This window comes from Athene noctua, chromosome 1, assembly GCF_965140245.1.
Source record: "Athene noctua chromosome 1, bAthNoc1.hap1.1, whole genome shotgun sequence".
In the NCBI taxonomy this organism is placed as follows: Eukaryota; Metazoa; Chordata; class Aves; order Strigiformes; family Strigidae; genus Athene; species Athene noctua.
The window spans coordinates 38337171-38409259 of record NC_134037.1 but is presented as its reverse complement, the minus strand read 5'-3'; the positions used below and the strand labels follow the sequence as shown (position 1 = coordinate 38409259).

The following is a 72089-nucleotide window of genomic DNA, read 5'->3' as shown; positions in this document are numbered from 1 at the left end:
TCCTGCCCAGGGCTGGGAAGGTGGAAAATTAATCAAAAGGCTCAGGAATGAGATAAGGACAGGAAGGGGTCACTCAGTCATTAATGGTCACAGGCAAAAGGCTCATTAGGGGAAGAAAAAGGACTCACTTTAATTCAAAACACTGATGACAACACTTAACAGACAGAATGTGACAGAAGCATTACCATGTCTTAAAAACACTTCTGCCACACCTCGCTTCGTCCTGAGCTCAGTTTTGTTCCCAGTATTTCTACCTCTTCCCCCAGCAGTGCAGGGGATGGGGATGAGGGGTGCAGTCAGTCTGCAACTTCTTTCTCAGGTGTGGGGAGGCACTCTTGTGCATTCTTCCCTCTGCTCCACGTGGTGTCCCTCTCATGGGAGACAGCCCTCAACAAACTCTTTCCACCATGAGTCCTCCCCACGGGATGCATTCTTCTCCAGATGCCCCAGTGTGGGTCACCTCCTCATGTTGCAGTCCTCCCAGCACTGACCTACAACAGTGGGCACTTATTCTTGCCGCAGAGTTCCAGGGGCCCTCAACAGGCCACAGGCAGATCTCTGCTCCTCCGGTAACTTCCATGGGTCCACAGGATACAGGGAGGCTCCAGCACACCTTCCCCCTTTCCTCCTTCCTTCCACTGACCTTGGTGTTCACATGGGTGTCATCCTTATAACTTGTCCTCAAAGTCCCCACCCCCTCTCAGATTTCCCTTCTTAAATACAATATTGCTGAGGTGTGGCCACCATCCCTAATTGGCTCAGCCTTGGCCAGAGGTGGGTCCAGCTTGAAGCTGGGAGATCTTTCAAGAAGCTTCTTACAGGGGGCCACCACTGTAGCCCCCTTCCCTGTTTCCAAAACCCCACCACACAAACCCAGCACTTTAATAAAGATGTTAAACAGTATTGGCCACAGTATCAACCCCTGGGGTACCATTAGTGATTGGCCTCAGCTGGATTTCATGCTGCTGATCACAAACCCCTGAGCCCAATAGTTCAGATCACTTTCATTGGTTGGTCAATGAGGATATTATGCAAGATGGTGTTGAAAGCCTTGCTAAAGTCTAGATAAACAACATCCACTGCTCTCCCCACATCCACCAAGCCAATTGTCTTATTGTAGAAGGCTGTCAGGTTGGTCATGCATGATTTCCCCTTTGTAAATACATGCTAACTGCTCCCAACACCTTCATTTCCTTTCTATGCTCCAAAATAGTATCAAGCAGGATTTGCCCCACCACATTTCCAGGAATCAAAGCGAGGCTGACCAGCCCTTATTTCCCTGAATCTTCCTTGTCCTTGAAGATTGTATTTACATTGGTTTTCTTACAGTCCTCAGTTACCTTCCAAAGATAATTGAGTGTCCTTGCAATGACATTGGCCACTACCCTCAGCACCTGTGGGTGCATCCCATCAAGTCCATTGCATATGTCCAGTTTATTTAAAAGTTTGATGTATCTTGGAAAACTCTGAGATTTATATGTATATTAAGGACATCAAACTTAAAACTATTATGGTATTGCAAAAGCAAATTATTCGGTCCTCATATATAAAAAACAGGTGATTAGTGAGTAGGAGCTGAGAGGTGATTTTATTTTCATATATGGTGCTGGTGAGTCTCATATTAGTCAACAGCAAAGAGTCCTTATTTCAGAAAATGAGTCATTAAAATGCACAAAAAATCCACAGAAATACCTCAGACCTGAACAAAAGGATTCCTTAGTTAAGGAGAAAAAAAGATTTGCAAGATAACTTGATTACTCCGTTTATCTTTGCTGGGAGCAAAAAGTAGATATTACAGTGGTCTTCAGGGGAGAAAAAGTTCAAAGGAACTAATGTTTGGAAGATGAAACTGGACACATCTGCAGAGACAAAGCACAGCATTGAGCATAGCCACTGAAATAAAGCTTTGAAGGGATTTGTAAATAATCTTTGTATCAAATTTACTTTTTCTGAAATAATGTTTTTGTCAAAAATGTATTTGTCTCAATACAAAGGTAATACAATGAAATGCAGTGAGTTGTAATGTATCAGCACAGATGTTCATTTCACAGTCCTATCTGACTTAACACTCTACGAAATCATTCATTTCTGAGGTCCTGACATTGGGTTTCAAGGCCAAAACCAATGTGAGACTTCAAAAAGTACTGCCTGTGCTGATCGGTATGGTTGATGCTGTATACCTGAAGAATATCAATAGGGCTGAGGTATCTCTGTTTGTTGTTGAGGCATGAACACCAAAATTAGATGGGAATTAAAAGCATGTAGTGCATGAAATACAGATCAGAAAAAAACTTTATAGTAAAACATGAGTTCATTTTAGCAGAAGGAGAAGAGATCCCACTACACAGTGAACATTCTGAAACTCCTACTCAACAGTGTTTTAATGTAATTTTTGTACTAATGAAGTTATCATGGAATTATGTCAAATTTTTGTCATCATTGGCTAGTTATTTGTGTATGTGCGTTACTCTGCATTTTTAACAATACATCATTGACTATGGGGTCTATTTTGTTCTAAATAAATTTTCCAGAACTATAAAATGCATTGTCATGTTTATCTTATTACTTTTTGTTTCCTAAATGACTTGCCATATGCTGAGTGACTGGGTTTCGTAGCTGTATAGGAGGTGTCATTCATATGACATGAGTATTTTGGGAAACTTTTTTACATCACAGTCCTCTTTCCACCACTATGCACTTTAGTGCCATTTCGTCTCCAGTCCATCTAGTGAAATGGTTAATTTGCTAAAGATAACTTTAAAATGAGACTTCTGAGAGGTTGTTTTCTCCTGAGAAAACAGGTTGTTTTCTTCTGAGAGGTTGTTGCAAAACTCAGAGAGCTTTTTATGGTATAATGTATTTACCAAAATTTTGTATCATAAGGAGCAAAAAGAAAGAAGAAAGTAAGCTACATTACAGAATTGCTCAAAGAGCTTGAAGAGCTCCAAAACAGTTCCAAAGGAATAAACTGAGCATTCAGTTACTGTCCCTTTTTAACATACTTCTAAGAAAGGTGGTTGTATTGCACTCATAAGAGAAGCTACAGTCAGATTTACTTGTGCCCTACCTTTTGACGATGGAACAGCTCAAAAGGGCACAGATCTTGTGACAGGTGAATAATACTTAAGATACTCAATGTCAGTGAGACTCACATATGCACATGGTTTTGTTGTTTAACAAGATTCTGAAAGTCATTGAAATGGTAGCGCAATAGTATACCTTTTCCCTTCCTTCAGGAAAACATACACATGTCTATAATAACCTTTGTAATCACGGGGCCTGGTCCAATAACTTCACCACTGATTCACCTTTTTTTATTTTTCCACACTGAATTCTCATCAGGTTTTCATGTACACTCCTAGCTGATGCCCCATCAGCTGGCATTATTTTGACAATTTCACATCTTCTCAAACAATTATATCCTAGTGTGAGGATCACTTCCCAATTCCATATCGTAAAAATTATACTCTTATTATCCATCTTCACATCATTTTTCCCAAACAGAAAGGTCTATCCATTTCCTCATCTGCATCTGTCTTCTTATTTGCATCCAGATACAGCTCTACTGTCACATGCTTCATTCCTATTCCCTTTTCTAATTCATTTGTTAGAGTAAGACCATACAATGTCAGGCATTGAAATGACACCTCCGGGTTATAGGACAGTTCTTCAAATACCCCTGAAACAGCAGGGGAATTGGACTTCCCAAGTGTCAGTGAGATCGTCAGTGGTACTCACGTGCACATTACTTGTCCATCAAATGAACGTGTGGAAAGTGAATTGCTGAGGCTGCTGTTCCATCATTCTCAAGTGGTACTCAACATGTGTATGTGTATATATAAGAGGTATTGGCAAAAGTACATAATTGTCACATTGTTGAAGAGATCTGATGTTTGTCTTTTGGAAGAGCAAAAGTCTTACTGACAAGGTAGTCAGTAAAATGTGATTTCACTGTTACTGCAAAGAATACCATAGACCTTCCTATCATGATTCCTAGTAATTGCAGGATGATGGAATAATGTGCAGGCTGTGGTGAAAATGTCACTGTGTAGGGAAGCACCTAGATATGATCCTGGTCATGCTATGGCTTACATAGTGAATGCTTACATACATCTTATGTTCTCATTATCTAAGAAGATAAAGGGAAGCTCTGGTTGCACACCCCAATACACACTCAGCTTATAGATCTGGCACACACAGACAGAAATCCTGTCTCCTCCCTCTGGGGCTAAGGGGAGGGAACCAGGGAAAATGAGGGATGCCTCCTGCTCCCACATCTTTTATTGCAGGGTGATGTGGTGTAGGAATGAAAGAACGCCAGGTGACCGTGGGTCATGTTGTGTGTTGTACACTGGTGCGGTATGCATATCCACTCTCTGGTTACAAAATTATTTGATGTTGCACATCAGAGACTTTTGGTTTTACAGAATTTTAAGAGACTCTACCTACAGCAAAAGTACTGGATGCAGCAACATGTTTCTCCTTCATTTTACAAGCACATAACCCCATTTTTTAGAGTACTTGGCCAATACATCAACAAAATCAAATGTATGTGCAAAACCAAAAGTATTTGCGGAACAACTGAAAATATTTTTAACGGAAGAGGGGAAAAATGTCCTTCTCTTATCTAGGCAAAACCAAAGGCCCAGTTAGGGTTTGTTATCAACAAAATAAGCATTTATTCCCATTTGAAATGCGTGCATTTGGAAGTCTTCAAAGCTGAAGCACTCTGGGCCAAACCAAACAAACAGAAACTATGTTAGGAAATTTTTTTCTTTTTCGTTATTAAATAGAATTTTTAAATTTATTTTTCTTTTTATTTATTATTATTTTTCATTATTAACTAGAATTTCTTTTTCTTTATTAACTAGTAAAATAACTGGGGAAGTGAAAGGAGGATTTGCTAAGGAAGTAATAACATAACATAGGATGGCATCAAGAGCAAGAAGCTCGATATGACCCAGCAATGTACGCTCACAACCCAGAAAGCCAACTGTATCCTGGGCTGCATCAAGAGAAGTGTGGCCGGCAGGTCGAGGGAGGTGATTCCCCCCATCTACTCTGAGAGTACTGCATCCAGCTCTGGGGCCCCCAATGTAAGGAAAACATGCACCTGTTGGACTGAGTCCAGAGAAGGCCGCGAAGATGATCAGAGGGCTGGAGCACCCCCCCTGTGAGGACGGGCTGAGACAGTTGGGGTTGTTCAGCCTAGGGAAAATGAGGCTCTAGGGAGACCTTACGGCAGCCTTCCAGTACTTAAAGGGGGCCTACAGGAAAGATGAGGAGGGACTCTTTATCAGGGAATGTAGTGATAGATACAAGGGATAATGGTTTTAAATTGATAGAGGGTAGATTTAGATTAGATATAAGGAAGAAGTTCTTTACTGTCAGGGTGGTGAGGCACTGGCACAGGTTGCCCAGAGAAGCTGTGGCTGCCCCCTCCCTGGCAGTGTTCAAGGCCAGGTTGGACGGGGCCTTGAGCAACCTGGTCTAGTGGAAGGTGTCCCTGCCCATGGCAGGGGGGTTGGAACTAGATGGTCTTTAAGGTCCCTTCCAACCCAAGCCACTCTATTAGTCTGTGATTCTATGATCATGATCTTGTTGCCAGAAATGGTTTCACTATTGCTTCATGTTCAGTAGGTCCTGGAATGCATTAGCATTGGAGACTGAAAAAAGGCAAACTAGATAAGCATAATTCCGCCTGTTAATGCAAAGGAGATTTCTTCATTACCTGATGACTCAACAGTGTATTATGGATTGTAATATGTTAGTTATGGAGGTTGCCATTGAAAACATGCACCTCATTGACCACCTGCAATTCCACTCATACGAACTGCTCTGAGGTGTCACTCGCCAGCTAAAGGGAAAATTTAGGCAAGCATGAAAAGAATTATGAGGGGAATTCCAAAAAAGCAAATTGTTTCATGCACCTTTCCCCATTCCTCTCAATCAGAAGAAGCTTGCTAAGAAATGACACAAGCCAACGAATATAACTACAGGCCTCCACTGTCCTTCCATTTGAACAATTTTTCAGTATTAGTTAAGCTGTCTCAATCTGCTGCTGGGATAGATCTACAGAAATAATGGAAGAGATGGGTACTCTTCCTAACTATATCTATATCTCTTGTATTTCTGCAAATTGCAAAGATAGTTTAAATAGTCCCTAGCTGTATGTTTAAATTGCATCCATCCTCTGAAGATTACCAGATGTAGGAAAAAAAGTGGTGCAAGTTCTAGAAATACTTTTTCTCCTGTCTTTACACAAAGCCAAATACAATACATATTTGTAAAACAGTAATAAATTCAGTGTGTAAAGCTGGATACTGCAGTGAAATACAGGAATCTCTTCCTGTTCTGTTACAACTCACCCATGACTATAGTAAAGAGGATCAGTAGACCTTTATCTGGCCAGAGACCGTTCCTTAATATGTGTCCACAGCTTTTACTTAGTCTGGCACTTGTAACATTCAGCAGAATACCTTCCAGTACACTGACTTCCAGAGGCTGACCTTGAGGCTCATGGTCCTCATAGTATCTTCTCCTTCCTCTTTGCCATTAACATGCAACCTCTAAGTTACTTTCCCCTGTATCCTCCAGGAACAAGGATGAGAGAGCCTCTCTTCAAAGTTGTGTCATAGTAGATTATGGTGGCTGAAGGAATTGACTGTTGGTTGCTCACACCAGCAGTTAACCCAAACCACACCATGACCTAGAGAGCAGCAGGAAAGGTGACTTGTCATTCTGTTGGCTGGCATAACTGAGATGAATCGAGTAGCAAATGTAGATGGCCATGTGGAAATGGAGAGTGAAGCATTGTACAAATGTCAGCGCTTCAGGAACTTATCCAATATGTGGAAGAGTGACAAGCAAAAAGATAGGGAGGATAGAAACACTAAGGGACTTGTGTGAATAATACTTTGAGACTGAAGTACTAAGGCTTGAACAACAGGCCCAAGCCAGAGTTGACCTATAGATGAATCCTGTATATTTTATAACTGATAACCGTTGTGCTAATAGGTACTGTGCTAGGTTATAACAAACCACTTATGCTGATGTAAAAAGTGCTAAAGTGTTGAAATATTGAAGCCTGAACAACAGGCTCTGAGCTAAAACTGCTAACTCAGTATGTCATCGTTAACAAAGTGTGTAAGCTCACTAGTGATTTAGTTTAGACAGAACATAATCAGTAGTGAGGATGAAATGCTGAGAGAATGCATCCAACTTCCCTTGTTTAGCCTTGTTCAAGGCTGAGAACCCAAGTGTTTGGCCTTGTTAGAAACTCCCTTGGTTCTTCCCCCTGAGCCCTGGACAGGCTTTGGGTGGAATCCAAAAGCAGGATGAAACCAGACATTTCCACTCAAAACAAAGGTGCAAGTTATTCTGGCTTGCTGATTTTTGGTATATAAGGCTGGGCCCACTTGCAGCGACTTTGGATGCCTCATCTATGAGTGGAGACACTGTGTTGGACTTCCCACTTGCAGGGAAAGGCTCTCCAAATCCTCGCTGTAACCAGGGCTCCCCAGAGACTGCGGATCTGGATGTTGGTAATGTATGCCTTATCCTTTAAGTGCTTTATTCTGTCTTTTCTTACTGCATGTTTTCTGTATTACTCTGTTGCATTATTTAGTTATCACCAGTAAAATAAGCCTACTCTTTTCACTCTGGTGTCCAAGTTTAATTAGCATCCTTAATCAGCAAAACAGAGACTACTTTAACAATATTTGAAGTACTCATGTATTTGCTGCTTCCATATGGCAAAGCAGGGAGGTAACCTCACCACACAATTTGTCCTGCAGCTCTGGCGATGCACACATTGATAATGGTAGGTTTAGATATGTGCATAAGAGGTGTTGGGCAAGAATGGCAGTAAGGAGTTGAAGCCAGGAGGGGAGAGGGGTGGTGTGGAGAAAAATATGCAGCAAATTCATATTGATTATAACCTCAGAAGTCATGACATGAAGCCTATTGAAGTTGTGAACAACTAGTAGTGACTATGTCCCCACTAATAAATTGGTGTCAGAGAATGTTTTATGATCCTTAACTGAAATCATCTACACTAGCAAGCTTCTGAAATGCTCTCTGTCCTGCTTTCAGCCTGAAACACCTAGCCTTCTCTCCAGTTGTTCTTAAGCCTTGTCCAGGGGGTAGGACACCAAGACTCTCAAGCCTTTCTTCACAGGAGAGATGTTCCAGCCCTCTGACCATTTTTGTGGCCCTCCTCTGGACCTGCTCTAACAGGTCCATGTCTTTTCTGTACTGAGGACTCCAGAGCTGGATGCAGTACACCAGGTGGGGTCTCAAGAGAGCGGAGTAGAGGGGAGAATCACCTCCCTCAGTCTGCTGAGCACTCTTCTTCCGATGCAGCCCAGGATACAGTAAGCTTTCTGGGCTGCATGTGCACATTTATGGTTCATGTCCAGCTTTTTATTCACCAACACCCCCAAGTGCTTCTCCACAGGACTGCCCTCAAATTGTGTTTCTTTGCTCAAATGTTGGATTCTGCAGAATTGTATGGACACACAAATGTCTGAAGTATGTGGAACATGTATTCTGTCATTCTGTTCTCAGTCTGGCTACATCTGTACCAAGCTGAATGTATGACTGATGTGAACATATCAGGAATTACCCTGTGCATACCACACCTCAACCTATTTACTTTGAATAGGGCGGAAGCAAGCATCACATTACACTGTTTATATTGATTTGGGAGCCACACCTTATGATTACCCTATCTTTGGGCTATGATTGTGAGGCATCCGCTGGTATTTACATTTATGCCACTAGTTTTCTCTGCAACCAGGGATGACTTATTTAAGCATGCTATGGCTGCATTTCTTCATCTCTAAATTTGGGGCAATTCTTTCCTCATGAGATTGTTATGAAGCTACATTAATTAATGTTTATAAAGCACACAGAGGATATCCTGGGGTGAATGAGATAGATACATGAAAAGTATTCTTACTATTCATAATAGGACAGTACATTCTGTGTATATGTACACAGAGAATATACACACTGGCTCAGAAAAGGTGAAGTTCACCTAAACTATATATAAGGGTGGGATTCATTTTCTTTAGTCATCTAACATTTAGGTATCTCACCTAGTCACTGTTCTAGGCTCTTTATATTATTGATAGAGACAGAAAACCTCAGGCAATGGCTTGTTTTATCTACGGGTGGTAGAATGAATCTTCCTCTGCAAGTGTCTGTTTTTCCCCACTGGCTATAAACCTAGAGTAGTTCATAGAAGATGTGCAGGTGCACAAAGCAAAGTGAGTAAATCAGACTTAACATTTTGTTCAATAAACTGCTGCTATGTATTATTTATTCATAAGAATGATATGGCTAAAATATCACCTATACAAGATGATATTATGCATTGGACTCACCGTATCCTTTAAGTCAAGTTGGACAGCCACGTAACAAAAATTATACAAGCACGTACCCAGCTCTATTACTGCACATGTGGATTGTTATTACACTGTGCTGTTAGTGTACAGACATGAAACAGGAGAATCACCTGGAAACTCTTGAGTTCTGCAGGCATGAGCTCAGGTTTCTTTGTCGAATGCGTGGCAAGTCCTAAGCAAAGAAATCGAATATGTGGCAAGAATCTATTTAAAATTAACATCAAAGCTGAGCTCATGTTTGGAAAAAGGAAAGGAGGAACAGGAAGAGGTGAAGGAGGTGGAATCACCTCAGGTGCCTATTTAAACAGCAATAATATCAGTGAATCATTATTATAGGTCACTATGCCTTTATAGGAATATTTCCTTGGCAGTTCCTACCCACAACATGGACCAGATGCCACTCTCCCTAGCCCCCCACCACCACATGGCTAAAGCATTTTTCATGCAAGCATGTCAGAGTGTTTTGAAACTGCTAATATCCATCTTGCCTATAAGATATTTCTATCAAGCCTATGTTGTAAGGCCTTTATGGTAAGGGCTCTGTCCTTGCTATAGGTGTAAGTAATTTCTAGCATACAAGTTCCAGAGTTTCTTGTTGCTATGGCATTACAGATAATCTGTTATTTGGAATTCATATAATATTTTTTAAACCTCCTATAATCCATAGTTGTTATACCATTGTATTCTACTTATGGATGAAATTCCATTTGTACATGTACTAGATATACAGAATATTCACATTTTAGGATATACTGAAAGCTATTCTGACATGTTTAATACCGTCATGCAAGAAAAAACTCTCTACATTCATAGGGAATTTGAACCCAAGTGGCTATAAAAGTTGCTGTATATGCTATATATGGTTTAATGTTTGATTCCCTAGATAAAACAATCTTGCAAATACTCCTGAGATGACCATGAGGGATATTCTGGCTGTGTTGTTACTACTGCTATTATTATTAATCACAGTAATGCAATTCCTATACAGTAGCATATTTGTGATTATTATCATACCTGTACATTGACAAATATTCCTTTACAAATATGTCCTATCTGTACCATTCATGAATGTGGGCAAATTTGGGATTACTGACATGGAGAGACCATAGATCCTGTATGGTCTCTCACGTATGGTGAGACAGCATATACTGGAAATATAGCTGAGGACACATAACACTGTAAACTATGTTCTAGGATACAATTACACATATTAGAAAAAAAAAAAAAAAGACAAAATACAGCTAGGAACAGGTTTCGGTTTTAGTTGCTATACAAACACTTCTCTGTCATTTCTGACACATTAAATGCAGTACACATGGAACAGAATACAATCTGTTTACAATTATCCCACCTAGACACTTCACAGGTCACTAAGTAAAGCTATCACACCTGGAACACTGGAAGCAATAGTATAATTAAGTGAACACAGATCTTTATTATATTGGTATTATTTTAAAAACCATAGGAATGGACAACTCACTGTCCAAGAGTATTAAAATATTAAAATAGTTGGTCAAATAACTCTCTTAAATATTAAGATTAATTTTTCTCTAATCTTGAAAGAGTCATTATTTTTTTAAGTGCATTAGAAGAAACATGTCCAAATGTTAAATTGGTTGATTTCACAAACTTGTAACTTATTAACATGACATGGATTCAGGACTCAATTAAAAAGGCAGAAATAGGATGCCATGAGAAAGAAAATAAAATGTGAAGCAATTAATGTCCATCAGCCTGGTATTATGAAGTACAGGTTTTGTCAGAGTCTTACTATTTGCAGGTCATAAGTCTGACCAATAAAGGTAATGGTAGTAGTGTATAAGATAAAGCTTCTGCAAGCACATGAATTGCATGAGTTAATGAAAAAACTTAGAGGTGCAAAAATTACTTAATTTAAATTCTATGGATTAACATGTAGTTAAGTGACAGAAAAGAAAAGAATGAGTAACTGCAAATGGAACTATCAGCTCTAAGTAGTAAGACCATTTCTGAGATACCATGGACAGATCTGGAATTCACATTTCTAAAATAATGAAAACTTGCAAACATTTTGGTGAACAGTATAACATCTGGAATCTATGCCTAACAATAACAGTCAAAATAAGACTAATGCTGTTTGCAATCCAATAAAAAATCAGGAGGTTACTAAATGAAGATATATGAAAACCTACATAGGGAAGAGATTACTGACAGTAGACTGATCTATTCAGTAGGGCAGAGAAAGTATAACAGGTAGTGAAAAGCTGCAATAGGACATTCAGACAAGAAAAAATGATGATAAAAACCAACTTATAAGTACTTAGTTCAAAATAGAAGAGAAATGGCAACTCTTGTGGGCCACAGAGATAAAAGATATTACTTTCCTTCTGCTTTGCTGCAGAAAGTTTAATGGAGGTTATTCGATAGGCAGCCAGACTGGGCTTAAAAGAGCGGAGATTGTGACAGCAACCAAGATAGATGTTTCAACTGCTTCTTGACATGATAACCAGCGGGTCTGAAGACGATGTCCTCTGCACTGCAGCTGCTGTCTACTTCTGGACTGACACTGAATTATGCATGGACTTGCACTTCGGCAGAATTATCGGTGCCCTCCCTTACCCCTGCATTAGCAAACAAGAGGAGATAGATCCTGTTATGTACGATACTGCCATATGAGACTTTGTTTTTTAGTACTCTTATTGTTCTGTGTAAAATTGTAAAAAATTTAGAGGCATGATTTCCTTCCCGTAGCTAAATAGCCCCTGTGGAGTTTGAATACACCCCTGGAGCTAGCCCTGTACCTACAGATAGATACTCTTTCTAGAGCATGCTGGTATAATGAATGCTATTATACACCGCATGTACATCTATTAACTTTTGGCTGTATGATAGCCATTTTCATTTTCAGAGTTAACTGTTCATTGTTACTTTTTTTTTTTTCTTAGCCAGTGTCTGATGTATGTTGTTACATTGCATTACAGCAAATTTTTTTCTTTAATACAGTTTAACAATGGAGCTTTTTTAAGGATTATGGAAAATAGAGATAAACTGAGTCATCCATAGTTTCTCTGATATACTAAGAAATTTCTTAGAATAGCAAAGAAACTGTTTTCCTTCTTTAGAAGATTGTGCTACCAAGTAGCTACAGTCTTAACATATTCCATACTTATAAAAATTCCCTTTTTCAGACAGGACTCTTTGGCGCTGAAATAAAGCTGATTGTTCTTTCATTTAAGGATGCCCATAAAACTCATTTCAAGATCGATCAAATAGTCAGAGAATGCTAGCAACTAGGGAGGTCTATTGGAGAATTACCTTTCATTGGCTTTTCCTGTTACTTTCTTTTCTGCTGCTGGTTTCTACAAGAAACAGCCTACTTTTGCTTGGACATTTTCACATTCTTACAATAAGTACAATGTTTACTCTTATTCCAGGAGCTACAGATTCCAGTCCCCTTCATTAGTTGTCAACTTAAATGGAATGTACAGACAGCTTATTCTGAATGGAATGGAATGGAATGGAATGGAATGGAATGGAATAGAATAGAATAGAATAGAATAGAATAGAATAGAATAGAATAGAATAGAATAGAATAGAATAGAATATTTCAGTTGGAAGGGACCTACAACAAACATCTAGTCCAACTGCCAGCATGAACAGCCACATGGTTGTGATCATTTCAGCTGTTGCCATGTGGAGTGCGGAAACTCAGAAATTTAAGGCGAAATTAGTGAGGCACAAAAAGAATAAAATGTACTTATATTCACTTCACAGTAATATCATCATGTATTACCTAGCACTTCCTTAGGCTATGTTCTTAAGAACAATTTGAAAAGTATTAACAATATATACAGAAAGTTGTACAAGGGGTGATGTGAGAAATAGTACCAACCTCAGCTCACCACTACTCTGCTCAGATTGGAGTGCTGACATTTACTAAAAGTAATTAAAGTTAACATCTGGGGTTAAGGGAGGGAGAATTTAACTTTTGGAGTTGAAGGTGAATTATGGAAGAATTCAGGTTGGAGGGGATCTCAAGATCATTTAGTCCAGTATTCTGCTCAAACCTTGGACAACTTTGAAGTCAGAACAGATTGATCAGGACCTTTGGTTGGATTCTGAATATCTTTTTCTTGGCTGCAACTTTTGCCCAATGCCTCTAAGCCTTTCTCTGTGTGCCTCTGAGGAGCATCTGGCTCCATCTTCTCTGGACTTTCAAGGCCAGCAGGTAGCTGTAGACAGCAATAACTTCTTCCTGAAGCCATCCCTTCTCTGGGCTGAGCAAACCCAGCTCCCTCAGTCTTTCCTTCTACATCATGGGCTCCAGCCCCTGACCATCTTGGTAGCCCTCCAACAGGCTCAGTATGGCCAAGTCTTTCTTGTAATGAGGAGCCCAAAACTGTACACGTAGTTTCAGATGCTGTCTTACAAGTGCCAAACAGAGGGAAGAAACACCTCCCTTGTCCTGCTGGATACACTCTTGGTATTGCAGCCAGGCAGGTCAAACACAGCAGCATGTGTTTGACCAGTTCTGCTGCAAAGGCACACTGCTGACTCATGTTCAGTTTGTTGTCCAGAAGGACCCCCATGTCTTTTTTTTGCAAAGTTGCTTTCTGGCTCAGTCCCCACCCTGTACTGTTGCATGGTGTTATTCCATCCTAGATGCAGGACTGCATTTTCCCTTGTTGAATTTTATAAAATATTTGTCAGCCCATTTCTCCAGCTTGTCAAGGTACCTCCAACGGCAGCCATATCATCCAGCACAATGACTGCTCCCACCAGTTGGATATCATCTGTGAACTTGTGGAGGGCACATCTGTTCCACTGTCAAAGCCATGAATGGAAATGCTAAACAATATTGGCCCCAGTATGAATGCCCAAGGAATACCACTTATAAATAGCTGCCATGACACTTTCAGACTGTTACTCCAGCCTTTTATTTTTTACTCACTTTGTAAATCACCCAGCTAGTCCCTATATCTCTAATTTAGCACCAAAGATGCCAGAGACAGAGTCAAAATCTTGGAAAGTAAAGGTAAATGACATCCACTGCTCTGCCCTCATCTTCAAATCCAGTCATTACATTGTAGAAAGCAATTAGGTTGATCAAGCACAATTTGCAATTGGTAAATCCATGCTGGTTTTTCCCAATCACTTTCTCCTCCCTTTTGTGCCTGGACATGGCTTATAGAAGGATTTGTTCCATAACCTTCACAAGGACTGAAGTAAGTCCAACTGGCCTGTATTTCCCCAACTCTTCCTCTTTGGCCTTCTGGAAGATGGGTGTGACATTTGTTTCTGCTGTCTTTGGGAACTTCTGATCACTGCAGTCTGTTAAAAAGATAGAGAACAGCCATGCAGTGGTATCAGCCATGCATCCTGCTTGGCTCTGTATTCAGTTTGCTTAAGTAATCCCTAACGCAGTGTTCCTCTAACATTGGTTATATTCCACCAAAGACATGAGAAGCCTGAGAACAGACTGTATCAGTAAAGACTGAGGCATAGAAATGTCAACCTTTCCATCTCCTTTGTCACTAGGTCACCTGTCCACTTATCTTCCTCTTGCTGCTTTTGTTCCTATAGAAACCCTTCTTGTAACCCTTCATGTCCTTCACCAGTTTTTACTCTGGCTAAGATTTGGCTTTCCTAATTCAATCTCTGCATGCTTGGGCAATCCTTCTTTATGCCTCCTGAGCAGCCCATCCCTGCTTCCATCCCCTGTAGGCTCCCTTTTTCCATCTAAGCCCAGCCAGGAGTTCCCCATTTATCTAGTCTGGACTCCTCACTTCTGCATCGTGTCCTGCAGACAGAAGTGGATGCTTCTTGTGCTTTGAGGAGGTTGTCCCTGAATATCAACCCACTCTCCTGGGGGTTTCTTTGTCTTTCAAAGCAGAAGCTCCTGGGAGCTAGCACACCAGGAATCTCCCTGAAGTCCTCTCTATTGAAGCTTATAGTCATTATTGCTACTTGCCTCTTTTGCTTTTCATCTTCAAATCCTATGGTTTACTAGAACTAGACCAAAAAAGTCCAGTTCTTTTGTTATTAGAATCAGCTAGGAAGAAATAAACCCAAATTTTATTATTCAACAAATATTTTTTCATGTTGACACGTATCAATAAATTGATCCTCAGAGTATGTTAATATAATTATAAAAATTTTCTTGTGTTCTTTTAGTGCAGCATCTCTGGCCTTACTCACATTTTCAGTTGCCACTTGCTCAGTGACAAGGTAAGTATTTCTGTTGGTATTTCTGCCTGTGAATGGCATAAAATAGGTGTCCATAAAGACTCTATTGAAGTCCAGAGTCCTGTTCATTTATGCAAGATGAGGATCTGTTCTACCGGTTCCTTTGTGAATTCTTGATGTAATTCAGATACAGAGCTATTATTCTGTGTCCATGAGCACCTCTGTTCCTACGATTTTGGGGCAGATATTACAGTATCTGGTTGGTCTTTGTCATTTGGGCATACTTTAATATTGCCTCTAACAGATAGATCCTCTCTCAGTGTCAGGCCTCCCAAGTTTTGGTTTTAAGCATCTTGCTCCATTACATAGATTATAAGACCTACAATTTTGAGAGAAGACCTGAGGTAAAATAAAGATTTGTGGCTAGATTCAAGGTTGATAAAATGTGCACAGCAGGTAAAATGTGCATATTTTGTGCAACTACTCATATGCAATAGCTGCCTTTTTAAAAGCACAACACTTAGGGTGTCACCTTCCCTTCTGGAAGTCCATTTAGCTGCCATGTTGAGTTGTGACTCTTACCTTGGGGGCAGGTGACTTCACTCCCATCAGAGCTCTGTAATCCTGGTAAAATCTTCCTGAGTGTTAATTGCCTCTTGCGCTAAGAATGGATGGCTCACAGGCTAACGCCAATCCCAGTGCCACAACACCCTGCAACAGGCAGTTCAAACCCTACAAGGAAGCACGGCGTACCTGCACAGCAGCCCTCCCTGGGGATCTCCCTGCCTGTCCCCAGGCTGGAGAGACAGAAGTATGGCAATTTGGGCTGAGTGTGGACAGGAGCTTGTAGAAGACAGTTTCAAGGTCCTTTACAAGGTAACAGATGTTTTTTTCTGATTTCAACAACTAAATATTCTTATATTATCTGTTCTACTCTTCTTTTGTTCTCTTAAAAAACCCTTGTGTTATACACACACACACAACTACTACAAAATTTTCTGTTGAGGACCCTGACAACTAAAAAGCTTTAGAGCAGCCACGGCATGAAAATGTACAAGAAAACTCTTGTATGTTTTGTGAGAAATTTGGAATTTCACTATACAGCATAGGAAATATTATGTTATCTATGTTTGTCTTGCCTACTACTACCTAGTGGATCTTCATGTTCTTTCTGAGTAGGGTCCTGAGGCTCATGCCCTAACCAATCATGCCTGAATATGGCACTGGAAAGATCAGTGAACCATGGGTTTATACCAGTGAGTGGACAGGACTTAGCTAACTTAAGTAAGATCCCAACATTTTTGCTGTATTCTATTCCAAAGACCTGGAACTGGCGCTGCTTTTCTCTAGGCTTGATTTTACCATACATAAAATGAAATTAATAATACCTGCTTATCTCAGTAGGGCGTTATATGGTTAACCTGCTGTTTATAAAATGTATAACCCCCATGGCAAATACTTCCACATGACCTTCTGAGGATAGGACAATACAAGCCTCTAATGAGGACTGGCTTTCAGGCTGTCCATCAAGAGTATACAGTTCTACAGAATATCCCCCTGGCAGAGTGAAAGGTGGAGCACGCGCCAGGTCACGCCGGTTCAGAGGCCCAGAGGCTGACACAGCTTTTATGTAACTCCTTTACCACAGTTTTGTCCTCCACGCATCACACAAATAAAGGGTATCCCCAGCACTGTTGTTACCACCCATACTCACAGTTACAGCTGGAGACCGTGTAATAGCACACAGCTTGCATAATCAACACCCTTCCACCTAACTATATTGCTATAAGCATCTTCTGCAGGGGACCATGCCCTACATTTCAGGCCATTACCAGAAGCAAAGGTGCAAAATCATCCCTACAAACAGCTACACGCCTTCAGGAGGCTGACACACCCAGTGAAGTGGGTGCAGTAGCAGTGACACACACCTATGGAAAAGGCTGGATTTGGTAGCGACGTGCTGCAGATCTGACTATACATGTTGCTGTCATTTCAACATAGTGTCCTCAAAACATCAGCTGATACTTTGGCATTGCCCTTCTCCAGCATGTACACATATGAAGCCCTCATTGCAAAAGCGTGCTTGCCACACCTCACAAATGATAGATGCTGTGACAGATATCACTGCAGATAAAAATCTTAGCTGTGTAAAAGTATGAGAAACCATGTAAGAAGAGTATCAGTAAGGCAGAATGAGATAGTATGCATACATCCTTTGATCATCTGTGAAACACTCATTTTTAAAAGGAAGCTGAAACACAGGTAAATCTGTGAACGTGTACCTGCTGGGTATAAAACACATCTCGTATACTCTGTAGACACATTAGCTTCTTGGTTAGGGTGAAATCTCCCACAGAGGAATTAATTACAAATGAATCTTTCAGAATGGGACTGGGAAACATTGGATTAATGGCTCCACTTCTGGACCAGCACAGAACAGCAGCAGTTTAAGTTGGATGCAGCCCAGCAGTGCAGGCCATTTCCTGTCTCTGTCCAGATTTGTAGTAAATGAGTTAGTTCTACAGTTTAAAACCTGTAAATGTAATGATCTGGACTCAAACCATAGTTATATTTACTTGGGAATAAAACCTGATGTAGCTTGGGAGAAAGCTGTCCCCCACTTCCCTGGTCTTCTTCTTGGGAGCAAATTTTTGGGTAGAAAGATGGACAAGAAATGTTAATATGTATATAGAGTCCTGTGGAAGCAAAAGTTGTATTTAATTCACTAGTTATTTGCCCCTGAGCATTTAAGCCAGGATATTAAACATATTTTAATTCTGGTATTTCAGATGGAGCCACAGCAAATATGGCTGATGTTCAAAATATGAAGTTGTTACAGACCAGAAATCAAATTCAATGCTGGCAGATGTAAGGTGGCACCTAGTGGGAACTTACATCAAAGGTTAAGTTTTGGCCAAAGCCTGCACTAAGTATTAACTTCTCTGGATACTTTCTGATGCATCCATCATTCCAATATATTTAGTTTGGAAAAAAAAAGTTTTGATGCAGTTGAAAGTATGAAAGGACAGATGACATCTAGCACATGGTTTAGAAGACAAAAGAGCTGGATCTGTTTCAGATCCTATGGAAGACTCCCTGTACAAAAGCTGTGTAATCCCTGTGGGCCTGAGTTACCCAACCTCAAATTATGGAGTTAACAACATGTTATGTAATAAACAAAAAAATGCAATTAGTCCTGAAAGACACATTGTTGGTTTTAATGTTATTTTTTTTAAATTATGGTTGTTTGAAAACAGCTTCTTTTAAGCATGTATACTATAAAGCTGCCTTAAACCAGCCTCTGTATTGAAGCAGATAGCAGTTGTACTACTGCATATGCATACACTTAAGCCTGTACTTGTTGATTCAAAGATCAGACAAGCTTTTCTGGCACAGCTAGCATTATTTATAAGGCATATCAGCTAGAAAGCATCCATACAAGAAGCATATAAATTTGACAGGCTGTGCAAGAAAATCCCATGCACTGCAAACTGATGCGCTAATTTATTTCACCATTTTCCCTCTTAAAATGTTAGTGGATGAAATGAAGAATTATAATAGTTCAATAAAGTAATCAAAACACATTTCTAAAGTTAAGGTCTTTTGAACAATTTTAAATTGGTCATGCTTAACGTATAGAATATTTGTATGCCTTCTTTACAGGTAAGTCAATAGGTTGTCCCTTGCCACATGGTGTAACGTTTATATCTTCTGTCAAATGCATTGATTCAAGCACTTTTATGGTTTCCCACCAGGAAAGTTCCTGGTTGTGATGATTCTCTTGGTAGCAAAGTTCTTCTACCGCTGTTTTTGTCTTTTGGTGAGCTGCCTGGAGGGATTACTGGCAGCAACATACAAAGCTCTGACTGCTTTCTTCCTACTACACATTGCAAATATTATCCAACATACATACCTGGATTTCATTTTCCCCTTACAACAACTCATTGCTAACCTGAAGCAAAACCTGAGTGTGAATACTTTCAATTAGTGCAGAAGCATCTGCTCATTTGTCAAACATTACAGTAGAATACGGTCCACTGAAATTAATGAATGCTTTTTCACATGCATTACTAAATGCACTGATCACCTGGACTTTGTAACATTTCTATTGCTATTTATTTGTGTCATGAAGAAGCAGAAAATGGCTTGAATAGTTCTGAAATTAGATATCCCATTGGCTTTTTTACAAAAAGGTCTGGAAGGAATACAAAGTTTGTATCGTCTCAAATGGGAACTGGGAGGAGACCTTCCTTGGAGCAGGCTGTCCCACAACTTCCTGTTACCTTCTGCACCTTTCCTGAAGCACACAGACTTGCCCGCTGCCAGCACAAACACCCTGGAGCACTGGACAAATGGCCGGATTGCAGCTGGGAATTCATGTGTTCCTCTGGAGTCAGCTGCCACAGGCCTCCCTTTTCCGAGCAGAAATTTGTCCATCTGAGATGTTTTAAGGAACATGTATATTACCAAGTATAAGGTGACAACACTGGCTAATTAATGACACTAAAAAATCATCTTTTGCTGACTACCACACTGCAGATTTCCTTGGAGGCTGCTTTGATGCTATGCCTTTGGATGCCTTCCTCCTTCTGTGCTCTTTAAGTAGCAGACATGGGTCTCAGCTTTCTTAGAACCAGCACATCCTGCTGGGTGCACAAACGTAGGAAACTAAGTGGGATGTGTTTGGAAGCCCTCAGATACAGACCTAATTTTAAAAGCATGTCCGCATGCTTGCAGGCTGAAAGTTAAACTAATGAGAATAGTTTGTCATAAACTTAATCACATTTTTTAAAGCCAAAGTCAAAGCACAGAAGAAGTTACTCTGGTTAGATTGTTCATCTTCTCCCTGTTCTCCAAGCTCTGCAGCTCTGTTGTGGCTCTTCTCAAGGCTTAACTGCTTTGTAAAAATATCAATGTACAATCATATTGCCAATATAAAGGAATTAATTGCAATCAAGAAAAGTTATCTAATCTGAAATAGATGAAACAGTAAACCGGACTGTATATTTTATAAACAATAATTATTGGTGTCAATTGTTCAAAAAAGACTTCCATAGAATAAATAAACAATCATTTTAATAAAGAAGTGTATCTAGGCTATAATATAAACACATTATTATGAATATGTATTAATATTGCTAATATGTCTTGTTCCTTTTTGTTCTTTGGTAGACTGCGGATCTTTACTCCTTGTGTTGGTGGCACTCCACTTAGTCCACATCTTGCCCAACATCATGTATGGCAGGGGAATGCGATCCTTTGTCATGATTCATTCAGTAGCCCATGCTGTTTCAAACATGTGGCCAAGGCAAATGGCCATATACCAATCTGAGGATTATGACTCATTCTTCTGGTTTCCTTTTGATTTAAATTATAATGTTAAAAAAACATTCTGAAGCTATGCTTTAGACAATGCCAACCACACGTCAAATAAACAATACAATGCAGTGGTTTCACCTGAAGGAGGCACAGGAACCACAGGTAACATTATGCTGTCTGCCTGCAATTTGGGAAGCAGGTTGGTGTTCACCTTGCCCTACCCAGTGACAGATCCATTTGAGAGCTCTCCCCAGACCTCCTGCCATGATTAGTGCCATCAGAATAAAATGTAATTCAAGTCAGTGAAATTCATGCAGAGTTTTGATTTGACTCTTCTCACGTGAGAGAAGTAGCAGCTGTCCATACATCAGCATGAGGTAACCTTGCTTTGGCTCCAAATTTCAGGCAGTATTAGTATAAATTGGACTTCCCTGTCCGTCCAGGCCTCCAGGGGTTGAGATGGCTCCTCTTCCTTTCCCCAGGGCAGGTGATCCCTACTCCCAAATACCTACTGGTTTCCAAGCTGCAGGCACAGCAGCTCTGCTTGCGGTGGAGTAACTAGCGATGGCCAGTGTGCCTCTCCCATCCATAGGGCTGGGACTGCAGCAGCCAGGGTGGTCCAGGAGCAGAGCGGAGGGTGACTCAGCCAGGAGGAGGAGGGTGATCTGTGCTCACCACGACCAAGAAACACAGGTGCTAGTGCACTGGGGGAGGGAGAGGTAGATACCATCTGATCTGCTGCCTGCCAGGAGGAAAGCTCACAACTCGGGTGGAGCAGCTCCCCTCCTGTCCCTCAGTGATCCAGAGGGTGTCATGCAGCCATCCACACTACACCTACAGGGACCGTGGGAGAGGGAGATACAAGCTGGCAGGAGATGAGAGGCAAAGGGTGCGAGAAGCAGCTGGTGCACCCACACCAGGCAGAGAAGGGTTTGTTGGGGTTGAAACGTAGGGTGCAGGATGGATGAACTGGGACTGCACCTGTGGTCCTGCTGGCTTTTGCCATGGAAGCTCCTTCTCCTGCAGCCCCCAGCAACGGTCCAGGCACGCGAACCTTTCTGCACCACGAAGTGACCATAAAGGCTTTGGTCCGGGAGGTGGAGGCGAGTGTGCAAAAAGCACCTCGGTGGCAAGTTGCTGGTCAGGGAATGCCACCAACCACCACTGGTGGGGCAGAGAGATAGCGAGTTCCCGCTGCGACTGCTGGTGCTACCGGTGCGGGGAGGAGAAGGGATTTTAGCAGAGGCTTCCCCGGGCAGGCAGCTGCAATGCCAACTCCGCGGTAACACCAGCTTGAGGTAAAGTGAGCACCACTCACGCCGACGCCTCGGCCTGTCCGTCAAGGGGGAGTGAGAAAAGAAGAAAAGCCCCAACTGCTAAAATGAGAAAAGGAAGTAAAGAAGTGAAGTTGACTAAAATATTTATTCCCCGTCCGGTAAACGCATACCTGTTTGAAAATAAACGGCAAATTAAGACAACGAGCACCTCTTTTCCACCCCGGCTTCCCACCGAGGGAGGTGACGGGTCCCCACGGGAGCACCGGGACCCGCCGCGCACCTGCTCCGGCCGCGGTGCCCTCAGCCGGGGGGCGGGTGGGCGCCCGGGCTGCGCCTGCGCGGCCGGGCCGGGCCGGGCCGGGTCCCCGCGGGCCGCCGCCGCCGCCGGGCAGCCCGCCGGCCGGCCGGCACGTGACGCCAGCGCGCCGCGCCGCCCCGCGCGCTGCGGACCGTGCTGCGGAGCCGGGGCCGGGGCCGCCCCGCCGTCCTCCCCCTCCCGCCTTCACCCCCCCTCCCGCCGCCGCCGCTCCCCGCCCGCCTCCTCGCCCTCCTCCCTGCCCGCGGGACACGGGAGCCGGTGACGGGAGCGAGGCGGAGTCTGGAGGCAAGATACCGAGAGATAGAGATTTAAATCACATCCCCGGCTGTAGAAGGGCAGCAGCAGCAGCAGCCCCGGCGCAGAGGCACGGACGCACGCGCCGAGACAGGTCTGCCGGCTCCGCCGCTGCTGCTGCTGCTCACCATGGGTGCCGCCGCCGCCGAGCCCCCCCGCGCCATGGGCCTGGTGTCCAGCGTGGTGAACGACACCCTCGAGTTCTACCGCTGGACCTGGAGCATCCGAGGTAACCCGCCAGGGCGGCCCCGCCGGCAACCCCGGCCCCGCCATCGCCGTGCCCGGCGCCCCCCCTGCGCCCGCTGTCACGGAGGCGCAGCGGTTCAAAATGGCTCCGTCTCCCGGGAGACCCGGCGCGCCCCGAGGGGTCTGAAGCGGCGGCCGGGCCTGGGCCTGGGTCCCTGGGCCTGGGCCGGCGGCGGGGGCCAGGCCCCTCCGCACCCGCTTCTCCTTCTTGTCCTTCTGGGTGTGCTTACGTGCTTTGTTTGTTTATCTGTCTTAATCCCGTATAACGGCCCGGCGTGCGTGGGGCATCTCTTGGTGGCAAGGTGAGGGTGTCCCCGGGGCGCCCGCGGGCTGGGTGTAGCAAAACCTGCTTCCCAGAGCTGCCGTTCCTCTGGTTCCCTCTCACCACAGCCTGCCTCGGGGTGGTCATACGGGAACCCGGTGTCGGAGCTAATTCGTGTCCGGTAATTCGCACTGGAGCTCAGGCCGCCTTAGGCTTCTGCGGCAGGTGGGAGTCCTGTGACAGCATCGCGTGGAGTTCAGCAAGCTAAATGAGGAAATGATTGTTACCGTCCGTGCAGAAGCTTTTCGGTTTATGCTAAGTGTGTTTGGGTTGGCTCTGCTGTTTTCCCTTTTCAATATGCTCCATTTTTGTGTTGGCACCCGATGACTCCAGTGTGGAAGATGCTGAAGGAAGAGAAAATGTCTTGGAGTATGGAGAAATGTGAAAAAGCAGCTTTTAGTGCTGCGACAGCAAATGAGATGGTAACTTGCTACAATGACAGGTAGCTCTGGAAGTATTGGTCAGCGTGAATGGCTCGCTCTCCTTGGTCAAATGAAACAAGCAGGGTAGAGTCGCAGCTTTCATAGTTGCTATTGTGAGTCACCTTGGGCAGCTGAGAGAAGAATCAACTCTTTGGATATTTTCTTCATTTTTCAGTTGTCCACACAGCGATGAGGTCTAGGCGATTTTGATGTAAACCTAGAAATACATGGAGTAAAACTCTGGAGTGAATGCAACTATGGACGTATTTTGTGGTAGTATGTTAAGTGAGAATGTGGGGCCTTCATTACAGACGGGAAAGCTCTCTGCATCAGCAGTCTTTTCTTTTCCACCCCCCTCCCTTCTGCCATCTGTCAGATAATAAATTAATCTTATGTTATAGATGGAGAGAGCTCACTCTTTTTCACAATTTGCCTTCCCTCTGGGTTTTGCCACATTTTAAAAATTAAGCCTGTGTACATATTTTTTTCTTCTGTATTTAAAACCTGCCAGAATATGAGATCAAATAAAATGCTTGCAGCAGCACTGCATTGTAATCTACCACTGTTCGTTCTCTTTCTCTGCCTCTTGCAACATACAGTTGTTCATAGACTGCCAGGTAGTGTGTGAAAGAGATGCTGTTCTAGCCGATCGGCAGCATTTTCAGATGGATATAAAAATAGGTGTGGGTATAAAGTTGATTTCCTGAGCTTCAAACATGTTATTTAAGTCTGTATATAGACCATATTTGTTGTAACCAAAAATGATTGGGGGAAAAAAAATAATGTGAAAAGGCAAGTGTATGTAAGGAATGTAAAGATAAGTAACTTACGTTAAGACTATATATAGAGCAGACTTTTACTTCTTCCTTCTGCCTCTTTAGAGAATGTTAAGCAGTAGTAGGATGACATTGTGATGACATATAAAATGTGCTTTTTTACTAACATACTAATGCAAAATTTTTAATTATTGCTCTAAGTTCAGTAGTGTTGCTGTTTAACACAGGATAGCACTGTAATGAAGTAATCAGTTGCATTTTGGGTAGGAGGTGGAGAGTTTCTTGTTCAGGTTTTGGATTTCAGCAGGTCCCTGTAAGGATAGTTTGGATAGAGCCTAAGTCACATCAAAAGTATGTTAATGTTCTTGTTTATACCCCGTAGTACGTAAAACAAGGTCCTGTTGTAGTTTTCACAGTTGGGTATGGATGTAATAGTGCACAATGCAGTTACAAGGTAGCTCCGGATAAAAAAGTGTCATTTATGAGGCAATGCTGCATTGATATTTAATGAAATTGTATCTTAATGTCCTAAGTTCCGCTTAAATACCTGCTCAGTTTGCAGCTTTTCTGCATGTGTTTTTGTTCAGAAAAAAATAGTGTCCGTTTGCCATCTCTGAGTGAATATATGTTAAAAACATGAATTCAACACTGTTGTGTGAATTCATGCAATTCACCTCTGTGTCAAGAACTATGGCAGTGATATTACTCAACAGAAAACACAAATTATGGCATGCAAGACCATTGCCTAATGTTCAATATCATTAAATAAAAAAACTATACCACGCAGCAAAGTTGCTCAACAAATGATGCCATACAGTAGCATTACACAATAAATCATACTGAAACACTACCACACAGCAAAATTACACAATAAAATGTGAAGAAATTGTATTCCCACTACTACTCCTACACAAAAACTTCTCATTCATATAAAACCAAATTTACTTATTCTCTCCAGTTCTCACTTCCATTTTTTGTTGGACACACAAGTCTGTCTTTAGCCCTGTCTCAGTATTCATCAGGATTGTCCTGCCAGCAGGTGTTTTCTAATACTGCTCCAGACTTCTGTGATGTGGCTTGTGTAGAACTGTGCCAGAACATCCCACTGAGTCGTGTGCTGCTTTATTTTTGTGCTGTAAAGATTTGGTCTTTTTTTTTTCCTTCTCTGATTTGTGGTATTTAAAAAGCAACTGACCTTTTGTGAGACCAAAAAGAACCCCAAAAGACTGAGTTTATGATGAGCATAAGTGGATTTTTTTTTAAATTGATGTCACAATTATTTTAGCATTAAGTGTGCTATCTAAAGCTCTTTTGTTTGTGGTTTTGCTTTTTTTCAATCTCACATTTGGGAATAATAACTATTTTGTGACTTTTTTCCCCATATATGTTATCAATTACACTTTCAGCCTTAGCTTAATATTTTTGCTTGTTAATTTGTTGAAAAACTACTATTTTTCTCTCCTTCCTTGACTATCTTTTAAGACCCCTTTCATGAAAGCCTAAAATCCATTGTAACCGTATTTTCACCTGAAAAGACTGAAGGAGATCATTTAGGAAGCCATAAATTTAAAGGAGGGATAGAAGGGACAAAAACGTGGTCTTAGTGGTCATCAGGAGAGGAAAAAAAAAAGGTGGTCGGTGGAACAGTTACTATCAGGAAAGATGATCTAGGAATTCCATTATTTCTGTAAGGGCATGGGATTGGTTACATGTAATAGCTAGGGCAGGGCTGCCACCTTTTTCTCGGCTCGGGTAGCTGGTTGGGGTTAGATCTGCCAGGAGGGATTAAGGGTGTGATTAGATGACTGAGCAAGTGACTTAAAGGGAGGTTCCAGGCTGAGTCCAGGGGAACTATTAAGGTGAATAACTCAGGACACAATCCAGGAAAGAAAAATGTGGAAATCTCCAAACATGGGTGAAGAAACCATTGGCAGTTGGGGAGGGGGAGTGAGAGACTGTGGCTCAAAAATGAGATTTGTGAAACCCTGTATCAAAAAGTTTTATTTTAGAAAAACTAGTTAATTTGAATCTATTGAGCTAAAGGAAAGAAGGCTTTACCTACTTTGGGTGAGAATGGTTGTTCTTGGAGCTCAGAGTTAAAAGGAGGCAGGGTCATCGAAGCCCACGTGGGACTGCTTTGGAACAGCAACTATTTACAGCTGTTGCAGTTAATAAGATTACAGACTTTTTCCATCAGGAGGAAAGGAGAGAGGAGAAAGATGTGAACTTTCACTTTAGTGGTAGGATAGTCTTCTAGTAGCATCTTGTTCAGGAGCAATATCAAGGGGGCTTTTATCAGATGGGTCCCAAGTGTAGGGCAATGAGGATATGAAACACACAGCTGCTTGGCCTAAAAGTGAACCAGTGGAGCAGCTTCCCAGGGGAACTGCAATTGCCATAAAGAGTTTTGCCAGAAAGATCTTGAGACTAAGTTAAGAATGCTCAGGAAGTTCAGGTTCAGTTTTCTTTCTCAGTCCAGGGAACAGAACTGGAAGAAAACGTGTTTCTTCTTTTTCTTCTCCCTCCTTCATTTCCCTGTGCAGAAACCAAGGAGCCAAAAGATCCTGAGAGTTTATGCTTGAGTAAAGTTCATTGGGGTGGTTAGCAGAACAGTCTGAGTGCAGGTAGTACTTTGTTGTATATGAGAATTTGTGCCAAACCTGGAGGCAAGTAGAATCCCAATAAAAGTTCTTCAGAGAGTGATAATGGGGAGAGAGAACGAAGGATGAGATGAAGGTTCATGAAGCCTGTTTCACAGAAACAAAGCAGAGTGTGTTCCTAAGCCTTTGGAGGGTTGGCTAAGCATAAGACTTGGTGATTTGGCTATGATACTTGTCTGGCAGAAACAATTTTCTTCTCGAGGGAACTGTTTTTTCTATCTGTGACCGTAAAACACAAGGATTAAATAGACAGGAAGAAACACACCAGAAACTGGAGAAGCTAGTGTAATTGGGTTTGGCTGTCTTGTAGCAGTAGCACAAAGAAAAACCTGTGGCAGGAGCAGCACCGGGAGAAATCGGTTACAGAAGTAAAGAATGTTAAATGCTAGATTATGTGAGTTTATTGTCAACCAAACTCAGCAAAAGGAACATCCCAGTTTACTTGATTTGTTCCATAAAGCATCACATTTAACTGCCTGTCAGTGGAGGGAGGGACTTTATTAATGAAGGAAAAACAGCTCTTGGTACTGAAGACAATTTGCTGGGTGTTTGAAGGAAATTACACCCATGTTTCATCACCAAGAGATTTTTATCAGATTGCGGAATTTGAAAGACAGATAATCAGAACAAAACAGATACAAAGCACCTTTGGAAATGGAAACATATTACTGAAGTGGAAACGTCTGCTTAGAGATTTTGGATCACTAAACTTCAAGAACTCAAACCTGAGGGAGTAGCCTGAAGCAAAGCTAACACTATGGATGAAGAGCTGAGTTGTGAGTGGAAGACTACTTTTTCCTAATATGAAGGAGGAGGAGTTGCAGGTGACCATCTGCAACTCTCAGCTCCAGTGAAGAGATGAACCAGAAAAAAGCCTGAAGAGCACCACCAAGAATGTGATCTGAAGTTCTGTTTGAACACTGATCAGCATATTCTGGAAGAAAAAGCAAATGTTTGAACAAAATGGCAAGAACATAACTGAACTTCTGAAAATTCCTTTTAAGGCAGTGTAGATAGAATATTTTGAAATCTTTGGAGGAAGGAAGATGTTATGAATACTCTTAAAGCAGATTCCATGGGAAAAAAAATGGGAAATGGCTTTATACAGAATTTAACCAAGCTGATTTCATGATCTTCGTACCTACTGCAGAAGGCCAAATGACTAGATGTTTAAAATTGCAGCACACTGTAAATTACTATTGTGGAGTTCTTGGCAGATCATGTTTCTCAGCTAAGGCTGCATGCCATTAGTGAGGTGCAAATCAGCATGTGGTTCTGGAGCCACATACTACAACAAGAGGTGAAGAATTCTTGAGCAGTTGAAATATCTGTGGCATGCCACAGATGCATTCATCCTGGGACTGCACTGGTTATGTAAATTGATCGAGCATAGTGATTGAAGTAGGTAGCTGTCTGTAGTTAGAGAAACTTGACTAGTTGATCACGGTAGTCATTCTGTATTTATGCTGTGCTCGGGGTGAAAAGGCAGGTAGCAGGGCTATGGTTGTACCTGTGGAAGAGCAGAAGAGGTTGTATGCAAGGCAGCTATGCTATATTATCCTGTGCAACCAGGAAAGATTCTCAAAGGCTGCATAAGGATGGTTAGTAGAGAAAGGTGTAGGAAACATAGGATGTAGTTGATTTTAAGGTCTTGTAGATCTGGGGCCATGAGGAGTGGGTGAGATAAGACTCCACTTTTTCCTCTGCCAGTCCAGACAGGTTTTTGGAGTTACTTGATCCATATCGAGAGGATTAAGGGAGCGTTTAGTTGAAAGGTGAATGAATTAAAGGTTCCAAGTGACCATGAAGAGAACTTTTGGAGGAAGAATGCTAGGATGCAAGACTAGGGGGGGGGGGGGGGGGGGCAAGGATGTGGTGTGTGCTGAAGAATTTTTTGAGGTAAGGCAAATGGCACTAAAAATGAATGGCCTGAAAAATTGGAACTAAATGACAGTTCATTAGCTAGAAAGAATTGGCCTTAAAAAGAATGAGGGCTTTGGCTTTTAAAGACTGTTGGTATGAGTGGAGCGTTCCTGGAGCACAGAAGTTGGTGTGCTTGTAAGGGCGGATCTGATCCATGGTTATACCTGTGGAAGAGCAGAAGAGGTTGTATGCAAGGCAGCTATGCTGAATTATCCTGTTCAACCAGGAAAGATTGTCAAAGGCTGCATAAGGATGGTTAGTAGAAAAAGGTGTAGGAAACATAGGATGTGGTTTGTAGAGAAGGTAAAGACTTCTCTGACTAGTGAACTGTTACATGTTTTGCTTTGGGGTTTGCTTTCTGAGGCTGTATTTGGAAACAAAGCTGAAGCTACTATTGCATTTCATAAGGAACTTGTGTGAGACTATCTGACTGACATCTCCTTTAGGAAGATGTAGATGTGGGATGCATAGTTTTTGGATCTTGTTTAGGTGGCAGGTAAGTACAACTGTGCTCAGTTTTGTCAAGACTCAAGTGCTTCTGTGTATATGGACTTCTAGGTCTTGTGGCATTTTAAGGACATAAATGAAGGCATCTCTGAAATTCAGGCCTGCCAAGACTTAGGTGTCAGCTCTGTGGGGATTTCCAGGACTGAACCCTAGACTGGAGATAAAGCAATAAGCAGCTCCAAGGCAAGCATAGAGATGAATTGATTGTAGTGTGTTTTGCATTAACTTCCATTATGTGTGCTTGGATCTCAAGATAAACAATGAGCTAGCTTACCTTTTGCTCATGGAAGGTGAGGGGGTATAAGGTACCTCAGTTTGGCTTGCATTTGATGCAAGGTAATGGCACACTTGTGGGCATTAACTGCTCTTGGTTCTGTCAGATTAACTCGTTTATATGCCTGCAACTCAACTCCTTTCTTTATGTACTTGAATAATTTCAGTGGTTTGATCCTTAACTCCTGCCTCGGAGCATTCTCTCTCCCTGTGGCATTGTGTCTGCTTGTACCATGAGTTTCTTCCCTAGTTTCACTCTATCCATCCACCTCCCATATGTACTCCTCTGTTTCAGCATAGTCGTAGACACTTAACCATTTGATTTGTTTCCATCATATTTTCATATTCCTCTTATCTCTTTCTGTAGCATTTCAAAAGCATCTTCTTCCAGCTCTTGTATATATTATGCTTCAGTTTGCATTCTTGACCATGGTGGTTTTCTTTTTTTTTTTAATCTGCTTACAGATACCATCTCCTTGTTTCCCTCTCCCAGTTTCAGCAAATATGCAGGATTGTTTTATTGCTTTCTAAATGCTCACAGGATGTTGCTGGAAGAAGGGAATTTATAACCCATGTTTTTCACTTTTTCTGTTGAGCCAGTAAATCTTCTCTCTAGACGAGATTTTATGTCCTTCTATTCCTAGAGCATCTTTGTAATACCCTGTTTTTAAATGGTTTAAGATACTCTAAGGGAAAAAAAATTAAATAAAGGTGCTAAATTGAATAGGTGGGCTGTAAATAGGAGATGTCATAACCATACTTTTGGGGTATGCATTTAATATTTAGTAGTTTACCAGGAACAGATATGCCCAATAGAAATACCTACACATATAATACCCACAAATGCTTTCATATTTAGGTCAGATTTTTCTTCTATTCTGTCTAATCTCAGTTTCAGTGATCCATGAATTTTTGATCAAGAGTGAGAAACTGCATTGCAGAAGACACCGGAGAGGCTTAGATTTGGGGGCCATATGTTACCATGAAAGGTAACACGGCTGTCAAAGAGAAGAGACATAGTTGTATCAGTCATTTGCATATGGCATTATCTAGCTGCCAAACTGATGATTTTTCTACTGCATGCTTAGTGAGTGAAAGATTCAGACACTGAATGTTCTTCTGGTCATCTTTAGGTATAAGAACATTTTCTCATTCAGTTCATACTTTGAAAATCATCAGTTAAAAATTAGTCTCTCTTTATGGTGTTGGGTGTTATTTTCTATTCCCACTGAAGATTTGTCATTTTTGCTGATGTCAAAGGCATGTTAGGAAAAAAAAATTCTAAGTGTTTTGCAATATTATTTTTCTTTGGAGGTTTTGACTGATGTATTTGTGTTAGGCTAATGGAAGACCTAATGTACCTCGCAACTATAAATTTTACTTCTGCCCCTGAACTTTGAAAATAGGAGCAAATATATTTCAATAACTCCTTTTGTAGTTTTTACTCATGACATAATTCCTACCTCATTCATCCTTCTGTAAAATAAAATTGATGAGCAGCATCTTCATGCTGATGCAAACAGAAAAAGTGAGTAGTTTATCAGAGAGACTTCTGTGCAGCTTCTCATAAATGTTCTCCAGTAGCTTTCTGGTATTGTTTTTAGGTAGATTTCACTTGCTATTGCTGGTTTTCATACATGTTCAGTCACTGCATCTAGGAGTCTCTAAATGCGCACCTGCAACCCAAATCATTCTGTGTTAGGAGAGCAGCAATATAAATTGTTTACATTTGCTGTGTAGCTAAGCGTCAGTAACCTTGTGCTGTGTTAGCACATTAGCAAGACATACATCAGTGCTGAATTTACCGTCCCGTGTATGCTGACACGTCTCTACAGTGGATAAGGCCTTGCAGAGTTATTATTAAACTGTTATTAATAATCCTTCACATTTTTAAAGATTGTTATCGTCTAACTGAGAGAATCTAATTAAAAAAAATCTGTTTATGGAGAAGATTTATGCTGTTATCATCCACTGAATCACACTAGATGGGCCAATAGTCTAATCTGTTATTGCAGCATTGAATGTGCATAAATCTTGTGTTTGTATTACTGCTTAATGACACTCCTACAACGATTTTCATAGGACCAGAACCCACCACTTCTGTGTGGAGTAGTGACATCTCCAGTCTGAGCTCTCCAGAATAGTTTTGGCTAAGACCAGAGAAATTTGAATAAAAGTTTCAATTAAAAAAGAAAAAAAACAAAAACCAAACAACAAAATAACCCCCAACAAAACAGTGTGGAAGGAAAGTTTATTGAAGTGTGTTTTATGCAGCACTTTTATTTCTTTAGAAATACGGGGTCATGGCCTGGTTCATAGAGTTCTGCAACTAGTTCATAAAATTGCATCCCATGGGTTGGTTGGGGTTTTTTTCCATCTGTTTTCTTTATCGATTTACTCCATAACTTGTAACATTTAAGAAAAGGAATGCAGGTATCACTGCACTAGGAATGCATCTTGCTTTTCTGATCTTTGGAGAAGTAAGGTGACGAACAGAAGAATGCCACATGCCTCAAGGGCTTGCTATTTTGCAAATCTTGTGTAAGCTTCAATGAGGATTATATTTTTATTATTCCTTGAAGCAGAGTGTTTGCACTGTCCTCACAAATAATCATAATCAACAGAGGATGTAAATCAAAAATAATTTGAACAAGTCAATCTCTTAGACTTGAAAATACCGCAACTTAACGGTGAATTGATATGGCTCCTGAGCTTCATAATAATTCCATTATTAGCTTTGCCTTGAAACAAGTGTATCCTGTAATTGCTCTGTACAGGCACAAAGAGAATATGGTGTTAGTGATTGAATGATGGGAGTCCCAAGAAGACTAGCATGCTAGTTAGAATAACAGGAATACTAGCAAAAATACATCTGACCTTTTAACAACAAATTGCGGTTAGGTATTCCTGTTATTTTAATGGGAATTTATGAAATATATGCATATTACACAGGTGTTCATTAGCTTCAGAAGATTCTTAGCTGTGTAGTATTTTGATTTTATTTTGCTGTATATAGGTTTAAAAAAAACTAAACAGTCAATTACAAAGCCCTGAAATTTAAAAAAAAACAAACAAACAAACAAAACAAAACACCTCTGGTTATAGGCAGTACCTGTTAGTCTTGTCTGTAGTCCTTTTGGGTTTGGGGCAGGCACCTCTCATTTCTGAGTGCAACAGGATTCGTATAGCTTAATTGGCAAACTTTTAAAATCTGTGGATTTTGTTGTTTTGTTTTTCAGAGTATAAGTTTTCATTATTCATGGGGTTTGATACTGAATATTTTTATTTTTGCATGTTAGCTTGATGTTTCATAGCTTGTTAAAATGACAGTGATTTGCCATAAATGTTGATGTCTATTGTTCTCAGCCCAAAGTTGTTTCCTCTTGGCTAGTTAAAGCTTGAAGGTAGACAAATACTTAACTCTGATATTTCCATTCATTCTTGAAGATCAAAGTAAACATGTTTTTTTCTGTACTCTTCTGTATTTTAAAAAAAATTACTTAAATCAGGCCACCTGTTGTGCTTTTTTGTGCCAGGCTTTAGGAACTGTTACATGGTATTGTGTGTGTGTCATCCTTAGCTTTACCAGTAACATACCTATTTGTTTTCTTGCCAATCATAACCACCACTGGTGCTATGACGTTATTGTAATAATACAGAATTCTTCTGTGATGCAAAGTGGCGGGGACTTGATTGGTGTAGTTAATTTTCACTGTCAAACAGGCTGATTTAAATGTTTGTCGAGGATCCAGAAAATGGTTAAAGGATTGGAAAATATGCCTTCAGGTGAATGAAATAAGGTGTTTCTTTACACAAATTAAAATGCATTTTTTTAAAAAAGCAGCTAGTGAGTGATCTGATAGCTGCTTGTAACTGCCCAAATGAGGATGAAAAAAAAAAAAAAAAAATTGGTAAAAGATGGGTCTTCAGTCTAGCGGAGAAAAGTATCACTAATTGGCTAAAGTATAATCCTAAATCCTTGGTCTTTAGGGAGCAAATGTATGCAGTGGGTCTAGTTAATATCTTACAGCAAGCTGTTATATGTTCTACTGGGTTCTCTGTCTCTGAAAAGACATATTCTATAGTAAAATGGGAAATTCTTCTGAGGAAGATCTCTTAGCTAAAATGTATATTAAGGGAAGTTTCATGACCTTTGTTTTGTAGATTATACTAGATTGCAATGTTCCTGAGTTAGATACCGGTATCTCTGACCCTGTCAGACTCCTTAGAAGTACCCATAGTGCCAGAGCCTGCAGACATTGCCAGGTTTGATAGGTGAGATAAAGGTGAGAAAGAATCATAAACTGGACATTCCTTGTGTCCCAATCCTTTTGCTTTCCTGCAGCAATCTGTCTGCACAGTCCCTCCTAGGAGGACATCGACTTTTTTTCTGGTTGAAACAGGAGTGAGACTGTAGGCAAATTATTTTAGTTTGTGCACTAGATTCAATCCTCTATCATGGGATTTTTCATAAAGAAACTTGATAAACTGAGTTAATTGAAGATTAGAGTGCAATATGTGTAATGAATAATCGGTATCAAAGCAGACAATTCAAGCAAGGGACACTTTTAAAATAATCATTTTGGGCCATATAAACTGCTCCATTAAAATTGTAATAAATAAGTGAATAGAAAAATTTAACTTCTGTAGGTATTCAGTCCAAAGATATATGGCCTATCAGTTTTGATTCTGCAGTGGTACTTCTCTGACAGTCTTCAGTCTCAAGTTGTGCAGCCCATGTAGTTAGTCATGTACTGCTTTAAAGGCTAAGTTTATTGCTGTTATTGTTCTATCTGTACATTCTGAGGTTTTAGTCAGACTGAGCTTTTTTTCTTGGAATGTCTACAAACTGGCAGACACTTACTTGTATGTGATTTTGATGTGTTACTCCGTTTAGTTTAAAAGCTTAGGGTCTAATCATGTAGATATCTATCTGAATTTCATTTCAGCTGAGCCAGTCTGCAGTGGTTATATAGCCACAGTGAACCTTAGATTCACTTTTAAATATTTACAGGACTGAGCCAGTATTTCTAACACAAATGCAGAGAGAGAGGTACGTTGTATAGAATATTACTCCCTAACCAGAAACCAGAGAGGGAGAGGGGGTCACTGAAATACTGCTAAGGTATTTAATTTGAAAGCTTTTTAAACATTTTAAGGTGTATGAAGTTACGTTTCTCACATGTCTTCTTGATATGTGTTTTCATTTTGTAATATCCTTCAATTATAGTGCTAGTGGAGCTAATAAGATATAGGAAATTCTTAAATTAAAACAGTGTAGTTCGTAGAACAGTACTCCAATTAGATAATACTGATCTGTCTTCCTTATATAGTGGAATTAAAATTTCACTTGTTTAATTATATCTTTCTTAAATTTGAGATTGAGCTTTTTTTATTGTTAAAATAAACTGTGTGATCTGCAGAGAGCTCTCACTGTTAAGAACCACTTTTAAACAGTCACCATCATTTCTGCAGTGTCTTTAGAAATGTAATTGGACAGATGGATGTGCTGGATTGGCACTGTAAGTGTCTTTGCGCTGAGAATAGTATCAATAGCTATTAATAACTTTGAAAGGCTCTCCAGATAAATTAGTGAGTAGCGACCTTATAGCTAAGGAATGCATATAATGTTTGAGTGAAAATAAAGACTTACTAAGTATTGATTTTTTTTGAATCTAATATGAATGTAGGGAAATTAAAAAGTAATGTATTTTGGTTAAAATGCATACTAAAACTAATATTAAAGCAGCTGTAGTCACCATTGCACTGTTTCAGGATTTTTCCTGATGAATGTAGGAGCGACTATGCTGTGCATTTGTTTGCTTATTCTTGAAGTTTGTACTTCTTGATGAAAGAAAACAAAATGATCATAGGCTCAGTAATATGCAGGAAATTTAACCATCTTAAATCCTCTCTATTGGAAAGGAAGTGCTGAACCACATTTAACAGAAGCATTTGCATATTAAAACACGTTTCACAGAGGTTTCACCATCAGTGCAGCCTTACTTATCGAAGTTTATCTTCATTTGCGTTCCATATTTCAATATAAGTTAATTATGTCCTCTTTGGACATTACCAGGTAGGATATTCAGTCCCTTTCACTGGCTCTGCTCTTGTTCTTGCTTTGGAGGAAGAAATCGGAGGTTTTTATGTGTGTATTTCCTGTTAATTGCCCCATGTAAAGAATTAAATCCTGCAAGGGTAGGTGCCTCAGGGCAATTTCAATTATTTATATATATATATATATGTTCTATTTCTTGTCTTGTCTTTACAATGTGAAACTTTAAAATGTATATACACAAAATGACGGGAAAACCTTGTGTATATAAGCATTTCATATTCTTTCCTTAAATAACAGTAATTTTCTATCAAGAACATGTTAGCAGCTGCCTTATGCTACTCTGGATTCTCCTTTATGATTGAGTGCAACCCGAAATGTTTGTTCTAAAACTTCTCCCACCTTAAAAAAAAAAGCACTGTACTCTACAGCCTGTGCCATCACAACAGACATTTTATTTGTGATCGAATTAGAATCTGGGTCTTAGGATTTGAAAGATAAATGCATTAATCCCCTGAAAGATTCAGTCAGTCTCTGTCAATTCTAATCAGGTAAAGGCATTGGTCATTTTGCTGCAAAGCAGTTGGAAGGATTTTTTAATTCAGGGAGCTGGCCTTTTTATTTCAAGCTTATTTCATCTTTCAGGTAATAATGTACTTATAGTGTGTGAAGTACTACAGGATTTAATACACTCATATGTCCCCTTAAACTGTAGACATTCTCTGTAATTTGCAGAAATCATTTGTGGTCATCGGCACCAGCTAGTAAGTAGGGGACAAAATTATGCTGCTTTTGTTAAAACAGGGTGGGGATGTGAGGGAGGGAGGGTATTGGAGTAGCTTGGGAGGTTTGTCAGTTAAGGAGATGACTTAAGAGAGTGAATTTATCTTGGTTTGGAAGAGGGTATCTGAAAAGAAGTTCAGAACAAGGGTCAGTCTGCATGTAACTGTTTTCTGTGTAGAACACAGACAAGCAGGCTTGCCTGATAAACTGAAATGAAATTGGTTTTGTAATATCTTCTGTGCAACAGGAATGGTGCATGGAGCTGGTTTAAAGCTGAAGAGGTTACTTTGCATTATCCAGGCAATATCTTGTGATGAACAGGGTTCTAAATCTCACAAATTCTGGGATGAATAGTAGCATGCTTTCTGATGCCACAGTATTAGTAAAAAATAATCATGTGCAGAGTCTCCTAAATGCCCTTAAAATAAATGCAAGGTGGTGTTCTTAGTTAGCACAGCAGGAATTAGAATAAACTTTTTGACTATTGATATGCTTCTGTTTTGGCCAGGATATACTCCAGAACTGAATTGCCTACTGTGTTCTCTCTCATACAGGTATTTTGTGTTCAAAGCGTAACATCGTTCTAGGAGAGGTCATGCCCCCAAAATCCCAATCCAATAGATTCCCTGGGCTGTGTGTTATGCAGTCTGTATCAGTAAGCCATGTTTTTCTTGCAAATACTTTAAGACTTGTCTCCAAGATGTGGTGGCCCACTGTCCAAAACCCCTGTGCAAATGAAAAGTAACAGGCTGAAACCATGGTACAGGTATGGAAGTGTAATACCAGCTGCCCAGGTGCTCTTATGTTGCTGTCAGTTAATTAAATGGATCTCTTGGTTTTCTCCAGTTAAGTTCTTCAATTTGTAGTATTTGTGGAAAGTAGGTGAAAGAATTGTTTACAGCACTGATGAAGTGTGGGGCAAAGCCCACTTGCAGCTGGACTTTCATAGAAGTTGTCCCTCTGTCTTTCCTTTCACCTCTAGTGAATCCTTGTTTTCCCTCTAGAAATCTTTGTCTTCTGTCACCAAAAGAAATCTGGGATAGGTCATGATTTCTTATTTTCAGCAGTAGGTAACATTCAGCTTCTGGGTAAAATTCAAATCTTCCTTTTTCACACTTTTCATATTGTCACTTTAGCATTCAGCATCCCATGGAATGCTGGGTTAGAAAATAGAAGACAGATTCTCTAGTATGTTCTTGCTTCTTTATATTGCTTAGTGCAAGAAGGCTGGGAAAGCAACTAGTCCTCTTGCCTCACCTGCGCTTAACTTGTTGCATGCTACAGTGTCTGAAGTGAGCTGTGGATTTGGTTAAAGCATGTCACATATTAGCTATTCCCAGAGCTGTCTCTTAATTAAGAAGTGACACCTTTCTTCTTTCTTGGTGGAGATGAGTCTTTGCCCATTACCATTATCAGGTGGATGTTGAGGTTCTCCATTTCTCTTGTCTTCTAAATGATGTTATCTTTTACTTTTAAATTCAGATTGGCAGAGCAATTGCTAAAACCGAGCAGGAACTAAAGCGTAAAGGAGATAGTACTGTAATAATTGCAACACAGTGTTTTGATTTCAGCTTCAACAGGTAACGTTCTGTGAAGTCTGGAAATGGGGCTTTACATCCAAATGTTCCTTTACATCCCAAGACACTAAACTGCACTATAAAGCAATTGTTCTCGTGTTTTACAGAAAGTACATGATCTTTTAATAGAAGTGTCTGTTCCAGGGACTTGCTGAAAAGTAAGAGGTAACTGACTGACTTCTCTCACTGTCTTCAGTTCTGTTTCACTGCCTGTGTTTCTACAGCCAATCTATCTGATTTTTTTGCCACTCCTCCCTGTACTCCTTGCCCTTGGCTTCTATCGGTGGCAGTGGTCACAAGTCTGACTCCTGTCACTCTGGTAGCATCAGCCTTGCTGGAGGTTTCTGTGTACTACGATGACTTCGCTCTTCTGATAATAACAACCATAATGGAAGCAGCTAGGCTGGTTTCTCTTTCTTCTTTTCCACTACTGTTTAGGCCTCCTAGCATCTTAGTTGCAATGTGAGATCGAGTATTATTAAATCAACTGGAAGCAAGAAGAGTCAGTGTGCAATGCACACTGTCTTTCTGTAGATAACAGTATGTGTTGTTTATTAGAAATAGAGGGTCTCATGAAACCTGCTCCTAAAATGAGGTTCTAATTTATGATCTTAAGGACAACCAAGGAAACGAGAGAAAAGTGGAGGAGTAATGGCAGTGCTGTTCTGTGCTTTTTTCACTGCATCAGAGTTCCTCATTTTGTAGCTAAGAAGGGTTTTCTAACTTACCTGTTAGTATGCCTGGGATCAGGAATTAATATGTGGTATAGGTTCTTTTCGCTGTCTTTGGGTTACCATGAAGAAGAACAGTTCTCCAAAAGAAACTTGTCCTCTAAGTAAGTCTGTGGGCAACTACATTGCTTTTTATGAGTTTGCTCACAAATGACTGAAGGCAGATGTGTTTAGATGTCTGAGCTTCCCAAGGAACCCTGTGGTGTGATTTCCATCTGAACTCCAGCTGGCCTAAGCATCTGGAAAGTAATCCAGTTAGTATTGTAGAGCTGTGCAGTATCTGAAGTATTGATAGTTATGGAATAGTTACTTTTTATTTCTTGCTATAACTAGAGATTACGCTTCATATGGTGAGGTGGGGTGAAGGAAACGCTGAGTAAGGAGGTGTCACAGTAGTCTCTCCCTTCCCTCCTCTGTGACAAAGCCATCTTCTAAACCTAGATGTCACTGGTTCATCATGCTAAGGGTGCTTTTTTGATACAGATCCAGAATTTAGCATATTCTGGGCTCTAGAATATGTGTAACTCTGGATTCCACGAGTGACTGAAAGACTGTAAATAAAACCTTTGTCTCCTGTATAGCAGCAGAGATTACTCTAACTAGAACCATCCCTTTAAACTCTTTTATTTAGTTGTTTTCCGGTAACATTAGTATTCTGTCTGAAACATATGAGACTGATCTACATCAAATAGCAAAGGTACTTGGTTAACATCATACAACCTGTATGAAAAAATAATAGAAGGCTTCCTAGTGCCTAATTTTAAACTAATAAAAGCTGTTAATTTTGTCAGTATTTTGCCAGTTTTGTGTATCTTTTCACTTGCAGTGGTGCTGAATATTTGGTTACGTTGCCACTGCAGTCACTGTTCATCATAAGCAAAATTGGTTTTGGGGGGATTAGTGGGTTGGGTTTGGGCTCATGTGATTCTGTTTGCTTTATTGTTTTGGATTGTAGAACTGGACAATAGAACTTGCATGACATAATGAATCTCTGTGTGAGTTAATGTGATATAGTGGGGGTTTTAAAGCTATTTTCTTTAACCTTCCTGGAAAGAATGAGTGTATTGTGTTTCTACTATCTGATGCAGCTATTCCAGGAGATAATAATACTTAACAAATGCAATGCTGAAAATTATGATAAAATATATTTTTGTCTAGACCTTGACTCCTTCTGTTTGCTTCACCCCCCCCAGACAAACGTGTTGATGATTGGCCCTTGATGCAGTCTCCATTTCCAACACTGACTATAAGCACTATTTATCTCCTCACTGTCTGGCTGGGCCCCAAATGGATGAAGACAAGAGAACCCTTCCAGTTACGTTTCCTGTTGGTTGTTTACAACTTTGGAATGGTTCTACTCAACTTCTTCATTTTCAAAGAGGTGTGTATGCCCTCTCAGGAGGGAATTCCTGTTTAAGTCTGAGGGTGTCTACAGATTTCAAAATGAAAATAATTTTACGTATTCATGATGTCTATTGAGGGTGAATGTTTTGCACAGACTTTCAAAGCTGAGTTTGGCTTTGATGTGAGTATTTCTGTAGCTGGGTACATTCTGTTTAAGAATAAGTGCACTAAAATGAGTCTATAGAGAGAATGTGTGTACTAGCTATTCCACGTTGTTCTTAGATTTATATTAGTGTAAATACTGGACAGATTAACTAAAATCCATACAGATTTAACCCTTGTAACTGATTTATTTTTTTCTTTTTAATAATCCGAAGGGGTGTCAATGTATTTGTTAGAAATTGAGCTGTTTGGTGCCTTCCATGTATTGTTTTTAGAAATTCAGATGTCCATTGTCTGTAGTGAGGAAAACTGTCTTGTCTGTAGATTATCTTTTAGAATAAAAATGAACTGTATCTTTAAATAAAAATGATACAGTCTCCTAATAATTGGTTTGCAATGTTCTGAAAGTGTTAATTTAAATAAATTTCAGTGTTGCTGCATTTCTCCTTTGTTAGATTTTCTGTACAGAGGAAATGACTAGTAACAATGCAGTGGATCAGCTCTTTATCAGTAGCTGAGTGGGATTACTTAACAGTTTGCTAATCATTATTCAAGGATAGCTGTCCAGAATATAGCTGATGTTAAGGAGTACTTTATGCTGCTGTGATTTTGCTCATCTGGATTGAGAGTCTTCTTCCTGGAAGACCTCGAATCATAAATTTGCAAAATACATATCCAGAAAGAAGTAAATGAACAGAGCAGTTAAAATTGCAACATTACAGGATTCTTTTTCTGGCTGGTCTGTTCTGTAATTTTTCCAGGAAAGCATGGCATATCTGATGATGATCTGTATATTGACCCCTCCCCAGAGCATTGTAATAAAATCATTAACTAATTTCAGCCTTTTTTAAGACTTGGTAAAATTTTAGCCATCGCAATTCTGTCATCATTTTGTCTAAATTGTTTCCTTGCACTATTCAACTGAGTAATAAAATACTACAGGCACAACAGAATTTAATACTTGACATCCAGGGATAGTTGTGTGAATGGATGAAATCCAATCATCTTGTCAGATTAAAACTGAAAATCCTCTGAAATGAATTCTGCGGTGGTTTTGCCATGTCTGTCTGTCTTTTTTTTTTTTTTTGCTTATTCTTTTAAATTGCTTTCTTTTATCTATAAATTGAATTATACCAGACTTGTGGTCAATTAACTTTCAAGCCTGTGTTCCTTATAGTATAATACATGTCTTTGTACGGAATTTCCAAATCACTGAATCAGCATAAAAACGAATGGGACTGGAAGGATGCACTTGCTGCTGGTAGGCTGACAGCTCATCATTTCAGACACGGGCTGAGGTTCTAGTTTCCTGCTATGTATCTTTTCTTGATCTTAGAGACTGATAGGGGGAAGGCGTTCAAGTTTCAATTGCTCCCTTTAACCAGGCAACTTCTGCTTCAGTCTGCTTGAGGTTTACAGTACCAGTGTGCCACTGTTGTAATTCACACGAGTAATGTAATTGTTATGAGTAAAATGATACACAGTTTGTGTTTTGTGAATGACTATAAAGCTTCCAGGTATTGCTGAGGACAGAATTTGAATGTGAAATGCCTTTAAATGTTACTTTAATAATCACCCTGATGGCAAGCTGTATTGTTCATCTGTGATAACTTATGTTAAAAAATGTAAGTCCATAAAGCAGTGCTAGGTTGTCTAGTCCAAGACCGCCATATGTTGGACTCAGATTCAGATACAAATTAGGAGCAAATTTTGCTTAGAACATTCAGAATTCCCAGATGCCTAGCCCCTATTTTGCCACAAAATCTTGAATTTCTTATTCTACTTTGAGGCAGTCTGATGAAGTCAATTTACTGCCTTTTGCCAAGTGAACCTTGGTCAAATTACCCATTAGGTCACAGTAGCAGTTAGTTTCTGTTAACAGTGCAGACTAAACTGTTTTCCTGCTCTTTGATATTATCAAATGTGCTTGTATCTGTATAGGACCATGCTGGAGAGTAGTGTGTTACAGCAGTTTGTAAATGGACTTGAATGATGCAGAAGTAGTTCAATTTCTTTCTTAGGATCATTTCTGTGTACAGTTCTTTCACTTCCCTACTTTAACAGACATGTGCAGCATGTAAGTCTAGAGTTTTACAAGGTTTTGTGAGTTGGTTTTATCTGGATAACACTTGTCTCTGCATCTGACTGCACTCCTAGTGCTGTGTGCAAGATGAGATACTGCAGTAAATTTGAGTTCACTCTAAATAAGGTGGAAGTCAGGTTAGCGGTAAGAATAGTCAGTGCCTACCCATGTTTATTTTGGCTATCTTTTTGTATTACCCTTCTTTACTTTTGAACTCACAATTTGTCTGCTCCACTACTGTCTTGTTTGATCCTTAACAGGGTGGGATTACCTGTCTTTAAACAATTTTGGATCATAACATTTACGAATGTCAAGGTTAGAAGTATTACTTGAACCTTGTACAGCTCTAGGCAAGTGTTCTTCTTTCCAACGGGAACTTGCTCAAATGTCAAGTTTATCTTCTTCTGTTCAAGTTATTGTAATGTGCCTTATTTTGAATTGGCCCTATCGGAACACTTCATGTACTTTTGGCCATTTCTGTTGGCACACAATTGGGAACTTTTCTTCATTCTGTTTCTCTCAGTATGTTTTATGGGTGCTCAGCATTGGCTGTTCAGGGTTTTTTGATTGGTATACTGTTTTAAGAATAGTAGACCCACTTTATCTAAGCCCTGTCTCTCAAATTCATTGTAGGAATAGCATTTCTGTCATTCATAGTAAAAGCAATTAGTTATTTTTTGTTTCTGAAGCTAGAGCTGTCAGAGGGAACACTCATCTTTGAATAGCTTAAAGTCATACTGGAATTCTTACTAATGTGTACAGGGCTCTAAGTATCTGGGATGAAACATGCAGGGGAAAATGAGTGGTTTTTTAATTTACAAGGAAAAAAAAGGTACTCTGTAACAACAGGTTGTTAGAATTAAATACTGGCTTTATTCAGTCGTATTCTCAGGACTGATACGGATTTTAAAAAATATTTCTGTTCAGGTAAGTTTCATGAAGCAAGAGATTTGCTGATAGTTGTTATGAACATGTTTTATGTAGCGTCTTTCCCCTCATGTATGACTTTAATATTTTCAGCTGTTTTTGTCATCAAGAGCTCGAGGGTACAGCTATGTCTGCCAGACTGTGGATTATTCAGATAATGTTTATGAAGTTAGGGTGAGTATTTCTTTTTTGTATTTGTATATGAATGTGTATAATATATAGCACTACATGATGGTTTAAGTCTCATCTGAAAATAGTGTTTCCAAAGTTCTGCTGTCAGCCATGACTGTATCCGTTATGTTCTCACAGACTACTTCAGGTTTGACTACGTTGCGCTTAACAAGTTTAATCAAAATGTATCAGTGTATTTGCATTAACTTCCATCTGACTGCTACAATTACAGGTAGTCTTAAAGATACCATCCTTGGCTTCATTTGTGGTTGTACGATCCAGGATAAACTTTGTATACATACTTTGGTTCCTAGACATTGCTAAAGTTTGATACCAGGATAACCGCAGTAAAGGTGTAGTGTTCTAGCTAGATCAAAGCAAGTAATATTTGTCAGCATATACTGTGGTTGCACTTCACTCATACTGGTGAGGCAACTTTTTGTCTCCTTTACCCATGTTTGGCTTCATGAGGTCTTGCTGGCTTCTGGCAAATGTACTATTGGTACATTTCATTGTAGAAACTTACATTTCAAATGTGTGTTTTTTGGAAAGTATTCAAATTAAAATCAAAGTGCAGATGCTTGTTAGTTTCCATAACAGTGTTGATTAGCTCATGTGCTAAGTCTTATCTTCTGGCAGAGCTGACACTTGAGATTCTCTTGGCTGTTCTTGCAAGTTTCGCCTACAGATTAGAACATGTTCCTGAAAATGTAATAAAAGTGTGTTATAATATAAATACATTTAATATTTAATAACACATTTTAAAAAATGTCTGTCTACAAGATGGCTGTTCGTGGGTAGTATTACTTAAAAGCTTGTGCACATGGCAGGGGTGGTAGTGAGAAGGACAGTTCTGAGTCTTACACCTTATGTATAATGGCTAATATTGTAGAACAGCTCTGTGTAGATTTTTATTGGCTTTATGGCAGTTACCCATCTTTCACCTTTGACAATACTGTGCACTCGCTATTTCAGTTGCTGAAATACTGTTAAATTTGTTTAAAAACAAAATCTAGACAAGTATAACAAATGCTTGACAGGATTTTTTTAATAGCTAAGCAAAATAGGGTACCCTTGTACTCAGCTGGATGACATTGAGGACTGATATGGCATGTATTGAAGGAATTTTTATATTAGCTAAGTACAAGAGGTAATGACTTTTAGTACACAAAAATTCTGTTTCATAGCCTCACTTTTAGGTGCACGTGTTTGTGGGAAGCTGTGGAGGGATCAGACCTGCTCAAAAGAATTATCTTCTGTTTAGTTCATTATGCCAAACGAAGCGTCGTTATATAATGAAATAAAGGCAAAATCATGTGCACAATGTATTTATTAAATAATATGTCCAGAAAAGAAACGCTACTCTAGCAATATCTACTCTTTGGATTTCCTGACTTTTTGATTTTTTTTGCAAAGTTATGAATTTGCCTAAATTCTAAAGTTTTAAGTTGTAACGTTCAGTTTGCAACTGAGACAGTTGATGAAGCTCGGAAGATTGAAAAACTTCTCTGGAGTTATTGCAACACCTGTATAGTATGTTACCAGTCAAGATCCTTATCTTGGTCATTATCTGGTAGTTCTTTTGAATGAATTGTCAATTTAGGTAAATAAGTCAAAAGCAGAAAACTCTGCTGTCCATAAGTGTACTTTGTCTAACTAAAGAGTCTGTGATACGTTTCTGGCCTGCTTTACAGTGGATCATCCTCTGCATTTAGAAGGTATAGTTTTGGTTTTTGACACTGCAGGACAAAAATAACCCCAAACCTCATGAAGATGCCTTTCACCATCATTTTTCTTAGTATAAACCTGCAAAAGCAGTTTTAAAATGTAAGTAAATGTGAGCTTCTTTGCAGGTTTGAGTTTAGAATTGATAAACCTTATAGCACATCTCTCACACCCTTTTAATAGATCTAGATACTAAATATCCAATATCTGTTGGCACTGGGTTTTCTCTGAAGAGGAATGCTGCACTGCAGTAATAGAATTAATCACAAATGCACTAACTTTACTTGTAAGAGAATGATTAAGTCCTGTATAAGTCAGATAAAGGAGACTGGACTAACTCAAATGGAAACAGCACTGAGCCCAGAAAGCATTATGGAACATGCTCTGAAAAGCAACAATTTCATATATGGCTATTGTGGGGCTTAGAAAGCTGGAACAAATATTGAGAAATGTGACGCTAATTGCAGATGGTTGTCTAAACGGCAACATAGAAGCACTGGTATGACCTCTGTTTCTATCTTGTTGGGAATGTGCCACTATGATGTTGCCATGTAGTGGCTGCTTTTGACCAAAGCTCTTGCTCCAAATGAGGGGTCAAGAAACCATCCTTTGTTCCTTGAGGGAGTACATATTGCTGGTAAACAGTCCCAAAAAAAGGTGTGGCTATCCTGGATGCTAGAGAACAACTTTCCTCACTGGCCCACATCGTGTGTCAAGACAGTAAGCCAATGGTGATTTCAAGGGAACAGTGTAAAGGCATGTGGTAGCACTTCCCCTGTATAGTCTCACAACACTAGCGGTCAGTAGCTCACAGACCTCTTAAGTGAGGCCTAGCCTCTTTGTTTTGCCAGTTTCTAAGGGAATATTCTTCCATGAATTTGTATGTTTTCTTCAGCTTTACCAAGCTTCTGGCTTTTATGACAATTAATTCTGTAGGTAGTTTATACATAGTATGAAGAAGTTTGTCTTCCTCCTTACTGTTTCAAACCTACCCACACCTGTTAATCTCATCCAGTCTGCCCTGGTGGTTGTTGTACAAGAGGCAATGGATGACTGGACCAAGCAGGGATGGAAATTAGATTCCACAATTGCAGAAATAAACTCCTTTCTAAAGGATTTCTGTGTGTAGTAGGTGGCCACCTTACTGACTGCTGGCAGGAAGTTGAGTGTGTTTTGTAATTGGTTATATAAAAATATAAAATGTGTTTATATTAGACAAGAGAGAAAAGGTTAAAGAAATCCCCAAGAAAGGATTTTGAAGGAGCTGCAGCTTCCTTGGAAGAACGTTTTTTGTTATAGCTTAGGAGTCAAAATAATAAATGCAAAGGTCTGAGGTGTTAACTCCATGCTTTGTAGTACTACTTTGGAAGCTCCAGTATTTGGAGTGGAAGCTCCAGTATTTGGAGTGAACAATTTCCTAACGCTGTCTAACTTAAGATATGTCAGTGTCTGTGAGTAGTCACCTTCCCCCTCTGCTTACATTTGTGTGTCCTTATTTCCCAGGTCAAGGTTCATCTATTTTATTAGCATTTCTGAAGATCTGAGAATTAGGAATCTGGAGCTGTGTACATTAGTTCTTAGTTTTAAGTGTGCTATTTGTAATCATAAAGCTGAGCTTTGGCTGTCTTCTGTATTGTAATCATAATCTGTATTTGCTTGTATTTATGTCTGGAGCTTGAGTAGCTTCCTTTTATGAAATAAATATAATAATCATTTACTTCGAATTCCCTTTTCACAGAAGTTTAATGTAACAAACAGACTTCATGGTCCTGTAAACTATGGTTCTGTAACTGAAGCTGGGAAAAGAGTTCTCTTTAAAAGCCACTTTAATTTTTCACGTTACTGTTACCTTCTAAGAAGTAGCTGTCCCTTCAAACCCCTTAATAGATAACTGTCCCCAACCTGAAATGAGGGAGGAGGGTGCAGGAACGGAGTCCCATGTTAAAACAGCCCTCTATTCAAAAGCCTTGCAGGAGGCAGAGGTGATAGGATTGGACCTCTTGTTGACCCCCTTAATCCTAGGCTGTAATGTAATCTTTCTGTGCCATCTGCTGTTTTAACAGACTTAGATTGGTGCATATGAAAATTGCCAGAAAAGGTATGGTTGTGACTAGTATTACTCATTTCAGGAGTATGCCTTTTTAATGCGTATTTTCTTCTAAGCTCAATCTTCCTTTCATGCTGTGTCCAAAGAAAGGCTACAGGTTATGTCCTAACTTCTGATGCTTTGCGGAAGAAGTTTAATAGTAGTCATAGGTATCTGAGACATAGCTTACATATCAGTGTATTTTCTACTTCTTTCTACATCTATAAGCTAATGATCAAAACGTCTGCATAAGTCATTGGGAGCACTGAAACAGATCATCAGTACATGAAACCTATCAGGTTTGAGAATAAATGGCAGTAAAATTTTATGATATGAAGAGACCAGAAGAGCTGTCAGGCAAAAAAATCTACAGGAACACAAAAACAAGCAAGTGTAATCCTGCAAAGAAATGGAGGCTATTTTTGTCCTTAAGTGATGGGAAGCATTTTGATCAAAAGTTCAGCTGATTTTGATACATGGGCTGTAATTGCTTTCTGTGAAAGACAGGTGGAATTCAAAAGAAGAAAAATGAGGTATGTTAAATGGCTTGTCTAGGAGCATATGGTGAATGTATGGCATCTTGAGCATAAAACATAAGGGGTTTTTGTTTGATTTTTCTTCACTTAAATTTTGCTCTGTGTCATACAGTAAATTGACTATTTGCTTCTTGGCTATTTGGCTTACTGTTCCACTGTTTCTTTAACAAAATGCACATTGGCTTTATAAAAGATTTTATGGCAGTTTGCTTGTGACTGACCTATTGATTCTTTAAAAGTTTCTCAGAAGGAAGGACCTCCAAAGAGCTTGAGTATTGTGCTGGCTTGTCATTTTATAAGTGTTTATTGTAACTCATGAGATTAAAAGATGCTTATCTTTATTTAGGAGATGCAGCTTTAGCAAAGATCTATAAAAGATGCTGGACTGTTATGCTAATCCATGGATATGAGACAAAGCCTTGATGTGGGTGTCATTAAACAACTGGCTGCCTGTCCCAGAGGCAGAACTGCACTGGATATTGAGCAATATATATATATATATATATATATATATATATATATATATATATATATATATTCCTTGCAGCTTGCCTGTGTGTTTGGGAACTCCAAGATCTGTGGGAGTCATTTTTCTCTCATTAAGCCTTTCTCCAATTTTGACAGATATTATCATCTTTTTATATAAAAAAAATAACAAAATCTGCCTCCTTTTCCTGAGACCTGAGCAGGCTAAATCATGTCCAGAGAATGAGAAGGGTATTCATTAGTGGATACATAGAAGCCTGCAGTTTGGCAACAGTAAGCTGTGCAGTCCCTTTGGGAAACTGCGGAGTCTGCAATGCAGATCTGCAGCACTTTTCTGTTCCTGTGCTGCTTTTTGGCTTCTGCTGTAATCTCTTCTGAAATGCTCAGCAGTCCAATTATGGCTGTGACAAACTTACTCTGAGGAGAGATACATTCCTTTCCTGCTAGTTTGGAGAGGTGGAGGAAAAAATGCGAGGCTGTAGCGTAACTCTGTACCGCTCAGTCTGATTCTCCTTTCTCTCTTGCCTAGTGGTATGTGTGTATTTGGCAAGGGAAGCTGTCTTAACTTTTTCCCTTCTGTCTCCCCTGGGGAACTGATGGGGTGGTGGGCTTATTTCACACCATGTTAAGGTAAGGAAGTCTAATTTGTTGTCAGATGAGTCCTGAAAGACCAGGTGAACTTCTTACAAATAGGTGTGTTGTGACATTGCCTCCTCTCCTTGCTGGTGATGCCATTTCCAAATTTTTTTTTTTTTTTTTTTTTTTTTTTTTTTAACATTCTCTGTGAGTCACCATCTGGGATATGTTCTGGTCCCACCCTTGCATAACAAGCTAGTTGACTTACAATGCCAGGAACTAGACTTGTTGCTGTGCTTTGGGACTTGGAAGGGAGTCCCCACCACCACCATACCCCCGTATCATGGGATTAGCAAATTGCTACGCAGAGCTTCTGGGCTTTACTTGGTACAACAGTATCCTGATTTTAGCAGGAAGCCATGTTTATGTTGCATCTTGGGCAAGATTCACTGTGATTCATGGATTAGAAGAGGAATTCTGGGTGTGTAGCACTGCACGCTGGGGAGATGGGTTATATCTCCGCAGCTTGTGTGGCTCCCATGGTCTCATTTCATCTATTCCCTGAATGGCACAGAGCCACTTGGAGAATGATGCTTTCCAGAGGGAGTTACTGCGCAGACCAGAAGAAGCTGAGGAGCATATTGCTCTAAGGGACATGAAATCTGTACTGCACCTAGCTTGTAAGAGTGATTTGGTATCATCCCACCCATATACTTACGGTACTGAAAGAATTGTATATAAGGTTTCAACTTTTGCAACTTCATTTTATCATCATGTTTCTGCCTTGTTTTCTGACCATATCACAGTGCCATTGCCTCGTTAGCATGGGAAGCCCTGTGGTAGTCTTCTCCCGCAAAGCTTAGGATAGAGAATGAGGACGCAAACTCCCTATGTTTAACTCATGAACTGGTAAAAGAGATGACAAAGCTTTTAATTATGTTAGTTCTTTTTACAGTTGTGATTTGTGAGCAGTAGACTCAGAATAATACTTCCGTGTCCAGAATAGATGGATGGAGTATAGTTTTTGTTCTCATACCATTAGGTGTTTGATGACTCCACCTCAACATTTACCAGGATTTGGGGAAGGAAGATGTATCCTTCTCTTGCAATAGAGAAGGTGGAGAGAACTTTATTCCATTCAGCTTAGAATCACTAAAACTTCTGTTTTGTCTCTTTTTTCATTGCAGATAGCTGCTGCTTTATGGTGGTATTATGTCTCTAAAGGAATTGAATATTTGGATACAGTATTCTTCATCCTGAGGAAGAAATTTAACCAAATTAGTTTCCTTCATGTCTATCACCATTTCACCATGTTCACCTTGTGGTGGATTGGTATTAAGTGGGTTGCAGGTGGACAAGGTGAGTTCCCTTCCTCCCATACCCTTTTGACTGGACAGAAGAGAGTTGTTATTGTTTGGGAGAGACAGGGAAAAAAAATTTCATAATTTTAACACATAATATACAAGACTTTAAATAGCACTGAAGCAGCGCAGTATCTTTAGTATGTACAGTTTTCCCTCTGTGGGAAACGTGGGGGAGGAAAAGATAACAGGGCAGTAATCTAATGAATTGCAAAACTGTTTTTTTTCCTCATGGACACCAATTGCGGGCCTGAAGTTCTGTCTTCAAAATTATCCTTGTTCTGTATGAAATAGAAAGATGAACGTGCCTTGCCTAACTTTAATTTTTGCAGATACAGAGAACTGCAAAATCTAATTACAGGCCACAATCTGTGTACAAATGTAATAAAGTTAATGGAGACATTATTTTGGCATTGTATCTGAGTTTGGGGTTTGCTTTTTTTTATATAAAAAAGCATGTATAAAATTCTGAAACCTTCCCTTGAAGATGAGCCAGTAAATCTGTCAATTAACTTTTGAAACCTGTTTGTAATGACACAAGTCTATAATTCATTATCAGCCTTTTTTTTTTTTTATTTGCTAAAGCCCCTGTCAAAGAATTTTATTCCATTGTACTTGCTACATCCTCCCTTGCATTCATTGTACGTCTGTACCTGTTGTTTTGTCTTGTCTCTTGCAAATTAGAAGCTCTACAGAACTGAGGGTTCAGGGAAAGTACCCTGTTTGTTTGTAATGCGCTTAGTAGGCTTAAGACACTGAAAATAACATATAGTAAACAGCACACCAAACTAATATTTTGGGGTTTTTTTTGTCAAACCACACTAATACTTAATGCATGGGAGTTTTATGCTCTCAGATATACTATAGATATCTTGTAAAATGAGTATCTGTGACTATCCTTGAATTTCTCCCAAGTAATCTGCAGGATGCAGATACTCAGCCAGACATTTCATGATCTTTATTGGCTACTGCACCCATAAAATACATTTATTGGAGACTGAATGCATACTTGTTGTCTTAGAAATTCCCTGGATATCACAAAATGCTCTCTTCCTTGTTGCCTTTTCAGACTTTTCGTGCTAAGTATCAGTAATTTTCAATATAACAGTTGCAACTATTTCCAAATTTATTTCAAGTTTTGGTGTCCTTGCACTGTCTCTTAGTTTCTAGCCCCTGCAAAAGGAGAAGCAACAGTTGGTCTTCTGCATTTATGTAGCACTACTGCATAAACGTGACTAGATCTATGTTCTTCTGTTTTCTAGTTGATAGCACATTGCTTACATAGACAGATCTATTATAAACTAGACCCTATTATAACTAACTGGGTCTAGACCACATGGACATCTGAGCTGTTTGATGTCAGCAGCTATTGTCTGTATTGGCCTAATCTTATACATTAGAGCTTTTTTGAGCCTCTCTGGCACTGTAAGAGTACCTTAACAAGGTATAATTTGTTTCTGTTAAATGGCTCCTAATCTTGACAAAGCAAAGGGATTTTAATGCAAATAAGAACTGTTGTCTTCATGTCCAGCATGGATTATTCTGGCAAAAGTTATACTCTAGGTTTATATATTTAAGAATGCCGAATATTTTAAGTCATAAGTAAACCAAAGATGAGCAATTTAAACATCTTATAACCATAAGTGAAATTTTGCTTTGTATCTTTTTTTTTTGGCCTATTTAATCAGACTTCCACATGAGTTTCTCGACTTCTTGCTGAGAAGGGGACCTTGTGCATTCAAATACAGTTTAGAAGATTTAAGCTCAGAACCTAATAGTTTATACTTTACATTGTTAAATACAGCTTTTAATGATCCTTTAGCAAAACAATTGCAGTTATGCTACAATAACTAATGTGGAATCCATGTGATTTATGTCTATTCAACAAAAATTTTATGAAAAGCTTTTACATAAGCTTTTCCATGAAAGATGTGACATACTACTTGTGTGAACAGCTATTTGTGTCAGCACATGTTGGCAGTCAGGTCTATGCTATACTACTGAATATTTCATGGATGGAATCCCAGCATGTCCTACACTTTGTAATTTTTACTATCACATGAATAATCTTAGAAAAGACTTCTCTCTTTTTTTTTTTTTCTTTTTTTTTTCTTTTTTTTTAAATTACATGGCAATTTTCCCTTCTGTTCCTGGACAGCTTTTTTTGGAGCTCAGATGAATGCATTTATTCATGTCATAATGTACATGTATTATGGATTAGCTGCCTGTGGCCCTAAATTTCAGAAATACCTGTGGTGGAAACGATACTTGACCATATTACAATTGGTAAGTAGAATTTCTCCCTTTATGTCAGAAGGTGTTGCCTCTGAGTAGATTTGCATTTGCAGAGTATTGGAACAGATGCTGCTCCTTCCAAAAGTTCTTAGCTGCCTGATACTCACAGCTCAAGCTAGAATACTTCCTGGAGATGGAAGTATTTATTTCATTTCACAGAACCACGCAGCATAGATAGGAGTTGTGTGAGTAAAGTCTAATACTACTTTACTGGTTGGTTGGTTGGTTGCAACTGAATTGCAGAAACCTGTTCAAAACATAGAGAAAATCCAGATCTCTTAATGTCTTCTCATTTTGCTATTTCTGAAAGCTGGTGCCAGGTACTGCAATAAATTTGATGTCCCTGGTCATGCCTATGTGTGATGTAGCAGCCAAATATGGCTTCCTAACCCCCTCCCAGTTTAGCAGTTTTCATAACTTTATGCATTGATATACACTGGTGCAGTCAGACCTACAGAATATATCCAGACCTTTTTGATTCTGTATTTTTTGTCTTTCAGGTGCAGTTCCATGTGACTATTGGCCACACAGCCTTGTCTATTTATATTGATTGTCCTTTCCCTAAATGGATGCACTGGGGTGTAATTTTCTATGCTGTCACCTTCATTTTCCTGTTTGGTAACTTTTACTATCGGACATATAAGCTGCCCAAGGAACCCATGAAGAATGGCAAAATAGCAAATGGTGCTGTTGCAAATGGATTAAGCAAACAAGAAAATAATGCAGTGGTGGAAAATGGAAAAAAGCAGAAAAAGGGAAAAGCAAAAGGAGAGTAACTTGATCCAGGCCTTAACCATTGTTGGCAGTGAGGAACCTCCAGTTTGGTTTATAAAAGGAAGAAAAAACCACTATCTGTACCAATTAACCTTAGGTTACTGAAGAGCTAGAACACAGATATTTTCATTATTTATGAAGATTGTTTTAAGAACAACACTAAAGTTGAATTTCTATTGTAATTATGTAATTATCATGCATATGGTCTCTGTGTAAACTTGTAGACTGCTGGTGTTGGTGAATGTAAGGAAGAATGGCAGTTGATTCCATATTTAGCAGTCCAAAAGTTAATACTACCATTGATACAGGCAGTTTTGTTGGCACCCACATTTCTTTGGGGGAGGGAGGTGGGAAGGAAGTAGCATTTGGACACTTGTGTTTTCTTTCCAGAAAATTATTAAATTTCAAATTATGATGTATTATCTAATCAGAATGCGCAACTTTTCTTGTCCTCCTTGGAGAGTGTCTTCAGACACATCACGTTTATGTGCTGTCAGAACAGTGTTTGACTTTTCAGACATTATTTGATTTAATTGAGTGTCTGTTACAGGTTTGTTTTTTTTTTCTTGTGTGGCAATATACCTACCTCTTCATCTGCTGAAAAGAATATTGAGCATTAAATAACTGGTTTCTGAAATATGGAGTCCTCTAATATAAATATCCGTTAACACTAATTCAGGAGAAAATGGTCTCCTGTGGCAGTAAAAGGGATTTTTGGTGGGTTTTGGTCAAGTCATTGATAACTTTTTTCAATGTAAACTTAAATTTTAGACTGATACTTAGTATAGCTAAGTGAGGAAAACGTTTTAAGAATGTATGAATATGAAACAATACATTGTTTGAAGCAAGCGGTAAAAGTAGGCCTGCTGCTTGTTGTCCATGACCTACATTAAACCTGTGGTGCTGATACTGAAAATGGTAAGATAATATTATGGTGGAGAGAAAGCAACAATATGTAATTCCATTTAGAAATGCTGTGTGTATGAGTTGTCGTGCTAAGTACCAGCCAGTTGCTTTATAGGCAGAGAGAATTCAATTAAAAAGTACTAAATACAGCAAACATAACATGTTGAAGAGGCTGCTACTGCTTGATACCCGTCAAAGCTCTGTTTAGACACTTGCAGACAATGTATTGCTAGTAGTCAGGCCACCATTTTAATGTGAATGTCAGAGATGGGCTTCTGAAACTCTATTTCCAAAATATTCTCAGATCTTTTCAACCTAGTTGACAAAGTGATTCTGCTAATTATTTTTTAGTCAAAACTGCTAAAATAAGTAGAAGCCTTTTAGATGGCTTTCCATCTTATGTGGTACATTAATGGACTTCTTACTGCTCCTTTTGTGAAGAAGATATGGAAAGAGTTAATCTCCTTCCAAATAATGTGATTACTAAGAGAGATGTTTTAAGCTGCTCAGGATGCAATAACTAGAAGAGAGGGGTGGAATCAGAAACCATCTCCTGAACTTGCATGTTTCTTATTCATTACTCCAAGGGCTGTGTTGTTGCCGTCTAAATGCATTCCTCACAGCTCTGGTCAAAAACATTTTCACGGTTAGTGACAAACTTGCATCTGGCAAGTGACACCATTGCTGCAGCAAAAAAGTACATGGAGCTGTAGGTGTAAAGTGTGTGACACATTTAATATTTTTTGCATCTTGATTATCCATTTGTCTGTTTATGATACACAAACAGGTCACGTTGTCTGTGTCTCAGGTTTTTCTCTTGTCTCTGTACTAAAAAGTGTCTAAACCCAAATAACAAGTCCTAGAACAAAAAAGAGTTGGATTAGTCTGTTGTATTCAGAAATAATTCCTAATGCTGGAGTTAATTCAGCTGGAAGGTAGGTCATCCATAATCTCCACCACTGTGGATTTTATGACAGAATATAGGATTGTGAAAGAATTTCTCTGCTGAACTGTATTGCATGTGACCATTAAGTTTCCTGTCTGCTGTGTCTTGTGATTCTTCCAGCCTTTGTACTGATGCTTTTTGCATTTGCATAGCTCTGTGTATTTAACATAGTGTGGCATGGGGAAGAAGGATAGTGGTCTACCCTTCCTTCTTGGGCAAATGCCACTACTGTTAACCAAGCCAAAATGCTGGCTCACTGGGTAACTTTGAAATGGATAAAGGAGCAAATAACTACAAAGCAAGCTAGCAGATTTACAGCACACCTACTCCAGGGTAATGGCTGGTGTGAATATTAACCTACTGTAAATTCAAGGTAGCTTACCCCTTTGATTAAAGGGTAGCTTCTTTCTATTTGCCATGGGATGTGGGCAGCTAACTTGTAAATCTGTATCATTCTTTGTATTGTGTTAAATTGATCATTTGCTCTGTCTTTCAGTAAGCCAAGATCAGATAAACATACTCTTAATGTGATCTGGCTCTGAAAGAGCAGGCTGAGAAGTATTCCAGTACATGTTCAGTTATGGGTTTGCTACACTTTGTAAAGTAAGAATTATGTCTTGCATGTTGGCAAATATTTAAATAACTGAAAGTCAAATCTTCTCTCCCCTCCATCATGGAAATTCCTTAAAGTTGGTAACAGCTTGAACCTTATTGGCAGAACTTGAGTAGAAACCTACCCTCAAACTCTGGGGCATTTGGTAACTTTGAAGAAAAAAAAATTAAACAATGCATTGTGAGAATGCTTGCATACATACACATCAGGTTGTCTAGCCCTGTGGGTAAAACCAGTTCAAAGAGATTGGCATTTAATGAAAAAAAAAGTCAGTTACTGAATTGCTGGAACACTGCTGTTTTGAGTCAATCATCTGCAATATGGCTTTCCTAGGTCTATGATATATTTGATTGTTCGTGTGACTTGAGTCCCATTATGATCTTGAATATAATGGCCTTATTAAATGTACATTTTTGTAGGCATGGTCTTGAGTGCAATACTTCTGTTTCTGACTATGCAGCCAGACTCACAGAACACAGGGCTGAACTTGTATAGCTTTTTCTTTTTCAAAATTTGAGGCATTGATATGCATGTGAGATACTGCAGATTCATTAAAGTCATCAAGTCAAGACACCTCAGAATTTTGCCATAAAAGTAATAGAATATATGTATAAATGTGTGTGTTTGCTATACACAGAACTGAACTTTAAATTATAAAATCTACTTTGCATGGTATTTTTTCAAATACTTTTTTTCTAAATGCTTCCAATTTATTAAAAGTGAGATTCAAACCATTTGGAACTTTTTTTTTTTTTGCCAGCGAAAGACACTTTTTTGCTAACAGTTCTGAAGTTCTTGGGCCAGAGTCTCATAATTATTTGATGCCATATAAGTGATACCATTTCATTTAGCCTCATCTCTAGCAGTGACAGTTGTTGGATTCTTTTAGCACTTTGTTGATGTAAAATAAATACAAATTACTTATATGTGTGTGTATATGTGTGTACACATACATTGTATATGGGTTCTTAGCAGGTTCTTTCAGTATGTGAAGTAAATTGTATTTCTTTAATGTGAAGTTGGCAGGAGCTAATAGAACAGTTCCTGCAGCTTGGGCAGTAAAATGAAGCCGTTTTCATTGATCCATAGATCCAGTATCAGTCTTGCAGACATAAATAGTATTTGTCAGTCATTTTAGAGGTAGGATGGCAGGCAAGCCAGAGCCATTTCTCCCAGTGTAATAAATATTTTGCGGCATCAGTTGTAGATTCTGAGGGGAGGGACCTCAACTCAGAGGAGCTGAGGAATTATGCTGTTTTATAGTAGTGATCATTTTAGGAAACAATAAGTAACTTGCTCCAGGTAAGTCTTTGAAGTTATTGCAATCAAATTCTCTGTTTAACAAAACACTTTTAAAATAAATAAATAAATAAATGTTTCTCTGTAGGTTCAAAAGCATCGCCTGTTTGATTGTATGACCATTAACTACTTCCAGCTCCAGATCAGGAGAAAAAGATGAAGGCAAAATAAATATGCTGCACATTTTTTTCAGGTTAACCTTAGGGCACATTTCTTCAGAGTAAGCACTTGAGCTCCATGTACTGGGGAGGCAGGTAAGAAAGGAGTAAATAGCTATTGTGCTGAAAGGTCTCACTCTTAAAATAGCTTATGAGCACACTTACTGTCTCTTCAAAACTTGAGTAAAATTGTTCATGGTGCATAACCTTGCATGAAGTTAGTGTGGGACAAGAGTCATAATGTTTAAACACATATTTGAAATTAGATCTGTTTCAGTTAAAATTGAAGAGAATGGGGAGCTTCTTAATTATCTGGATAGTGTATTTATCTTGGTTAGACGCAGACTAATCCAGTTTGGCACCTAAAGCACGTCACCCATATGACATCTCATTGCATCGCAGTCGGATGAGTCGGCCTCTTTGCTAACGTAAGCAGTCAGAGCTCCATGAATATCGGTGGGGTGGTTTCCATTTAGCTCAGCAGAGTACGTTTAACCCTAAAGAACAGAGAAAGTACTTGTTTTCTGCCAATATCCCAGGAGGATGAGGGAAATGTGTGGTTCAGGATGCTGCTTTTGCATAAGGTGTTCATGCTTTTGTAAACAATAAAAATAAACATTACTTTTTTCATGCTGTTTGAGTTTGGTTTTATACATTCCATAGAATGTGTCCCATCCTGCTTCCAGATCCTTGCTAATTTTACAGTGTTGCACAGGTTGTGTTGATGTAATCAGTTACGTAGCCCAAAAGTCTGAGAAAAAAAGAATTCTTGGCGTTTTAATGTTATGGGAGTTTCTAATTTTGGATATTGCCCCGAAATGGTAGTCTAGTGGCTTTGAAGTCACCCTTAGGGAATTGAGTGAAAATAGGATGTCTACTTACACAAAAAGTCAAGTCTCCTGGAATGTATTCTGGCTGTACAGCAAATGTCATCCTAATGCTGGGATAAACTCAAAGTGTCAGATACAGTTGGCCTTTGCTTCTCTCCCAGTATGGCTTATGCCTTGGATATGCAGGAGAGGAAGGGAAGGATCAGCAAAGTGAAAAATGGATGTAATGACCAAGTATAATGGTTCTAGCTAAGAAAACTTCTCAGTAATTCTTCTGGTTTGAGAAGGTGGTGGTAAGAGACTCCACACTGTACTCAAGGCTCCACATTGGAAGTATTAACAGTTAGGAATACGATTAGCCATGTGGTTTAGCTTTTGCTGGACCTTGCATTGTGTTAATGTGGTATCTCTCATCCCAGAGAATCTGGAGCACTTTGGGCAGTAGGGGTAATTCACGGTTACATGTTGCTATGTACTATAAGTTCCCTCATAGCGAGACCACCAAGTGTGATCTTTGTAACCAACCTTGTAATACTGAGTGGCACCCATGCTGCACTCCTAGCACCTAAGTGCAAATAGCTACTCTGGATGTCAGGCAATAGAGAATGAAGTCTGCCATCATAGCAGAATATGGTGTGGTCAGTTATCTCCTGCATAATTCAGAGCTGCTGCTCCAATCCATTGCTAACCCCCTCCCTGGAATCAGAAAATCCACTAAGTGTTCAGAGCAACTGGTCCCTTAGGTGATTAACATATGCTGGTGAGAGGCAGTCTGTCATTATATTTCCTTAATACTTATTCCTGACCAGCAATTAAATATAAGCACATGTGACCAAGTTAGATTCATCAGATGATTGGATTGAATAGACTGGATCCTTGGTTGTTCATGTGTTCAGTTTTCTTTATTGTATCCCTTTCTTCTTAACATCCAGGAAATTAGGGTTGGGGGAAGGGTTTTATTACCTGTTTGCTTGCTTAGTTCAAAGCACTGGAGCACCACAAGAGAGTGGGTGAATGCAGGCTATAGTCTTAGATGCAAATGAAATACGTACTCAAAGACAATCTTGAAAGCAGTGCTTCCTGTGGCCTAGTGCCTTTCAGTGTCTTTTTATGCTTGAGACATCTAGGTAGCCTAATGAACGCACACATACTTTTCTATTGATTGCCTGATGCGTCAGGGACATTGGATTTGACTTAATTACAAAGGTGTTTATCGATGGTCAGGATTATGGCTGTTTTGATCATCATGGTGCCAGTTGTCCAGGGCCTGATTAGCACATGCTGGTCTGATAGTATTGAAACAGTGTCGTGGTTCCTGCCAGAACACCCTACAGTCAGTACAGCTTTGAGGGGAAAAAGCTATTTGTGTTTTGATTCAATACGTAAGAATTGATACAAGCTTGTACGGCCTCACTGCTGTCTGTCAAATCAGTATCAGATAGGTTTTAGTTTGCTAAATGAGAAGAAATCTTTGATTCTTGCAGTGTTTCAAAGATGAATGTTGTTTGTACTTGTATTTAGGTTGAGAACTGTTATTCTTGCAGTGGTACCATCTTAATTTTTTTCATTAAAAACCCACTTTTATTCTGGTATCTTTTGGAGTGTGTTTATGAGAGAAAATGAGAAATACAAGAAACAACTTGGGCCAAAAGCTAGAGAACATGGAGTACTTGCTCGTCTAGTTTTTGCCCTTGCCTCTAGATGTTGCCAGAGTTAAATGGCTACTCTATAACTGTTACAGCTGTGTATTTATTATTTATAGATGCTGTAACAGTATACAAGTAGTGTATTTGTAAACAAGCACATTCTGAAGTACATAAAAATTGCTTTGTCTTAAATTACAATAACGAGAGCTATTTATCTAGCTACAAATGCTTGTAGTGGAAGTAATGACAAGCATCATAGTCCTGAGTTGGCAGGACTCACAAATAATAAATGTGTGCTCTATTTTCTGATTAATAATCTTCAGGTCTTCTGAGGAGCTTCTTACAACAGCACAAAGCTTTGTGAAGATGCAAATTGCTATATAACTGCTAAAACCCTATTTTGCAGAGCTCCTATTACTGCTTTATTTCCTTCTGTAAATATGTCTTTAGGTCAGGTGCTTACTTACTAGTACTTTCTTGCTCCAGAGTGGGATGTACTTCATAGAAAGACCTTATAGTAGTTGCAAGTGCATAAAATGTTAGAATGGACTCTGCAGTGTTGTACAGTCAAGGGTGTCAAGTCCATGGCATCGCTTCGTACACTGGTCTCACCTCAAATGCTGCTCTTGGGCATGGGGAACAGCAATCTGGGTCTACCCAGCCCATTATGAATTTTCTTTTCTGGACAGCAGATTCTCACCTGGGATTTATTTAGTGTGACCTGGTTTCCACACGTTTGGCAGAAAGGACAGGATAAGTCCTTGGGGCAGGAGAAGTCCTTGGGCCAAAGAGGAGGTTTTTCTGCAGTTCTGCCTGCTCTCCAAATACCAAACTTGTCAGGGGGTCTTCGAACACTTTCAGCTGACAGCTTGAGGTACAGAGTTTGAAGGAAACATGGCTCTGGATTCAGTACTCATAGAGAGCCTAGCATGCTTTTCAGCTCTTCTTAGTTGCTTGATATAAACCAAATGTCCTGGAAATACTCCAGTTAAGTAGAAGGAAAAAAAAAAAAAAAAAAAAAAAGACAACAAAACACCTTTAGGATTTATTTAGAAAATGAGGCTTTATGTAGTAGCTAGTTTTTTACTGAAAACTTCCCCTTTTTTCCCCCTTTGCTCTCTTTAACCACTGTGCGTGTCTTTCTGCTCTGCTAGGGTGGCTCCTTGATATAAGATTGCTATGTGTGTTCAGGAAATAATTTATTGCTGTGATTTGTCACTGGGGCATTTGAAGTGACTTATCTTATGGTCTGAAATGCTGAATAGCAGCCACGCAGTCCGATTCAGTTGAGTAGTGACAATATTTCGCATATAACAGTCTCAAAGCATCACTACAAAACTGGGTGTTCTGGATACAATAAGCTAGAAAAAGGAACAGCTTTTATTAAATTTTGTCTTCCTGCTCAACAAATACCAGGCTACAAGGACAAACTCCAGTTTTGTGTTCTATGATACAAAGGTATATTGTACACTCATAAACAGAGCTTATGGCTGCGAGAGATGGAGAGTTTACTGCACTATAAAATCACTTTGTTAGAGATTTTATACTGAGCTATTCTCTTCTGTGATCAGAGTTTAATAAAAAATGGATTTTTATATACATATGACTTCTGTTTTTTATTTTAAAGTCAGGTAACTAGTACAAATATTTTCTTGCACCAGTAAAAATTCTCATCCTGACTTTCTGATGCTCTCTAGGAGAAGTTTCACTTACTTCAGTGAGAATTTTCATTAGTTAAGGATATTCTGTGATGCTAACAGAATTTATAAGAGCTCACTTACCATCTAGACCTCATATTGCACACTAAGATATTCAGAAGATAATAGAACAATAAGTACCAAAAACTTTAATTTTTTTAATATTTTTTAAGAACTTTACAACAAAGGTATAATTGTTTTAGTAAAACACTAGAAGTGGCAACGTATTTTGGACTTCAGTGGTGTTGGCTGTGGCAGCTTCCTTACTGAGAAAAAACCTGCTTTGTGCTGCAGACGAGTGCATGGGAATTTTTTTTTTCCCCCCTTGCTTTCTGACACTATTAAATACGCTTTTGATAAGAGATTGTACGTGCAACATTTGTAGCTCTGACCCTCCTGAATGCCGCTGGGTGGACCAGCCCTATGGAGTACACCTGTAGTACTGTAATGATAAGCAGTTGGCATAAGTTACCTGTTTCACAGGTTTATAAATCTCTTGGGTCTGGAAGGTGTTGTCTAAAGGCTGTTGAAAGCTATAGAAGTACTCATTTACTCAAATCCTTTAACTTAACCATTGGGGTGGCGGTTTGAATTGTAAATTAAGCAAGCCTGTATTATATTTTTTTTTTACTTAGACTCCCACGTTACCTTGCAAAAGTATGGTTCACTCATTTTTGGCACCTGCTTGAGGCAATTTTTCATTCTTTCAACACCTTGAGTCTTTGAGTTTACAAGCTTCTGGTCGTGCCGCTGTCTACCAGGGAGCAGCACTGGCCTCTCAGCAGTTCATTGCAAGTGTGAGCAGATGCCTGCTCAGTAACTCTAGTAGGTGATGCATTAAATAGAAGGAATTAATTTACTTTGTAATGTGTTTTGTTTGGAATTTTAAAAACCGACTGGGGCCTATGTGGGTATTTTAGTCTGACCAAAATATTCTTGATGTTTTCTTCACTTCATATATCGATGTGTCTTTTTCTTGGGGGAGTATGAACACATGCTGGGTTACAGACAGACACCCAAAGCATTAGTGGTTTGATTGCTTTTGAATTGTAAGGATGCTGAAAGTAACGCCTCTTTTTATCACTTCTGTTTTAGCTGGACAAGTGAATTTGGGTCTGTTCTCAATTTAAATTTTGGTGTAGCAATTTTGGCAGCTTAACATCTTGAGGCAATGTGGTTCCTTCTATGTTAGAACGGACACAGATTGCTGTACAGTACCTCCTTCACTGAGCACAACTCCCTTTGTAAGCATCATGCTAGACACTAAGATCAGCTGTCAATGTTGTTATGACTGGTGAGCAGTGTATTCTAGATCTGAATTATAAATTTTTAAAAATTCCATAATCTGCCTAAACCAGATTTTTTTTCCATCTTTTTTTCAGCACTGTGGCTAGGCCAGGATATGTGCCATTATTAGCTGCAAAAGCTATGTTTAGGAACCAGGAATTCAGAGGAAAACACAGCTTGTTTTGTGTATGCTAAATCCTTGATTTAAATAAATAATTTTTTAAAGTTATTACATTCAACACAACTTTGTCATTACTTTCTTCAGCATTGTGAAATGAGGTGAAGAAGAAAACTGCCTGAAATGTGCTCACTGACATTACTACTCACTGTTCTTTATGTGCCCTCTGCTATTTTAGTGGTAGAAGCAGCCATATGAAGAAATACCCTCATTATTGCTTACTAATGCTATTTATTTTAAGAAAATCGGTATCAGGTTTTAAAGCCCCAGCTGGAACCTGTTTCTCTTTGTTGGTTAGATAAAATAGCATTGTCGGTTGTGAAGAATGCTTTAGAAAAGAGATTAATGATACCCTCAATCAGAGATGGTGGGCGAGCTATTTGTGTTTCTTTTTTCGGCTGTTATAATGCAGTCTGAACATTTAAGCCAGAATTTCAGTTCCTGAAGCTGGAAATTCTGGAGCAGAAGTAGTATTTTATGTTAGCAAGGAGGAATCCATACACTCCCAGCAGGATGGCCCTGGCACAATATGGAAGGTGAAAGAATTAGAAATCATAGGAATATTTGGCCCTGACCTCCTTTTAAAATTACAACATTTCTCATTGCTGGTCATTCCTATTCCTTGGGACTGGTTTACCTTTGGGGACTTGCTGGATTGACTGTACAGCAATTTAAATAAATAAATAAATAAAAATAACAGGTGCTGAATTTCTGCTGTGGGTGATTTAGTGGTGAAGGTGAAAATTCCCATAGCTGGAAACTGCATCTGCTTGCAAAATGTTTACGAGGTGGCACTTGGATTTAGCAGGTTTTGCACAACCTGCGTGCTGTCACCAGATTGCACTGCATAGGGATGGATACAGGTGAGTGGTAGTGAAGGCACAGCCAGCTGACTGATGTGTTTCACTGCATTGTTTCCTTAGGAAAACTTGGAGCCTCTCCCAACTGCTGATGTTTTCTAAGGAAGAGGCTAAATTATGTTCTGGCGTCAATAGGTAGGGCGTTTCTGCAGCTCCACCTCCATTGCTTTAAAAATTTAACTGATGGGCAATCTTAAAGTGGCTTTTCTGGTGTCCACCTACCACCAAAAGCAGCTGTTCTTTCAGGAGCTTCTCAACATCAGTAAAAGACCATTCTCAGGTGTTTAGCTTTGGGATGTTTTTTTTTTTACCTTAACAGGGAAAGGAGACCAAAAGAGAAGACCTGTCGTTTATCTGGAATGGCTACTGTGCTGTTTAATTTCAGGAGGTTTGTATGTTTTCCAGTGGCTATAGGCAAGGATGAGAGAGGACTGGACAAGTTTTGAGAAGACACCCTTTTTGGAGTGTGGTGTCATGCCTTAACTATAGCATTATCCCTCCTGGCAGTGCTATAAAGTAAGGAGATTATTCAACAATAAAAAGTGGGATAGGTAATTTGTGTTAGTGCTAGCTCTTTAAGATATTTTTTTTTCCAATTAAAAAAAAAAAAAAAAAAAAAAAGACATTGACAAAGTGGCTGGAATACTTGGTAAACAACCAGAAACAAGACTTGCAAGAACTTGGGTAGGGATGACTCTCTCCTTTGATCCTGTTCCTTCTGCAGCTGTGTCAGGCTAACCTAAGGCTGCTGCTGCGTCTGCAAGCTGTGTACGGGACTGATCGCACCAAGGAGCAGCAAATGAGGTCCCCTGGCCACAGCTGCCTCCCTGGGCACGCTGGTACAGAGAAACACCAAGAACTGGCAGAGTTTTTGCTCTCCTGCCCATCCCCAGAGGAGCCTGAATCTTCTCGTGCAATGAATATCCTGCAATGCATGATTTGTACCATCACAACTTTTGCAGTTTCTGTTGTAGGATAAGAGACCAAATTAGTTTGCACAGCATTAAATAGGAATTTTGCTGAATGCTGAAAGCAAATGCCAAATCCCACTATCTTGTTCATTAATAATAAAATCTTTTTAATTTGGGATGTAATTAGCTTACATCATAAAAGTTTTCTAGATAAGCCTTTTCTAACAAACAGCGGAAAAGCAGTCATTTGGAAATATTCATAATTACATGAAACAAAGCTAAAATGATTTTGCTTAGAAAGCTGCTACCACAACTGCAGTTGTGTTAATCATAAAATCAGAAATGGTTTACTTTTGCTACATGTGTCTGAATATACACACCCAGACACTCCCATTTTTGATATGATGTTACAGTTTTCACTTTTGTCAATCCTTCTGTTTCTAAAGTGTATCATCTGTTATGTTGAGTCTATACAGTCTGTTTTCTGTATTTCTAACGTTAAAAGGAAACCAATCTGCTGTTGCTGTATTTTTTTGCAACTCTTGCAAAGTAAATGGTACAAACCCCAAACATCTCCTGGTGTTACTAAGGAGCAGTCTCTGATACATCAATGCAGCTGTTTGTATACAAACCTTAAAGCCTCTGTTAGCTGAGCAAGAATCATAGAATACCAGGTTGGAAGGGACGTCAAGGATCATTTGGTCCAACCTTTCTTGGCAAAACCCCTCTTATTTAGCTTTGATGATCTCTGAGCCACAAGAGGGAGATTTGTTTTATAATGCCACAGAACTGCTTTGTCTTATGACTCCAGAGTTCATAAAGCACAGTGCTGGTGATCAGCTGGCTTTACTGTGGGTTTTACATGTGTATTTTACCACCCCCTAATGAAGACTAATGAGGTAACTGTACCACAGCTGGCAACAACAACAAAAAATGCTGCAAATAGAAATCAGACCAAGGTTTGAAATGACAGCAACAGCTTGGGGGTGAGGCTGGTGGCTCCCCCTGAAAGTTTCGTCCCCTTGGTGTGGTCTGGCCCTCGCCCAGGGGGTGGGTGTCCACATGGGGGTGGCAGCCACCTCTCCCCTCCACCCACTCTGTTTCCTGGTTCCCAGCCTAACCCTCTGCTCATACCCATCGTTTATGGAAAGGATTGACCAATCTGGCTCCCACCGCAGAAGCGCTGGGTAAGGCAGGAAAACATGCCAAAACATCACCAAGCCATGAGGAAACATGAGCAGGTTTGGTCTTGGTGTCGCCCAGGCTGCTGCTGCAGAGCATTAGCTGTGCAAGGCAGGCTTGCCCCTCGCCTGCTGATAGCCCTGCGTTATCACCTCTGCCATCCTTCCCATCGGCTAATTTTGCTTGGCTCTACCGGTGACTCAGTCTATTAAATGTGCGTCATATTTTATTACAAACCTGAGCTGATTAATTACATGCTGTTAGGCAAAAAAAATGCAGGACAGCTGTAGAGTGGAGTGGTGATGCAATGGAGCTGCAAACAGAAAAGTTGTAACTTCTGGAAAGGAAGAGAAAAGGATTAAGAAGCTAAGCGTAACCAGAGGAGTTTCTTTGCTGAGTGGATCGGTCACCAGAGGCACGGGGAAAGCGTGGCTGCCCAGGCCCGCCGCCAAGGGAAGCGCTGCCCACCCACCGCCCAACAGCTCCCCTTGCCAAGGCTGGAGAGATGTGGAGCTCCTTGTTCCCCTTAAAAAGTAGTCATTGCCATCAATTTAAAACAAAATCGTAATGCTTTTTAAGGCAATATTTTGAAGGTTCTTTGAAATAGCAAACAGCTGGCCTGGCACAGGGGATCCACCACAAAAAAGCGGAGGGTATGGAAGCACGGTGCTCCTGCAGCCCCCAGCCTTCCTCCACCCAGCAATAAAGCAGGGGGAGGAGGTGCCCCCATGACCTGGCTTTGCGTTTGGATCAGCAGCTTAACTGCACATCAGCGTTGGAACTTTGTAGCCTAATCAGAAAAGGGCAAGGCACCCCTTGGTGGGGAGAGCCAGAGAGTTCCCGGCGGCTTGGTGTCTCAACTCTCGCCTGTGGGGAGGGAGGACTCGGCTCCATCCCTTCACAAGGAGCAGTCGTGAGGATAAGTAAGCGAGAGTGCGGTGAGTAAGGCAGGGGAGGAGGGTGACCTCCCGCTGCCAGCCCTCTCGGGGCGCAGGCTGGGAACTCCTCTCTTTCAAAAGAAGGCTCTGTGAACACACACACAAAGAAAAAAAGCCTTTTAAAAACTATTTGAAATTTTTGGGTCCAAGACAAAGAGTAAGTGGAGTGTTTTAAGAAGCCAAAAACAACGAGTGCATAGATAAGCACATGAATCACTCGAGCGGCCTTCTGCAAAGGAAGGTGGCAAGTATCATACTGAAAGTACCACAGATGGCAACTCACGCCCTTTGAAGCGCTAAGTCAATTTATATTTTGCCATACATGTTTGTTACTTGTGCTTAAATCACATGGAAACAAACACTTCTGCTTGCTCTGTAACACAGACTGTCTCTTCGGTGCTTGAGCTGGCGCATCCCTGCGTGGTGTGGTTGACCCTGGCTAAACACCAGGCACCCACCAAAGCTGCTCTATTGCTTCCTTCCTCAGCTGGAGAGGAGAGAGAAAATACAACAAAAGGCTTGTGGGTTGAGATAAGGACAGGGACAGATCACTCAGCAATTTCTGTCATGGGTGAAACAGACTTGACTTGGGGAAATTAATTTATTACCAATTAACACTGGAGTAGGATATGAGAAATAAGAACAAATCTTAAAACACCTTCTTCCCACTCATTTCTTCTTCCTGGGCTCAACTTCACTCCCAGATTCTTTACCTCCCCCCCACCAGCAGCACAGGGAGACAGGGGGTGGGGGTTGAGGTGATTTCACCACACATCTCTGCCGCTCCTTCCTCCTTGCTCTCTTTCCCTGCCACAGAGTGGGGTCCTCCCACAGCAGACAGTCCTCCACGAACTTCTCCAACATGGGTCCTTCCCACGGGCTGCAGTTCTTCACAAACTGCTCCAGTGTTGGTCCCTTCCATGGGTGCAGTCCTTCAGGAACAGACTGCTCCAGCATGGAGCCCCTCTGGGGTCACGAGTCCTGTCAGCAAACCTGCTCCAGCTTGGGCTCCTCTCTCCACAGGTCCTGACAGGAGCCTGCTCCAGCACAGGCTCTCCACGGGGTCACAGCCTCTTTCAGGCACATCCACCTGCTTCAGCCTAGAGTCCTCCATGGGCTACAGGTGGAGATCTGGTCCACGTTAACCTCCATGGGCTGCAGGGGCACAGCTGCCTCACCATGGGCTGCACCATGGGCTGCAGGGGAATCTCTGCTCCGGCACCTGGAGCACCTCCTGCCCTCCTTCTTCACTGATCTTGGTGTCTGCAGAGTTGTTTCTCTCACGTATTCTCACTCGTCTCCTCCAGCTGCTGTTGCACAGCAGTTTTTTCCACCTCTCAAATATATTATCACAGAGGCTCTACCACCATCACTGATGGGCTCAGCCTTGGCCAGCCGTGGGTCCACCCCGGAGCCAGCTGGAATGGGCTCTGTCAGACATGGGGTCAGATTCTGGCACCTTCTCACAGAAGCCACCCCTGTAGCCACCACCCCCTGCTACCAAAACCTTGCCACGCAAACCCAATACATCCTGGTTTTCAGAGTGCCGTAGGAAACTCTATGAAGCCTGTTGAGTAAGTGAAGGGGGAAAAAAAATTACTCATCTGCCATTACATTCTCAAAGCAAAACCCATGGACTCACTAACTCTGGAGAGTCCACATAAACCTCCTATGTAGTAGATACATACTTGTGGAGCATGTCTGAAAAGCCAAGCCTGTGTGGGCCATGGGGACTGGTTTATTAGAAAACTACTTTTAGCATTTACTGAAGCTGGTTAACTTCTTCTTGCAGTCCCACACTGTCTGGTAGGTGTTTCAGAGTCCTGGCTAAAACACAACCAGAAATTATACAGATTTTGAAAGCATTAGTAAACCAAGGTGGGTGACAAAATTCTCAAAACTGTTACCGCTGCCTTGTTCACCACAGTGCAAAGTTCTTAACAACAGAGGAGCCAACAAGGAAAATGTACATCATCATGGGGTACATTCCTGGGCAGTAGCACCACAGCTAGCACCACTAGCATCAGCGGAAATGCTTCAAAGCAATTAAGAAATCTTTGGGTTAGGGAATATAAAACTAAAATTTGTTACTGGAGATTTTTACATCAGGCAACAAAATCTAAAAAAAATCATGAAGATTTTTTCAATAATGTAATTGAGTTACATCTTGTATTTCATCCTGTATCCCCACCCTTGCCTCTTTTTAATACTTTCACCTATCTTACTATGCGATATACCATATTTTTACTTCAAATTATAAAACAATTTAGCCTGGGAGGTCTCTCTCTGGGGACCTTCTGGTTCAAACCTCTGCTCAGGTCAGGGCCAATTACCCACAACAGAGAAGCTCTTCAGATAACCCCTGCCCATTACTGAAAATGTGCTCTCACCAAACACTCACACTTTGGAAACCTCAACCAATCCAGGGGCAGAGGGAGGCTGGAGGTGTCGCAGCGCTAGTGGAGAGGGTGGACTATGGAGGATCTGAAATAGGAGGTTAGAGAGAGGGTTCAAGGCTCAACTGCCCATCTTTAGATACATATATAGAGAGAGAGAGTCTGGTTTTCTCTTAAATCATGACAAATATACAGCCAGCTACTTGCTGGAATTAATGATGATTCCCTGCAAAAAGCAAAACTCCACCCATAATAGTGGTTCAGAAATTGAACCTTCACCAGTGACAAACATTTGGCATAAGAATATCGCATGAGGTGCAGCTTCAAGAGCTACAACCAAAAGCTCCACAAGAAAAGATAATGTTAAAAAAGGAGGTGGTCTTACAACGTGCAACCAGGAGAGGTCCAGAAACCTTTTAAGCTGGCAGAGGTACTGTATTTTTTATGAAATATCCAGCAGACTAGCATGGAGCTTGTGCTCCTGGAGAGAAATCAGACATGCAAAGGGCAAAGCCTGATGATGTCCCTGAAAAACATCAGGTAGCAGCTGCAGCCACTCCATATTAAAGAGATGGAGGAGAAGAGGTAAAGACAGCTAAATATTTCTGTCATGCATTTAGAAGGAAGCGGGATGATATATTCAAAGTCATATTTTTTAGCTGCCAAGATATATGTGAGGACATTAAAAATCTCTATTAGACATAAGTAGGTTTAAATCTTGCTACATACTCAGGAGGCCTGGAAGATCTGCCTAGGAGATAATTGGCCCACTCATCTTCATTTTCAGTACATCTTAGTGTAGCAGGGAAATTCCTGAAGCCTTACAGAGTATTAGCATTAAGCCACTGTTAAAAAAGGCATAAAGATGAGCCTAGTAATTGTAAGACATTTAGTCTGACATCAACCCAAGGCAAACTGATGATATTGCTGACAGAAGGATTGGACTGATAGATGACAGGAACAGAAACTAATGCTGCTTGGTGTGATGAAGAGGAGAAAGGCATGGCTGTTTTTTTCTGAATGGACACAATTTTCACTCTGTGTTGCCAGATATTTCAGTTTCTGTGAATCTTTCCGCTCGATACATTACAATGCTAGTGAAAACATTATCAGTAAGTTGTATCAGAAAGGGAATGAAACATTGAATGGGCAGAGGAGGAGAGGAAAAGTGAGAAACAACAGAGGGGACAGCAAGGTCAGAGGAGAAGAAGGAAGGGGTCAGGGCAGGAGGTACTCCACCGCACTCTTGAGGACCCACGCTGGAGCAGGTTTATCCTGAAGGACTGAAGGCCATGGAGGAGCCCACACTGCAACAGGGGGAAAAGTGTGAGGGAGAAAGGAGCAGCAAAGAGGAGCTGTTTTGGACTGACTGCAATGACCATTCCCCATCCTCCTCTGTAAACTGGGGGGAAGAAGAGATAGAGAAATGGGGAATGAAGCTGAGCCTGGGAAAAGGGGGAGAACACAGGTATCATTTTAATATTTGTCTTTGTCTCTCACTACCTGAATCTGTTTTAACTGGCAACAAATTAAAATATCTTTCCCCCTGTCTAGTTTGTCTAGTTTTCTTGTGATGGTAACTCGCAAGTGAGCTCCCTGTCCTTAGCTTGACATAAGAACTTTCTCACACTGTTTTCTGAGGAGGGCTGTAAGTGGGTGGCTGTGTAGGAGTTTAGCTGTTTGTGAAGGTTAACCTGCCACATAAAGTTCATGGGAAGAAAAAAGCAAATGCATTAGCTAATTTTAAAAAGGCAGATTATTAATAAATCTAATAAAGAAAGGATAAGGAAGCCAATCATGAGGATATATCCTTGCTCCTCCCAGGATCTCCCTACTATGATTTCCAGCCTGTCCTTGGATGCCCTAAGTTGCGGGCCCAGTGCCATGTCAGACTATTCCAAAAACTGAAAATTGATGCTATTGGCAGATTGATTTTTCCTTACATGTATTTTTGTACACATCTACTAGTTCAAAAAAACTCAAGCAGTTTCTCTATGAAGTATTGATTTTTAATCTTGTTTGCCCTTCATATTTGATTTAACTAAAGAGAAGGAGCTCTTGTAAGAGTTTTCAACTGTTAGCATGTGCCGTACTTACTGTAATCCATCCCCTGTGTATCTTAAATATAAACATAAGGCTTTCCAGAGACCTGCTGGTAAATCTCGAGAGACCAATAAAGATCTGAACTATATTTTCAAAAAATACCACTAGAGGGTACTCAATGACCTTCCAGTGAAGGCAGGTTTGAAATCTAGCGACTGGGAAAGCCAAAAGAAAACGTCACTGATAGTTGCATTAACAATAGCAGAGCACAATACAGGACCGAACAGCACAGCGAGGGGGATTTTAGGGGGGAGAAATGTTGGACTAGCTTAAATCCAGCAGGAACATCTCTTTACCATAGCTCCAGTGACCCCAAGCTGCCAAATGGAAAAGGGGCAATGGGAAATGGGGGGTTGGTGGTCCTTTCCTGGGGAGCGGTGCAGGGAGTGAGCCCGTGTCCAGCCCCATCGTGGGACGGGACTGCATGGCTGGCCAGAAGCTTACTTCTCACCCCCATGACAGCGCGCCACTGGGTTTTATTTCTTTTTTTCTTGCTTTTGTTGCCTGACGTGCAAGGAGAGAAGCTTTGGGGATGATCTTCGTGCTAGCTG

The 72089-nt window shown here is 40.1% G+C and overlaps 1 protein-coding gene across 1 annotated transcript; it reads left to right on the top strand.

Annotated features, from left to right (window-relative positions):
• The first annotated feature begins 22695 nt into the window (after positions 1-22695).
• On the top strand, positions 22696-58150 carry ELOVL4 (ELOVL fatty acid elongase 4). Its single transcript, XM_074895953.1, has 6 exons — positions 22696-23013; positions 40256-40443; positions 43672-43752; positions 50346-50517; positions 52678-52805; positions 53315-58150. Exons 1-6 carry the CDS (start codon positions 22914-22916, stop codon positions 53588-53590), a joined length of 945 nt encoding a protein of 314 aa, XP_074752054.1. The 5' UTR covers positions 22696-22913; the 3' UTR covers positions 53591-58150.
• The last annotated feature ends 13939 nt before the right edge of the window (positions 58151-72089 follow it).

Bases quoted from the DNA above. Each gene is read 5' to 3' on its own strand.
- ELOVL4 (XM_074895953.1), top strand. From the start codon at position 22,914: ATGGGTGCCGCCGCCGCCGAGCCCCCCCGCGCCATGGGCCTGGTGTCC. The intron at 40,444-43,671 runs GTGTGTATGCCC...TAATATTTTCAG, and splicing joins ACTTCTTCATTTTCAAAGAG to CTGTTTTTGTCATCAAGAGC. The intron at 52,806-53,314 runs GTAAGTAGAATT...TTTGTCTTTCAG, and splicing joins ACTTGACCATATTACAATTG to GTGCAGTTCCATGTGACTAT.